Here is a 72,089-nt window from a genome sequence, read left to right as displayed (position 1 = left end):
GCAAATGCTGGAAATCCAAAGCAGCACACATACAAAATGCTGAAGGATCTCAGCAGGTCGGGCAGCATCTATCGAAAAGAATAAACAGTCGACGTTTCAGGCCGAGACCCTTCTTCAGAACTGGGAAGGAAGGGGGAAGATGCTAGGTGGAAGGTGATAGGTGAAGCCAGGTGGGCCAAGGACTGGAGAAGAAAGAATCTGATAGGAGAGGAGAGTGGACCATAGGAGAAAAGGAAGGAAGAGGTGACCCAGGAGGAAATAATAGGCGGGTGAGAAGAAATAAAGAGTCAGAGTGGGGAATAGAGAAAGGAGGATGGAATTTAGTTACTATATTTGGCAGTGCTGTGCACTTCAAAAGAATTCAAAGAAAAGAAATCTGTAGAAATTCGTCATCTCTCAGCTGACAGCTCTCTACAACCCCACCTGCCTATTGTATTCAAACTTCAAAATTATCCCTTAGCTGTCAACAGAACTAATTTTCAGAGAGAGAGAGAGAGAGAGACTGAGAGAACACAGCAGACTGACATGGGCTGTTTAACAAGACCAGTGGGGAAATAGTTCCAGGCAAAGCTCTCTTCTGTTTACATCATTACTAGACAGAACCTCGACCTCAATGAGTACTCTCAATGTCCATAATCACTGATGACAGCTTCACTGTTTATTCATTGCATGTTTGCAGTACAATATATTCTCAGTTATTAGTTGCTTTATTTTTATTTTGAACAAGGTGTAAACATTCACTACACTGAGAATCTGTGACCAGATTATGTCAAATACATTGAAAAAAATACAATCACTATAATTTGGGAGGACTTTCTCATTGCCAATAATTATGGACTGAAGACATCTGCATGTTCTGATGGAAATGGTGTTGTTGATGTCAGATGCTATTCAGAATGATAAATGCGCCTCCATAGCAACTTTGTACCTTTCATTCAACTGAGACATGTCTGAAGCTGTTGTGTGAGTAGGGCATCAGAAGGAGAGCAACAATAACAGCTTGCATTTGTATAGGATATGGGATTTGCAGGCAGAGCCAGCATGTAATTGCCCATTCCTCATTCCCCTTGATAAGGTGCTGTTCAGCTGCCTGCTTGAAACATGGAAACAAAGAAAATCTACAGCACAATACAGGCCCTTCGGCTCACAAATCTGTGCTGAACATGTCCTTACCTTAGAAATTACCTAGGGTTACTCATAGCTCTCTATTTTTCACAGCTCCATGTACCTATCGAGGAGTCTCTTAAAATACCCTATCATATCTGCCTCTACCATGGTCGCCGGCAGCCCATTCCACGCACTCACCACTCTCTGTGTAAAAAACTTAGCCCTGTCATTGAGGTGCCTGCTTCGAGGCACTTTAAAACTGTGCCCCCTCATGATAGCCATTTCAGCCCAAGGAAAAAGCCTCTGACTATCCACACGATCAATGCCCCTCATCATCTTAAACACCTCTATCAGGTCACCTTTCATCCAGCGTCCCTCCAAGGGAAAAAAAGGACGAGTTCACTCAATCTATTCTCATAAGGCATGCTCCCCAATCCAGGCAAGGTCCTTGTAAATCTACTGCAGTCCTGGAGATGTGGGCAAAGCCACAATACTGTTAGGAAGAGAGCCCTGGGATCTTATCTAGCAACAGTGAAGGAAGAGTAATAAGTTTCCGAGTCGGGGTGCGAAGTATCTTGGAGGGCAGCTCCCAGGTGGTGGTGTTGCCATTCTTTTCCTGCCTTTCTCCTTCCAGCTGGCAGAGGACGTGGATTTGGAAGATGATGTCTAAAGAGTCTTGGTGAGTTGTTCAGTGCAACCTGTATATATTGCTACCGTTGTTACTGTTGCTACTGTGTATGAGAGAGAGTGAGTAGTTATAGATGGGGTGATTTCAGCTTTTTGAGTATTGTTGAACCTGTACCTATCCAGGCAATACTCCAAGGTCATAAGAGGCAGAATTTATTTATTTGTTATCTATCTATCTAATTATCTATTTATTGATTGATTGAGATACAGCACGGAATAGGCATTCGGCCCTCCAAGCCGAGCCTCCCACAATCCCGCAATTTAATTGTAGCTGAATCACCGGACAATTTACAATGACAATGACGAAGCGGTTCATCCCTTGGACTGTGAGGGGAAAGCAGAGTACCCAGAGGGAAGCCACGCAGTAACGGGGAGAGCAGGCAGCAGCGATGAGAATTGAACCCAGGTCACCTGTACTGTAAAGTGTTGGGCTAACCTCTATGCTGCCGTGCCGCCCCAACACAGGGCCTAGTCATATAGGCAGGCTTTATGGAGCAAACTAAAAGAGAACGGGAGATATTTAAGAAAGGGATCCAGAGCTGCACACTAAGGCAGGAAAGATGGCGGAAGGAAGAGATTGAGCATTTCCAACAGTGAAATATCAAAATATAGACGGCACAGATTTAAGGTGAAAGGAGGTTTAAAGGGGATTTATGAAGCAAGTTTCTTTACACAGAGGGTGGTAGGTGCCAGGAACACACTGCTGGAGAAGTGCAAATGTAGAAATGATGGTAATTACCCTGTCTTGGCCCAAAACATCAATTGTTTATTCATTTCCATAGATGCTGCCTGACCTGCTCAGTGCCTCCAGCATTTTGTGTGTGTTTCTTTAATTCAGGCTGGAGGAGGCATTACAAATCTATTTCTGAAGGCCTTGCAAAAGTGGACAAGAGTTGTGAGTGCAAACACAAGGAAATCTGCAGATGCTGGAAATTCAAGCAACACACATAAAAGTTGCTGGTGAACGCAGCAGGTCAGGCAACATCTCTAGGAAGAGGTACAGTCGACGTTTCGGGCCGAGACTCTTCGTCAGGACTAACTGAAAGAAGAGCTAGTAGGAGATTTGAAAGTGGGAGGGAGAGGGCGAGTTCCAAAATGATAGGAGAAGACAGGAGGGGGAGGGATGGAGCCAAGAGCTGGACAGTTGATTGGCTAAAGGGATATGAGAGGATCATGGGACGGGAGGCCCAGGGAGAAAGAAAGGAGGAGGGGGGAAACCCAGAGGATGGGCAAGGAGTATAGTGAGAGGGACAGAGGGAGAAAAAGGAGAGAGAGAGAAAGAATATATATAAAAAATAAATAAATAACGGGTGGGATACGAGGGGGACGTGGGGCATTAACAGAAGTTAGAGAAGTCAATGTTCATGCCATCAGGTTGGAGGCTACCCAGACGGAATATAAGGTGTTGTTCCTCCAACCTGAGTGTGGCTTCATCTTTACAGTAGAAGAGGCTGTGGATAGACATATCAGAATTGGAATGGGACTTGGAATTAAAATGTGTGGCCACTGGGAGCTCCTGCTTTCTCTGGCGGACAGAGCGTAGGTGTTCAGCAAAACGGTCTCCCAGTCTGCGTCGGGTCTCGCCAATATATAGAAGGCCACATCGGAAGCACCGGACGCAGTATATCACCCCAGCCGACTCACAGGTGAAGTGTCACCTCACTCTGAAGGACTGTCTGGGGCCCTGAATGGTAGTGAGGGAGGAAGTGTAAGGGCATGTGTAGCACTTTTTCCGCTTACAAGGATAAGTGCTGGGAGGGAGATCAGTGGGGAGGGGTGGGGGGGGACGAATGGACAAGGGAGTTGCATAGGGAGTGATTCCTGTGGAAAGCAGAAAGGTGGGGGAGGGAAAGATGTGCTTAGTGGTGGGATCCCGTTGGAGGTGGCGGAAGTTACGGAGAATTATATGTTGGACCCGGAGGCTGGTGGGGTGGTAGGTGAGGACAAGGGAAACCCTATTCCTAGTGGGGTGGAGGGAGGATGGGGTGAGAGTAGGTGTGCGGGAAATGGGAGAGATGCGCTTGAGAGCGGAGTTGATGGTGGAGGAAGGGAAGTCCCTTTCTTTAAAAAAGGACATCTCCCTCGTCCTGGAATGAAAAGCCTCATCCTGAGAGCAGATGCGGCAGAGACAGAGGAATTACGAGAAGGGGATGGCATTTTTGCAAGAGACAGGGTGAGCAGAGCAATAATCCAGATAGTTGTGAAAGTCCATAGGCTTATAGTAGACATCAGTAGTTAGCTGTCTCCAGAGATAGAGACAGAAAGATCTAGAAAGGGGAGGGAGGTGTCAGAAATGGACCAGGTAAACTTGAGGGCAGGGTGAAAGTTGGAGGCAAAGTTAATGAAGTCAACGAGCTCGGCATGCGTGCAGGAAGCAGCGCCAATGCAGTCGTCGATGTAGCGCAGGAAAAGTGGGGGACAGATACCAGTCAACAGGAATTCTGCAGATGCTGGAAATTCAAACAACACACATCAAAGTTGCTGGTGAACGCAGCAGGCCAGGCAGCATCTCTAGGAAGAGGTACAGTCGACGTTTCAGGCCGGGACCCTTTGTCAGGACTAACTGAAGCAAGAGTTAGTAAGAGATACTAACTCTTGCTTCAGTTAGTCCTGACGAAGGGTCCCGGCCTGAAACGTCGACTGTACCTCTTCCTAGAGATGCTGCCTGGCCTGCTGCGTTCACCAGCAACTTTGATGTGTGCTGACAGATACCAGTATAGGTTTGAAACATGGATTGTTCCACAAGGCCAACAAAAAAGCAGGCATAGCTGGGACCCATACGGTGCCCATGGCTACACCTTTAGTTTGGAGGAAGTGGGAGGAGCCAAAGGAGAAATTATTAAGAGTAAGGACTAATTCCGCTAGATGGAGCAGAGTGGTAGTAGAGGGGAACTAATTTGGTCTAGAATCCAAAAAGAAACTGAGAGCTTTGAGACCTTCCGGATGGGGGATGGAAGTATATAGGGACTGGACATCCATGGTGAAAATAAAGCGGTGGGGACCAGGGAACTTAAAATCATCAAAAAATTTCAAAGTGTGAGAAGTGTCACGAACATAGGTGGGAAGGGATTGAACAAGGGGGGATAAAACCATGTCGAGATATGCAGAAATGAGTTTGGTGGGGCAGGAACAAACTGAGACAATGGGTCTACCTGGACAGGCAGGTGTGTGGATCTTGGGTAGGAGGTAGAAATGGGAAATGCGGGTTGTGGGAACTATAAGGTTGCTAGCAGTGGATGGGAGATCCCCTGAATGGATAAAGCTGGTGATAGTGTGGGAGACAATGGCCTGGTGCTTCTTAGTGGGGTCATGATCGAGGGGTCAATAAGAGGAGGTATCCGCGAGTTGTCGCTGTGCCTCCACAAGGTAGAGGTCAGCACCCTCCTTATCAGCGGGTTTTATAGTAAGGTTAGAATTAGTGTGGAGGGAGTGGAGAGCAGAGCATTCGGAAGGAGTAAGGTTGGAATGGGAACAAGTTGCAGTGAAGTCGAGACGGTTGATGTCCCATTGGCAGTTAGCAATAAAGAGATCCAGAGCAGGCAGAAGATCAGAGCGGGGTGTCCATGAAGAGGAGAAGACGGGAGAAAGGGTCATCGGTGGGGGTGGGAGAGTCCTTGCTGAAGAAGTAGGCTCGGAGACGGAGACGGCGGAAGAAGAGTTCAGCGTCATGGTGAACATGGAACTCGTTGAGGTCTGCACGAAGGGGGACAAAGGTGAGGCCCTTACTGAGGACAGAGCGCTCTGCCTCAGACAGTTGAAGGTCGGAGGGGACGGTAAAGATGGATGAGAAGTGGGATCAGGGGGGGAGGGGGGAGGCTGGCGGTGTCAGTGGAGAGGGGAGGGTGGGGTGAGAGGAAGATGGAGCCTCTGAGGGCCCAGGAGTAGCTGACGGAATGTGAGGGAGACAGGGTTGCTGAGTGCTGGTGGGGGAAGGGGAGACGGGAGTCACAATAGCAGCACATAAAGAGCAGAATGCACAATTGTGAATGCCTGTGCTCTTCCGAGTGTTTGTACCTAGTAAAAGATTCTGAGCTTCATGCTTTGTAAAATATTTACGTAAAAATAAGTTAATTGCACGTGCGCACCTCACTTAAAGTAAACTTAAGCTACTCCTATGTTTTCAGACCCCATTGACTTTCATTTGAATTAATTTAATGTTTTGAAGGTAGAAAATAAAACTATTTTCCAGGCTATTCTCACTCTAATCATAATGTGGGACAACTCTGAAGATTAGTGGAGCATGGCATTTGGGTAATGCAATGGCAAATTGTGGAAACTTTACTCTTGGTGAAAATTGGACAAACCTAATTGGTAAGGGTGATGTTTAGGATGAATTCATGGAGTGACAGCTTTCAGGAGATACCTTTGCTTCATATTAATTAGATTCCTTGCCCACACCAACGGGTGCACCCAAATAGTGAGAAATACATTTATTTTAAATCTCAGGACGTGAGTGGAAAATTGGACTCGCAAATTAGAATACTTTGAATTGGAAATATAGCAAAGTAGATTCTAATACCTAGAGGGCTCAGGGAAGTGTAGGTGACATATTAATGTGGCCTGAGGATTAGGTGATGGACAGAAGATAGTTGGGCAGAGGTTAACCAGTGGAGTGTCACTTTGGCTTTATCTATTTATAAGCAATATTACAGGGTTTTTTATAAAGGTACCAGGGGTAAAATGCCCAAGTCTGCTAATAACACAAAGCTGAGTGGGAAGGTAAGCTATGAATCAAACCTAGAAAACGTGGAAGATTAAAAGATTGGCAAGGAAGTCAACGATTTGATAAAGAAAGCGTGAATTTATCCAGAAGTATAAATGTTTCTTAAAAGGCTAATGACTGGTAAATAGTAATAATCAGCCCGCCTTATGGTAGGCTGGATCAGAAGGTTAAGGTACATTCAAAGCAGTAAGCAACACAAGGGGTTAGGGAATACAAGAATGGGAGGATATCACAGCTGAGTTTTGTCTGCAATTTTGGTCTCTTCCCTAATGAAAAATATCTTTGCCTTCAAAAACATACATTAGAGGTTCGCTTGAGTGATTCCTTGAAGAAAAAGACCAACCAGTGAAGAGAAATTTAGTGACATGGCCCACTTTCTGGAGCTCAGGAAAACAAGAATAGCTAATGTTGTTCTCTGACATGAGAAGGGCAGCAGAGGTACCCTCAGTAGCCACTTGATTAGCTACCTCCTGTACCTAATAATGTCTGTTCATGGTCTTCTGCTGCTGCAACCCATCTACTTCAAGGTTTGATGTGTTAATGCAGTCAAAGTCACTTAGATCACATTTCTTCCCCATTCTGATGTTTGGTCTGAACAACAACTGAAGCTCTTAACTATGTCTGTTTGCTTTTATGCATTGAGACGCTGCCAAATGATTGGCTGATTAGATATTTGCATTAATAAGCAGGTGCATAAGTGTACTTAACAGAATGGCCACTGAAGTGTATGCCAATTAACTACAGCAGAGTGAACCTTCAGTCAGTGGTGGGGAAATTATTAAAGAAAATTCTATGTTACATGATTCAGGTGCATTTGGAAAGGGAGAGCATCATTAAGGATAGCCATGGCTACGTGTGGAGGAAATGCTGTCTCACAAATCTAATTGAGCTATTTGTGGATGTTGCAAAGGAGAATGATAAAAGCAATGTGGTAGATGTTGTTTACATAGAATTTAGTAAGGCATTAGTAAAGTATTAGAAAGTTCCTGAGGAACTCTCAATATAATATATAAAAGTTGCAATAAATTCTAACATCGCATGTATGTTGTAACATGAACAAAGTCACCGGAGAGACACTGAAGCTAATGGATATAGAAGTGTTTTATTCAACAAAAGCATGCAGTAGGCACCATATTGAGACCCTTTCAGAGGAAGAGACCATTCGACCCAATATTACGTGATGTTTTATAAGCTAAAGATCAAAGGACAATTCTATAGTTACAATGTATCTATAATGCTTCCTTTGGATTACATATAATTTTCACATCTCCTTCTCCACACCCACACTCCAGACACCCAAAACGAATGTTAATCAGCATTGTCTGGTTTTCAATTGACTGGCATCCACAGCTCCAGGAAACTATTGTCCAGGGATGCATTTTAAATTTAATTTACAATCCACGTTCAGTTCTAAAGATTGGTTGCTGAAGTTAATACTTTGCTGTATAACCTAACTTCAGAATACACCCTAACAGTATATATAATATTGGGATATTATATTGCAACATTACAAAAAGCTGTTGGACTGCACTTGCTGCATTGTGATTGGGTTGGAGAAAGAGCTGAGGAGATTCACCAAAATATTGCCTGGATTGGAGGACAGGATGGGGAGTAATATTTTCACACACACAAAGAAGTGATTATATTTAGATGTTGGAAAAAGACACAGTCATAACTTTTATTAGACATCATGACAGGTAGTTGAATGGTGAGATATGAAAGTAATACAGATGAGCAGAATGAGTATGGTTAGGCACAATGGTCTGCATTGACATGATCAGTCAAAGAACCCGCTTCCATACTGTAAACTCTATGAGTTCAGGTACAATTTCTTTCATGACATTATTTAACAACAGAGCAAGCTGAATGAGACTATATGGACTTAAACATTATTATTTTATCAGTGTTTAAAATTTGGGGAGAAGCAACAAATGGATAAACAAGAGTTTCTTCAGTCAATGGGCAGAGACGGGCAATATTACCAAGATGGGAATGTGTTATATTGTTGGAGGAGCAGATATGGGTTTGAAAACTCTCTTTCAGGTCAAGCAGGATGTCAAGGTTGTGAATTTGGCTGGTTATGGAGCAATGATTGGTCAGGGAAGGGAACTGAATCCAAGTTAGTGAGGGGCAAAGCCAGTGGCTTCACTCTTTAACAATATTTATTTGCTGGAAAGCTGAACTCATCCAATACTTCAGTCTGAATAAATATATAGTATAAGAGCTGGTGCTGGAGATAGTGGTGGTTTAACGTAAGTAACCGTACCATCACTAAAAATATAGTAGTACACGCCCAAATTTGTATGAAATGACCAAGAGACAGCGTGAAAGTGAACAGAATAGAGTCAAGAGATTTCACTGTGTAAATTACAGCCCTATTTTGAAAAGTCTGTAATAAGATTCATTGCTTTTTATGATGCCATAAGATGGTAAGAGTTGAAGTCAATGAAATGAAATGGATATTGAGACTGGAGAAGTGGACGAACAAGAGAGGGCAGAGGGTAATGAAAAACAGAGAACGGTTAAGTGGTACCATATATATAACATGTCTGGGAATTTTAATCATGAGTAATATTTGCCGGTTTCTGATTGTTGATATTTAATACCCCACTACCAGTTAGCAACTGTACAAACCCATTCATCATGTAGCAAGAGAATATTACTGTGAAATTAATAGATTGTCCTCCAGATCAAGAAGTCTAATCACAAATTGCCTTCAGGTGGGTTAGATGTGGGAATTCTACAGAACGCTAGTTGGATGACAGAAAAATTTCTTTTTAAGGCATTTCTGGTATTTTATGTCATAGAAACTATTGATTGTTGTATTCTACCTCTGGAAAGCATGTTACAGGTTAGTAGAATACAAATGAATGCTCAGTTAAGAGTTCCATGAGGTTAGAAAAACATTACAGTGATGTATATGTCTGTCCTAAGTTAACACCTGTTTTCCAATGTAGATATGAATGTATGACTCAGTTATAGTTCATCATTAGTTCAACCTGCACCATAATCAAATGCATTTGGAGAGAGAGCGCTAGTCAGAGCCGAGGCAAAACAGAATGAAAGGTTTTGATAACTGAGTGACTGTGAGGCAGTTAAAGAAGGGAGGAAAGAAAAGGAACTCAACACCTCCCTTTGCAACTAGATCCTTGACTTCCTGACCAACAGACCTAAATCAGCAAGGATACACTGCAACAACTCCACCACAATTATCCTCAACAGTGGTGCCCCACAAGTCTATGTCCTCAGCCCCTACGCTACTCCCTATACACTTACAACTGCGTGGCAGATCCATCTGTAACCCTGTCTACAAGTCTGTAGATGATGATACCACCATATCTCAAATAATCTTTCCCTCAATGTCAGCAAATCAAACAATCAATGTCTTCAGGAAAAGGGCAGTGCACAATGCTCCTGTTTACACCAACAGTGCTGAGGTTGAGGAGTGTACATCACCGATCGCCTGTCCTGGTCCAACCACATTGACCCCACAGTCAAGAGATCTCACCTGGACCTCTATTTCCTCCAGAGACTAAAGACATTTGGCACATTTCCTTCGACCCGCACCAATTTTTATCAGTGCTCAATAGAAAGTACCCTATCCAAATGCATCAGAGCATAGTATGACAGCAAGAAAATGCAAAGACAGTTGTGGACACAGCCCTACACACCACGGAAACCCCCATGGATACTGTCTACACTTCTCGCTATCTCAGTAAAATCAGCATAATCAAAGACTTCACTGACCTCAGATATTCTCTATTCTCTCCCTTCCCATCAGGAAGGAGTTAAAAAAGCCTGGAAGCATGTACCACCAGGCTCAAGGACAGCTTATATCTCTCTGTTGTAAGAATATTGAATTGTTTCCTAGTATGCTAAGGTGGACCAGGGACTTCACAGACTACCTTGTTATGACCTTGCATGTTATTGTCTACCTATGCCAGACTTTCTCTATAACTGCAACACTTTATTCTGCATATTTTTGTTGATATACCATGTACTACCTCAGTGCGCTGTGCAATGAATTGATCTCTATGGGCAGTATGCAGACAAGTATTCCAGGGCGCCTTGGCGTGACTTGAGTAGCAGAAGTACTCTCAAAAGATACAATTAAATATTCCCATTTCAGCCTGATACAGCTAAAAAGCACAACTGCTTCCAAGGTCAGTACAGTCAACAAAGATTTCTTAATGTGTTTAAATGAACTATTGCTGCTTAAAACTAACAGAAACAACAGCAATTGTGGTCGGAAGTTCCCACGGAGGTCACCTCGGAGGAAGCATGGGTGTAGATCTGGGTTACAAGTGTATTTAAGGAAACGGGGTTTTAAACTCCCTATACCAACTATCTTGCTAGCGAATGTGCAGTCTCTGGTGAATAAAATCGATGATCTCAGAGCCAGGGTGCTGAATCAGAGGGACATTAGGACCACACGTGTCCTTTGTTTCACAGAATCCTGGTTAACCCCTTCCATACAGGATGCAGTGATCCAGATCGATGGGTTTACTATACACTGTCAGGATAGATCTATAGAGTCTCTCAAAAGCAGAGGAGTATGCCTCATGATCAACTCTTCTTGGTGCGCAAATCTATCAGTGCTGTCCCAATTCTGCTCATCAGACCTAGAATATCTAGCAGCAAAATGCCGTCTTTTTTACCTACCACGGGAGTTCTCTGGTGTTATTTTGGTAGCAGTTTACATTCCACCTCAGGCCAATATCAAAGTAGGCTTTAGATGATCTGAGTAATGGGATCAACGTGCACGAAATAGCACATCCTAACACCTTCACCATTGTTTTGGGAGATTTTAACCTGGACAGCCTGAAAAAATCACTAAGCAATTACTATCAACAGATCACTTGCAACACCAGAGGAAACAATACACTGGTCCATTGCTAAACCTCCATCAAGAATGCCTACTGTGCTATTCCACATCCTCACTTCGGGAAGTTTGATCACCTGGTTGTATTCTACTCCCTGAGTATAGGCAGAGACTGAAGACTGCAGCACCAGTAGTGAGGACCAAGAAGGTATGGACAAGGGAAGCACAGGAGCGCCTACAGGACTGCTTTGAATCAGTGGACTGGGCTGTATTCAGGGGTCACCTTTGAATCTGGATGAGTATGCAACAGTTGTTACCGACTTCATTAAAACCTGTGTGGATGAGTGTGTGCCTTACTGTGCATTCCCAAACCAAAGCCGTGGATGAACCAGGAGGTACGTCGTCTGCTGAAGGCTAGATCTGTAGCATTCAAGTCTGGCAACCCAGGCCTGAACCAGTTATGATTTGTGGATGGCTATTTCAAAGGCAAAGTGACAATTTTGAACAAGGTTGGAGGTAACATCAGATGCACGGCAACTCTGGCAAGGACTGCAAGACATTACTTCCTACAAAGCGAAACCCAATAGTGTGAATAGCAGCGATGCTTCACTACCAGATGAACTCAAAGCCTTCTATGCACGCTTTGAAAGGGAGAAGACAACTACAGCTGTGAAGATCCCTGCTGCACCTGATGACCCTGTGATCTCTGTCTTGGAGGCCAATGTTAGACTGTCTTTAAAGAGGGTGAATATTCATAAGGCAGAAGGTCCCAATGGAGTACCTGGTAAGGCTCTGAAAACCTGTGTCAACCAACTGGCAAGAGTATTCAACAACATTTTCAACCTCTCACTGCTACAGGAGGAAGTTCCCACTTGCTTCAAAAAAGGAACAATTATACCAGTGCCTAAGAAGAATAACGTGGGCTGCCTTCATGATTATAGCCTGGTAGCACTCACATCGGCAGTGATGAAATGCTTTGAGAGGTTGTTCATGACTGGACTGAACTCCTGCCTCAGCAAGGACCCGGACCCATTACAATTTGCCTATTGCCACAATAGGTCAACAGCAGACGCAAACTCAATGGCTCTCCACAGCTCCAGACGACCTGGATAACATAAACACCTACGTCAGGATGCTGTTCATCGACTAAAGCATAGCATTTAATACTCAGTCTCTCCGTGTCAAGATAAGTTTTCTAAGTTCTACTGCAGTTCTCAGTCTCTCCGTGTCAAGATAATTATTCTAAGTTTTACTTCAGCACTGAGGCTTACCTGTGTAACTCAATCTCTCCATTCTAAAGAAAGTTCTGTCTGCCATTTTCCCTTCTACGCTCTGTGTCAAGATAAGTTCTGCCTGGCTCCTGCTTTCCTGCACTCCCTCCTGTTTGCATTCAACGCTCATGCCCGTGTCTCAATCCTAACTCAATCTCTGTGTCTGTGTCCTGCGTTTAGGTTCGCCTCATTCATTGCAACAGAACGATCTGGCCATCATGGACCCAGCGGACACAAACACCCTTCAACAAGCCCTCGCCAGCCAGGGTAATATACAGGGACAGCACGACCAACTCCTCCGGGAGCTCATGGAGAACCTCCATTCCCTGTCTGCTCACATCGCGCAGATCGGTAACCAGGCGGACAATGTCCCCACTCTTTTCACTCAACCCACTCCTGGAACCCAGCCTAGCCAGCCCAGACAGTCAGTAGCGGCAACCCTCCACGTGTCAGCAACACCCCTGCCAAGAGAGCCTCACGTACCTGAACCGTAGCACTACGCTGGAGATTTGGGGAAGTGCCGGGCCTTCCTTTTTCAGTGCTCCTTGGTGTTTGAACAGCAGTTGTCCACGTACTCCATGGATAAGTCAACGATTGCTTACATCATGGGATTGTTGCGGGGAAGTGCATTAGCATGGGCCACAGCAGTTTGGGACAACCAACCGGATATCTGCTCTTCCTTCGCCACCTTTATTGCGGAAATGAGAAAGATCTTTGACCACCCCGTCCGTGGCAAAAACGCCGCCAAGCACCTACTCACTCTCCGCCAGGTTTCACGCAGTGTTGACGAATATTCCGTGGAGTTCCGGACGTTAGAGGCCGACTCGGGGTGGAATGATGAGGCACTCCAAGGGGTATTTCGGAATGGTCTCAGTGACCTGGTGAAGGACGAGTTGGAGGCAAGAGACGACACCGACAACCTGGACTCCCTGATCTCCCTACCACCAGGTTGGACAATCGTCTCTGCCAGAACAAGCCTCTCTCCTCCTCCTGCTCCTAGAGTAGCTCCCAGCCCTGCCGTTTCCACCACCCCGGGAGAGGAACCCATGCAGCTGGGACGGAACCGCCTTTCTTCCACGGAACAACTCTGGAGAATGAGAGCGGGTGAGTGTCTATATTGTGGCCACTCCGACCACTTCCTTTCCACCTGCCCTCTTCGGCCAAAAGAGAAAGCTCACCTGTAGCGGGGGGACCCTGGTGAGTCAGACAACATTCCCTTCTGAAACCCGACCCCGGATGCAGCTTCAAGCCACTTTGTGTTACAACCAACAGTCCCTGCCTCTGTTGGCACTGGTGGACTCCGGCGCTGAGGAAAACTTTTTGGATGAAAACTTAGCCTTCCAAGCCGGAACTCCTCGTGAGCCATTGTGTACCCCCCAGAAGCCCGGGCACTGGACGGTAGACTTCTGGCCCGAGTCACACACTGCACAGAACCTCTGCCTCTCTTCTCTCCAGAAACCATCGGGATCAGATACAATTGAATTTAATTTCCTCTCCTCAAGCCCCTATATTTCTGGGTTACCCCTGGTTAAACCGTCATAACTGCAACATTGACTGGTCCATCAGGAAGGTAGTCAGCTGGAGTCCGTTCTGCCATTCCACTTGTCTGCAATCAGCCCTTTCCCCAATGGAGGTCACCGTGACCTCGTCTGCCTCTGAACCCCCCCAACTTATCCACGGTTCCAATAGAGTATCATGATCTGGGAGAATTGTTTAGCAAGCAACGGGCTCTTTCCCTGCCTCTACATCGCCCTTGCGATTGCACAACTGACCTTCTCCCCGGAGCCTCTCTACCCACCAGTCGACTGTACAACCTGTCCCGACCAGAAAGGGAAGTAATGGAGGGTTACCTAAATGACTCTCTCGCGGCTGACATTATCCAACCCTCATCTTCCCCTGTAGGTGCAGGTTTCTTCTTCGTGGGGAAGCAAGACGGCTCACTGCGCCCCTGTATTGACTACCGTGGCCTGAACAACATCAACATAAAGAATAAGTATCCCCTGCCCCTTATCAACTCTGCCTTCGAGCCCCTTCATGGAGCCGCAATTTTCTCTAAGTTGGACCCGCAGAATGCCTATCACCTGGTCAGGATAAGGGAGGGAGATGAATGGAAAAGAGCTTTTAACACCCCCCTCGGTCATTTCAAATATCTAGTCATGCCATTAGGTCTCACCAATGCCCCCGCTGTCTTCCAAGCCCTGGTAAACGACGTCCTTAAGGACCTTATTAACCGTTTTGTTTTCATTTATTTGGACGACATCCTAATCTTCAGGAACACACCTACCATGTCCGTCAGGTCCTTCAGAGGCTTTTGGAGAACAAGCTATTCGTTAAGGCAGAGAAGTGTGAGTTCCATGCCTGTTCTGTCAGTTTCCTGGGGTACATTACTGAGAATGGACAAGTGAAAAATGTCTGTGTGGGGAGTGGAGCGCCACACAGTCTCTCTCTCTTTCTCGTTCTGCGCCTTGTAAAAAAGCCATGAAAAAGACATAACCACAGATGCGCACGCATCCAGGCACACGCCAAAAAAAAAGAGAATGGGCAAGTGAGGGCGGATCCCGAAAAGATCCGGACTGTGGTGGAGTGGCCAAAACCACGATGCTCAAACAATTCCAGCAATTTCTGGGGTTCACAAACTTCTACCATCGCTTCGTCAGGGATTACAGCCGGGTGGCAGCGCCCCTTACTCAACTCACGTCTTCTGCGAGCCCTTTTCTCTGGATCCCTGAAGCGGACTCAGCCTTCTCGGAGCTGAAGAGGCGTTTCACTTCTGCTCCCATCCTGGTCCAATCTGATCCCTCTCGCCAATTCATTGTGGAAGTCGACAACTCCGACTCTGGGGTGGGAGCGGTCCTCTCTCAACGCTCCATCCCAGACGAAAAGCTCCATCCCTGCGCCGCCTTCTCTCGCCGTCTATCCCTGCCGAACGGAACTATGACATTGGGAACCAGGAGTTGCTAGCCGTCAAACTCGCCTTGGAGGAGTGGAGGCACTGGCTGGAGGGAGCTGAACATCCATTCATCGTCTGGACAGACCGTAAGAATCTGGCATACATCCAGACAGCTAAATGTCTTAACTCCCGCCACGCCTGTTGGGCATTACATTTTGGCCGTTTCAAATTCACCCTCACCTATCGTCCTGGTTCCAAGATCGGGAAGCCAGACGCTGACTCTCGTCAATACGTTTCCGAGGAGGGCCCTTCCAACCCTGATACCAGACTTCCACCATCCTGTGTTGTTGCTGCCCTCACATGGGAGATTGAATCTGTAGTCAAGGAGGCCCAACGGACTCAACCTGACCCAGGTAATAGTCCCTCCCCCCCCCCCCCCCCCGCAATCGCCTCTTCATGCCTGACTCTATCCGGTCTCAGGTTCTCCAGTGGGGGCACACTTCTCGTTTCGCCTGCCATCCCGGAATCGATGGAACTCTGTCCCTTCCGAAGCAACATTTTTGGTGGCCCACCATGGATGCTGACACTCGTACCTTCGTCTCTGCCTGTTCTACATGTGGCCGCGGAAAAGCCTCCCATCGACCACCTACTGGGTTACTTCGTCCCTAACCTGTCCCTAGCTGCCCTTGTTCCCACATTGCTCTGGATTTCGTTACTGGAATATCCCTTTCACATGGTGACACTGCTGTACTCACCAGGGTGGACCATTTCTCCAAAGCTATGCACTTCATAGCCCCAAGCTCCCTGTAGCCCGTGAAACAGCTGACCTCCTTGTCCAACACATCTTCTGTCTTCATGGAATTCCCTCTGACATTGTTTCTGACCGGGGCCCCAATTCCTCTCTTAAGTCTGGAGATCCTTCTGTCAAGCCCTTGGAGCCTCAGTAAGTCTATCTTCCGGTTTCCATCCACAGACTAAAGGTCAAACAGAACGAGCCAGCCAGGATTTGGAAGCAGCACTGCGCTGCATAACCACCAACAACCCATCATCCTGGAACACCCATCTCATTTGGGTGATACGCCCACAACTCCCTGGTCAGCACCGCCACCGGAATGTCTCCCTTCGAATGCTCCCTCGGTTACCAACCTCTTCTGTTTCCCGCCCATGAAGACGACATTGCGTGCCTTCAGTTCAGGCCCATCTCCGCCGGTGCGGCAAAAGACATCCCCCTCAAAACTGAATACAAGAAACTCGCCCTTCGTTACATCGGACCATTCGAAATCGAGAGTCTCATCAACGCCTCGGCAGTCAAACTCAGGCTACCCAGATCCATGCACATTCATCCCATGTTCCACATCCCCCAACTGAATCCTGTGTCTGTCAGCCCTCTGTGCCCTCCTGCTGAACCTCCTCCACCTGTCCAGCGAATACTGGATGTGCGCCGCCAAGGCAGGGTCTCCAGTACCTGGTTGATTAGGAGGGATACGGTTCTGAGGAGCGCACCTGAATTCCCCACTCCTTCATCTTGAACCCTTCCCTCATCCGGGATTTCCATCGAGACAATCTGGACAAGCCTGGTGGTTTGCCTAGAGGCTCCCGTTGAGGGAGGGTACTGTCACAGTCCCATCCGTTAATTCCCCACTTTCTCCTAACTCCCTTGGATTGTGTCATGGTTCCGACTGTTAATTCCCCATTTTCTCCTAATTTCCTTTGATGGCGGCACACCTGGTTTTCATCAAGACCTTCAGCATAAGAATCCCAGTTTTGCACCCACTAATTGCCAGATCGTTGGTTTTGCCAGTGTGGTAATTAACGCTTCCCAGCCACTTAGGATTGTGTGTTCTAAGTTTTGCTTCAGTATTGAAATTTACCTGTGAAACTCAGTCTCTCCGTGTCAAGATAAGTATTCTAAGTTCTACTCCAGTTCCGCAATTTACCTGTGAAACTCAGTCTCTCCGTGTCAAGGTAAGTATTCCAGGTTTTACTTCAGCACCCAGGTTTACCTGTGTAACTCCGTCTCTCCGTGATAACAAATGTTTTTTCTGCTGTTTTCCCATCTACGCTCCATGTCAAGATAAGTTCTGCCTGCCTCCTGCTTTCCTGCACTCCCTCCTGATTGCTTTTCAACGCTCATGCCCGTGTCTGCATCCTAACTCACTCTCTATGCCTGTGCCCTGCATTTGGGTTTGCCTCATTCATTGCAACAACTGCAGAAGGTTGTAAATCTAGTCAGCTCCATCTTGGACACTAGCCTACAAAGTATCCAGGACATCTTTAGGAAGCGGTGTCTCAGAAAGGCAGCGTCCATTATTAAGGACCTCCAGCACCTAGGGAATGCCCTTTTCTCACTGTTACAATCAAGGAGGAGGTACAGAAGCCTGAAGGCACACACTCAGCGATTCAGGAACAGCTCCTTCCCCTCTGTCATTCGATTCCTAAATGGACATTGAATCTTTGGACATCACCTCACTTTTTTTTAATATACAGTATTTCTGTTTTTGCACTTTTCAAAAATCTATTCAATATACTTAATTGATTTACTTGTTTATTTATTATTATTATGTTTTATTTTATTTTTTTCTCTCTGCTAGATTCTGTATTGCATTGAACTGCTGCTGCTAAGTTAACAAATTTCATGTCACATGCTGGTAATAATAAACCTGATTCTGATTCTGAAGTATTTCATTGTACCTTGGTACATGTGACAATAATAAATCAATTTAACAGTTTACTAATTTATTTCTATAATCTACTGTATCAGAGAACAGTTGTATTTCCTTTGAGCAATTATAAGTGAGAAGCAGGAATCAGCATCTGGATGCTTAAAAAGAGTTTTTCTGATTGACTAATAGAGCTTTATGATACAGCCTTTTTTATTGGCTAATAATGAGATACATCAGCCAATAAAGAAAAAGCAGGCTCCCAACGAGAGGCCGTTGTGTGAACGGGCCAGTGTTTAGATAGAAAGTTAAGAGGCTTTGGCTCAGGAGGATTCATTGAACAGAGGCCCAAGTGAGGTTTCTTGAATTTTCTTTTAAAGCTCAGAGCATTCAGCTAGCAGGTAGGCCAATGATTTCTCTCCCTGCAAGATAGGCGAGATTGGGGTAGCTTCCAGTGTCCCTGCTGACTAGATCTGTGGGAAGTGTGCTCAGATTTAGCTCCTGACTGACCACGTGAAGGAGCTGGAATTGAAACTGGATGCACTCAGGATTATCTGAGATGATTATAGTATCATAAATATGAATTTTAGTCAGGTTGTCATACCTAATGGATAGGCAGAGTGTAGTTGGGGTACCACCAGTAAAGGAAAATGGAGTAGATAGGTAGTGCAGGGTTTCTCGGTGGCCATTTCCCTTGAAAATAAAATAACATTTTAGGTACTGATAGGGGAATTCCTGCTCAGGAGAAGGCAATGGTGCCTGTGGCATCAAGATTAGCTCTGAGGCTCAGGGGCAAAGGGTGAAGACAGACAGGACTTTAATGAGTTGGGCAGAGATGTAGGAATAATAGGTTTGTCATAGTTTAGGATATTTACCTTTCCTAGCATACACTGTGAAGGCTTAGATGGGTGCAATTGTTAATCCTTACCTATCAGATTTTTTGCACTGAAAAAATGCAATTTAATCCACCAATCATTCACTCACTCCCTGCTATTCTGCTGCCTGGCTTATCTATTCAACTTGCTGTCACTGACTTCATCAGTTTACTTAGGCAGTATGCACCTGGTGGCCACTTTATCAGGAACCTCCAGCACCTAACAACGTGGCTACGGAGTGTATGTTCGTGGTCTTCTGGTGTTATAGCCCATCCACTTCATGGTTCGATGTGCTGTGCATTCAAAGATACTCTTGGGCACATCACTATTGTAATGCAAGGTTATCTGAGGAACAGTCTGGTCGTTCTCCTCTGACCTCTCTCGTTAACAAGGTGTTTTCACCCACAGAACTACTGCTCTTCGGAGTTTTTTTTCTGTTTTTCACACCGTTCTCTGTAAACTGGAGAGGCTGCTGTGTGTGAAAATCACAGGAGATCAGTAGGTTTTTGAGATACTCAAATCATCCTATCTGGCACCAACTGTCATTCCATGGTCAAAATCATTTAGATCACATTTCTTCCCCATTCTGATGTTTGGTGTAAACAGCACGTGAACTACGACTACGTGCCATTAGCCACTGAGTTGCCGCTACACGATTGGCCGATTAGATACTTGCATTAACGGACAGGTGTAACTAATAAAGTGGCCACAGAGTGCATAAAGCACCCTACTAAGGAGAAGGTAAAGTTCAACCTACTCTTGGTGACAGTGGGTGGGAGCACGTTGTGAACAAAATCACCAGAGAGAAGTACCGGTAAGTACCAAGCAGCCCCTGTATTTGACAAAGTGAGATAAAGCAGACATCAGATGGAGACCCTCTCAGAGGAAAGAGGGTCTGCTTGCCCAACACTACACAACCTTCTATCTGCTAAAGATGAAAGAAAAATTCAGGACAATTCAAACAAATCCATATTTACAATGTTTTCTTTGTACTACATGCAACAGTTTCAAATGCCTGGATCTTCCCACCATCACACCCAAAATAAGTGTTCACTTCTGTCATATTTGTGCAATGGGATGTTGATTCGGTTCATGCATATGTAGACAATCAGTTTGCCTGTTTCCTCGTCTGTCTGGACTGCATTTTACAGTGCTGAGCTGCATTTTAAATTTAATCTTCAATGCATATTCGAATCTGAAAGCCAGTGGCTGAAGTCAGTTAAAATTAATTACTACATGTGCTAACTCTAAAAATTGTTCTAACAGGGTCCCATGACCACAGTTCTATTAGTTTTTAAATCCTCATGGAAACTGATCTGCAGGTTCAAGTTCTAAGTTGTGGCAGGGTGAATTTTATTGGGCTGACACAGGCGCTTGTGAAGTTGAATGGAGTAGATTGTTTGCAGGCAAAGGGACCACAGGTAAGTACTAAACTAAAGTTAGCCAAAGGAGCTTCTTGGTCAGCATGGAGTGGGTGTGTGTACTTATTTTAATTTTGGTCTTTAATACTGGTCCTTCTGCTTGTTTGCTGTTGCAAGCAGCAACAGAAAGGAGCCTACAGCAACCCAGACAGGCAATAATCATCTTATGCCAACTATGATTACCATTTCCTTAACCTTCTGGCTTTCCTGGCATATTTCCCAAAGGCCCCTCCCTTAGTTAGCGTTGCAATGGACATTGCACCCAAACTTGCCTAAACTTGGAAAAAATTAGGAGTGGTACTATGGATCCTTCGGTTAAATTTGAAGAAACTTGGAGGCCATTTATTCAATATTTTCATATGATGTAAGTTGACTCTTTCTGAATCCTTTGTAGTAATTTTTTGTTCATGTAGAGAGGAGCAGAGTTAAGGACAAATAATAATTTTAGCGGGTGTAATATGTCAACCCAAGCTTTGTTAGTTTTTTTTTTAGTTTAGTTGTTTCTTTTAGTTAAGGTTTTTTTTTCTCTCTTTATAAAATATCTTTTTTCATGGTCAGTTATTTGAGATTGGGAGGCTAAACTATATTTGTTACTTGGAATCTGTGCTTGTACATGGTAACTGTTATTATTGTAATCCCGATCTCTATGTGTCATTACTATTATTGTTATGTTCATTAATTTTGAAATTTAATAAAAAGATTGAAAAAGAAAGAAAGACATTGCACCCTAGCTGTCTACGTGATACTCAAGCCAGGATACTACAATATGAGAAAAATCTGATGCCCATGTAGTACGCTCCCCCTCTCCAATCAGCTGATGAATGCAAAGACCAATACATTTCCCCACCAGCAGCATCACAGGAGTTGCCAGTCAGCATTGAACTCAACATAGGACTGCCTTAGCGACTCCAGCTCCAGATTTTTCCTTGAGTTATACTTCCAAAGCCTTCCCCATGAGTAGGTATAGCATCAAGGTGCTGGAGGTTTGACCTCAGAGTGTTTCTTCTTCTGGATGAGTTGCCAACCACGACTGATGAGCTCCATCTGCCCAAAGCGACCAGATTTAAGGCACCAGTATCCCGCATTTACCCCTTCTCCAGTCAGTAGGAACGGTTCTGCCAGGCTTAGCAACTAAGCCACGTGAAGAAGGCCATGGTTGTCAGAGGCTATCTGAGGCACACTCCATTGTGAGCATTTAGGGTAGTGGCAGCTTCTCCCCACTACCTCCCCTGGCTATGATAACATTAAGGAACCAATTTTGCCGTATGAATATTGATCTTTGTATATTGATTGTATTGAACCCAAGGTGGTGTAATTTTTTGCTCCTGTCGACACAGCCAGGAAGAATGGGTTTCTTTCAGGTTCTGTTGAACTGCCACAATTTACTTCACCAGATACAGACTGCATTGAAAGAGTAAGTCATAGTTATCATTTAATTTTCAAAACGAATCATGTTCCAACGTAGTTCTTAATTCTATTTTACATTAACCATGACCTGCAGCAGGAAACTCAGAAGAGTTAATGCCTGATTATATTAAAGCTGCTGCTCAAACAGAGTTATTGGCCTGATTTTGTATGATCATTATATAGCACAGCCCTGATAGAAGCCACTTGACCTACCAAGTCTGCCCTAACTCTCCCAAGAACAATTATAAATAAACTACTTGCGTTTCCCGTACATCCGTGCCCACCCCATCTTCCCGCCACCTTAATAGTGATAGAGTCTCTCTCGTCCTTATCTACCATCCTATCAACCTCCATATCCAATCCACAATCCTCTGCAACTTACGCAGGGATAACTCCCTCCATAATTTCCTTGTCCATTCGTCCCTCTCCACTAATCTCCCTCTCAGCGCTTATCCCTGCAAATGGCCCAAGTACTACACCTGCCAATACACCTCCTCCCGAACCTCCATTCAGGGCCTCAAACAGTCCTTCCAGGCGAGGCAACATTTCACCTGTGACTCTGCTATTGTGTCTACTCTGTCCGGTGCTCCTGATGCAGCCTCCTCCAAACTGGTGAGACCCATTGTAAACTGGGGGACAGCCTCATCGAGCACCTCCACTCCATCTGCCACAAGCAGGACATCCTGATGGCTGAACATTTTAACTTTCATTCCCATTCCGATTCAGACATGTTGATCCATGGCTTCCTCTTTTCCCAAGATAAGGCCACCCTCAGCGTGGAGGAGCAACACCTTATATTCCATCTGGGTAGCCTTCAACCTGATGGCATGATTATCAATTTCTCCTTCCTGTGAGCAAAGCCTTCCACCCCGCCACACCCTAATCTTTCACTTCTTCTCGCCTGCCTATTACTTCCCCCTGGGTCCTCTCCTCCTTCCCTTTCTCCTATAGTTCACTCTTCTCTCCTGTCAGACTCTTCTTTCTCCAACCCTTGACGTTTCCCACCCACCTGGTTTCACCTATCATCTTCCAGCTAGCCTCTTTTTCCTCCTCTCAATTCTTTATTCTGGCATCTCCCCCTTCTTTCTCAGTCCTGAAGAAGTTCGTCGGCCCAAAACATCAACTGTTTATGCTTTTCTATAGATATTGCTGACCTGCTCAGTTCATCCAGTGTTCTGCATGTGTTGTCTTGGATTTCCAACATCTGCAGACTTCCTTGAGTTTGTGATTTAGACAGATACATAAATTGAAAAGGTTTAATGTGACATGAGCCAAATGCAGGTAAATATGCTTGATCAACTAGGCAACTTGGTCAGTATGGACGAGTTGGGACAAAGAGCCAGTTTCCTCACTTTATTTAACATAATATCCATTGTATCTAAATAAAATTCTGGAATAAGGAATAACTTGCTAAGTTTCTTTTTGATGCGGGAGTTTAGTTAAGTATGGGAACAATCTGTATGAATGAAATCGTGGTTAAGCAGTCCATGTATGCAGCTCCCCAAACAACAAAGGTAACCATGTTCCTCATCACTACCCAATACCAAATGATAAATTACTTTGTACATTTTGCACATTTTGCCAGCATCCAAACCACCAGGGTAGAGTTGACTAAGCTGTCTCTTCCCCTTCAGGAAAGTGAAGTACTGTCAGTGATAGGGTTCTGCGATCTCCCACTCAAAGGTCTTGTACTCTGAGTAGTGAAGCAAGCTTCCAGGAGGAGTTTTTCCCCTTTGAATGTTGTTTTCTGTGCACAAAAGAGATAAGGGAGTATATTGCAGCTGCGCACAGGAATGTCAACCTTGATAACAACCCTTCTGTTGATGGGGGCTCTCACTTCAAACCCTTCATCTGCTAATCTCTGGGCTGTCAAAAGTGATAAACCCTTTTAGCAGAAGAGATGAAATTTGACTGGTATGATTATCATAAAAAAAAATCACAGGATGTTTTCATTCCTCTTTCCTCACAGTTCAGGACAAATGGCAAATGTTTACTGTAAAGTGAGCGTATAGTTATGAAGATCTTTGTAAATGATCAGAGATATAGTAATTGTTTCAAAGGTGGCTGGCGTGCTTTGTTTTTGTGGTATTCAAGGAAAAGTCTTTGATCCATAAAACTTGCAAGCATTGTTCAGATCTTGTGTTATTGGAGCAATGTCATTCAGGTGACAGAGTGAAGAATGTATTTATACGAGGTATTATGACCTCCAGCAACTCTAACTCGATGAAGTAGATTTGAAATGCAGTTGCTAAGCCATGTTACACACTGGCATGGGACAGCTAATCTGGTTCATGGTGGTGGTTGTAAAAAGAATTTGCCTTATCACAACAAAAACTCTTTAAATGGTGCAGCTAAAATTTAAACTGGATGTGTGTACTGTATATGAATGGCATTGTGACTTGTTGAAGGGTCAGCAGTTTGTACATTGGTCTCTCCCTCAATTATTCAGGGGAATTGAAAATTGAATTCCATGCTTGGATTAGGATGGAGGTTTGAGTGCCAGGCTCTCTGACTTGAACTCAAGGTGACAGCTTTGAACAGGTCAACACTGGACAAATTCTGTAACTCACTCTTCAGCTATGTTCCCAAAGCTAAGAAAAATAAGGTGAAAAAATGGTAAACAGTGTCTGTAAAGTAGTTGATGCCTGTAAACATATACTAATGTAGTCAGGTTAATTAGCAATATTTGATTAATTAGTGAACAAAATGACATTTTTGCAGAAAGAAGAGTTGAAATTGATGGTTGTGTTGTTAATTCTCATTCATCTGTTCATTAACTCCAAGCTATGATAGGAAGGATCAGTCTGCAGTTTGATCCAAGGAAAATGACTTTTGCCTTGACTTTCCCAGGAGAATGCACCTTTTTATTATCGCAAAGGCAGATAAACTTCTGAGAATGCCTTTTTTTTAGCATTTTTAATCATTTTTTGTTTTAAATATTTACATGAAGTTTAATAGTTTTTATATCTCTGAATAGCAGAGTATTTTCAAAACCGAGATCAATGACAAACCTGCCAGAGTGAAGCTGTAGCTATGGTCAAGCTGCAGACCCAGCCTTGGGGAGGGTCTGGATGTATCAGTGCAGGACCTGCCAGATGCAGAAATCTCATGCCAACAAGTGAATTTAGAAAACCAAGCCCTGCTGCTGGATTTCCTTCATGTGAGGTACAGTGGCAGGACCCAAACTTATTGGTGATTCCCAGCATTTATCCTGGAGAATTACTTGGCATTCTGTAAGAGCTGCACCTCATTGGAACTCAGACTCTCTTCTTAAGTCAAAGGGGAATACACAGCTTTAATGTGAGGAATCAAAAGGAAATGTAGGTTACATTTTGTTAAATTGCTTGGAGTTAATCAAATCAACTCAAGTTTACTGTTGTGTGCACCAGTACAATGAGGTACAGATACAATGAAAAACATGTTCACAGTGAGATCACAGGCATGTGAATACAGATTGCACACAGTTGCAAACTGTCCATAAATTATACAGGAAGTGAGAGAGAAAACAAAAGCTCTCCACTAATGTCTTGTTTATGCAAAACAAAAGACAACCAGAGGCAAGTCCGTAGTGGGCAAATAATTTAACATTTTGTTTGGGGATTTCGTTTAGCAATTTATTTTTTAACATTTTATTGTATTATTATTTTAAATGCATGTCAAATTTAGAGTTGCTGTTCACACGAAAAATGCTGGTGAACACAGCAGGCCAGGCAGCGTCTATAGGAAGAGGTACAGTCGATGTTTTGGGCCACGACCCTTTGTCAGGACTAACTGAAACAAGAGTTGGTAAGAGTTAAAGATGCTGTTGATAAATTTTACGTCCTACAGATCTGAAAGGAGGGCTTTTGCCCATTGTCAAATCTTTTGTGGGTGTTTCGGTGGTGGGACCTCCTCAGCAGGCCACTGATAACCTATCACCAGCAATCACACTGTTACATTCCAGTATGTTTTACATCCCCAAGCACAGCCCTCATCTATGGACCAGGTAGATATCGGCATAGGACACAGCTCCATTTCTGGGAGACTTGGCCAAAAACACACTCCTGAGGGTAGTGTTCATAAGAGATCTGATAGCAGCAACTCTACAGAATAGTAGATGGAAGCAGAGTTATTCCAAAATAAAAACTGGAAGTGCTGCACATACCTAGCTGGTCTGTCATCACTTAGCAAAAGTTAACATTTTGTCTTGATATCTTCTGGCATAATTGATTATTGAGTACTTTCTTTGCTGGTCCTGCTGTGAATTTCTGCTCCCATGCTGATCTAAGTTGGGTTTGATACTTTCTATCTTCATTTCTAATTTCTGGCAACAAGCTGTATTTTTTCATGAAACCTACTGTACAAAGGTTAAAAGTTATGCCATTTATTTTTAGCATAACATTTCATCAGAGCTGGGAAAGGCTTGCAATAGCGAGAATGTTAATTTACAGTTCAAATCCTGTCTTTGAGGACATAATGAGTGCAGTGGATAGAGGGGAAGAGGTGGATGTCGTATACTTGGATTTCCAGAAGGCATTCGATAAGGTGCTGCACAAGAGACTTATAAATAAGATACGGATGCATGGAGTCAGAGGAAGTGTATTGGCATGGATAGTGGATTGGTTAACCAATAGAAGGCAGAGAGTTGGTATAAATGGGTGTTTCTCCAGTTGGCAGTTAGTGGTGAGTGGGGTGCCGCAGGGGTTGATGCTGGGCCCGCAGCTGTTTACTATTTACATTGATGATTTGGAAGAGGGGACTGAGTGTAGCGGAGCAAAGTTTGCTAATGACACTAAATTGAGTGGAAAAGCAAATTGTACAGAGGATGTGGAGAGTCTGCAGAGGGATAAAGATAGGGTAAGTGAGTGGGCCAAGGTTTGGCAAATGGAATACAATGTTGGTAAATGCAATATCATCCATTTTGGAAGGAATAATAGAAGAGCAGCTTATTAATTAAATGGTGAAAGATTGCAGCATGCTGTTGTGCAGAGGGACTTGGGAGTACTTGTTCATGAATCGCAAAAGTTGGCTTGCAGGTACAACAGGTTATTAAGAAGGCAAACGGAATGTTGGCCTTCATTGCTAGAGGGATTGAATTCAAGAGCAGGGAGGTCATGCTGCAGCTATACAGAGTACTGGTGAGACCGTACCTGGAGTACTGTGTGTTGTTCTGGTCTCCATACTTGAGGAAGGATATACTGGCTTTGGAGGCAGTGCAGAGGAGGTTCACCAGGTTGATTCCAGGGATGAAGGGGTTAACCTATGAGGAGAGTTTGAGTCACCTGGGACTATACTCTCTGGTGTTCAGAAGAATGAAAGGGGATCTTCTAGAAACAAACAAAATTTTGAAAAGGACAGATAAGATAGAAGTAGGAAAGTTGTTTCCATTGGTCGGTGAGACTAGAACTAGGGGACATTGCCTCAAGATTCAGGGGAGAAGATTTAGGACAGAGATGAGGAGAAACTGTTTTTCCCAGAGAGTGGTGAATCTGTGGAATTCTCTGCCCAGGGAAGCAGTTGAGGCTTCTTCACTAAATAAATTTAAGATACAGTTAGGTAGATTTTTACATAGTAGGGGAATTAAGGGTTATGGGGAAAAGGCAGGTAAATGGAGCTGAGTTTACAGACAGATCAGCCATGATCTTATTGAATGGCAGGGCAGGCCTGATGGGCCGGATGGCCTACTCCTGCTTCTATTTCTTATGTTCTTCTGTTCTTATGTTCCTCTTTCCTCATTTGATCACTTGTCCATGTTCAACCTTGCTTACAGTGGATCTGTCTTCCTCAGAGTTCAGACATGTGCACAAGGTATGACACACACTGGGATTTACTTCTGACTGTCCAAGAACACTCATAACAGCCCTGAATAATACTTGATAAAAATCAACAGTTAGCTGATGAAATGACAGTTTTCATAGTATGCCTTTCAGATAGTGATTCTCTGGAATTCACTGCCCCTGAGGTGGTGAAGGCCTCAGTTCATTAGGTTTATTTGTGTACATGATTTATGTCTGGGCTGAAATGGCTGCCACAAGGGGGCACAGGTTTAAGGTGCTTGTGAATAGGTACAGAGGAGATGTCAGGGGTAAGTTTTTTACGCAGAGAGTGGCGAGTGCATGGAATGGTGGTGGAGGCGGATACGATAGGGTCTTATAAGAGACTTTTGGATAGGTACATGGAGCTTAGAAAAATAGAGGGCTATGGATAACCCTAGTAATTTCTAAGGTAGGGGCATGTTCAGCACAACTTTGTGGGCCAAAGGGCCTGTATTGTGCTGTATGTTTTCTATGTTTCTATGTTTCCATATGAAAGTATCAGTAGGATGACAAACTCTGCTGGGCTTCATATTTGTGGAACACTAAATGATAGCTGAATTATTCAAGCTGAACCTTCTTTCCTATATCTCCACACTAACATATGCAATCAAAGGTATGCATTGAACACAGTGGTTCACAAATGTTTTTGGCTCCCAGACCACATCCCCAGTGCTCCCCACTCCCCTTCTGGCCATTACATTAAAAAGGATAAAGAATTTTGATTTTTGATGCACAGTGAAAGAAAATAGGAACTACAAATTCAGAGCAGTGACAAGTATTGAATTAAATTGACTTTATTTCTTACTGCCTTCACATACATGAGGAGTAAAAATCTTTATGTTACGTCTCCATCTGAATGTGCAATATGCAAATTATAGTAATTTGTAATAAAAAGTATGTACAACAGAACAGTCAACACAGCTTAGAAATACAGTTGTATCAGCGTGAGTTGATCAGTCTGATGGCCTGGTGGAAGAAGCTGTCCCGGAGCCTGTTGGTCCTGGCTTTTATGCTGCTTTACCATTTCCTGGATGGCAGCAGCTGGAACAGTTTGTGGTTGGGGTGACTCAGGTCCCCAATGATCCTTTGGGCCCTTTTTATGCACCTGTCGCTATATATGTCCTGAATAGTGGGAAGTTCACACCCACAGATACGCTGGGCTGTCTGCTCCATCTCTATAGAGTCCTGTGATTGAGGGAATTACAGATCCCATACCAGGCAGTGATGCAGCCAGTCAGGATGCTCTCATTAGCATTTGAAGACTCATGCCAAACTTCTTCAAGCATCTGAGGTGAAAGGTGCGCTGTTGTGTCTTTTTCACCACACAGCCGGTACACAGCTGGTACTTACAGACCAAGTGAGGTCTTCGGTGATGTGTATACCAAGGAACTTAAAGCTGTTCACCCTCTCAACCCCAGATCCATTGATGTCAATAGGGGTTAGCCTGCCTCCATTCCTCCTGAAGTCCACAACCAGCTCTTCAGTAATTGCAAAAATTATTCAAATCGATCCAATGCTACCAAAATATTTCTTTATTTAAATACCATAAAACTAATTTTCATCAGCAATTTTAGAGCTAACTATTCACTACTTCATTGCTTTTTCACCTTTCAATGAGATAGATGGGCTTGATGCAGTGATGTCAACTTCTCAACATCAGACTATCTCCTCTCTCTCCGATCCACAAAATGTCGCTGCTACTTTGCTCGATCCCTCAATGTGTTACCGTGGTTACTGTGGTCCTTCACGTCTCCATGTAATCTCACTAAATTGACACTTGTAGTTTCCTCCTGTACACTTGCAATTTCTGTTGCTTTTTGTTCTTCCACTGCCCTCCTCACACTGATGTCTGCCCACTCATTCCCTTTGAGCTCCTTACTCTCTCCTTTCTGGTGAGCCTTTACTTTAATCACTGCTACCCCCTTCTAACAGCTCCTGACGGTGTTTGACCCCTCCACTTGGGACCCCCTGACATGATTCCTACACATCACCCTGTCTCTTCTTCCCTCTGTGGGCCATGTTAGCTGCTCTGTGGGTCACACACGTTAACTGTCTCTGTCTTGTCCATGTTATTTCTCCCTTTCCTGAGCCTATGATTGCACAGAGTGTCTATCCCCAGGATATTACCTTGATTGTTAAGGCACACCCAGAAATCTACAGGAATATGCACTCCCTCAATCTCCAGTAACTGGGGATGACTTCTCTCCGTCCTCATTGTTTTACCTCCTGCACCTCCCCAGTCATGAGCAAGGGTAGATCAGTTATCGATACTGATGACCCCGTATTCATTAACATTTCACATTGCTGGCCCCCCAGTAAGCCTCTTGTGTACATCCATGGATGACCACCACTGGCAATAGAGGCTGCCGTCAGCCGTTTCTCTGACCTCACCAGCTCTATAATCTGGTCAGCGGTCAAATCGGAAAGAGAGAGCACTGCTGTGGATTTTGCCGCCTTTAGTAAGGGGTTGTCACATTTTCCTCTCTTTTCAGGACACTGCCTCCAACCATGGCCCGAGAAGCTGCAGCTGTAACAAATCATCTCCTTTCCCCTCCCTGGCCTATTCCAGCAGTTCCTTGCTACATGCCCCAGTTGCTGGCACACAAAGTTCTCTGTGACATCACAGCAGCTAAATTCACTTCAGCCACTTTCCCACTTCTGTTCCCCCTCCTCTGGTCTATGTCACTGGCCCATGGTGCTATCACAGAGAAGGTCAGTCCCACTACCATCCCCAAATATAAATCTTCCTGCTGGGCTGAGCTCAGGCCTTCCTTCAGCATTTTCAGGAAGACTGTCATCGCTCTCTGGATAATCCAGCTCAGAATACTCCTCATACACTCGATATATACGTTCTGCATAATCCACGGCAAACTCAGCAACTCTCTAAATTATTGACATTGTTGTTCCCCAGTTACTCTCACCTCTCTCCAGTTGCTCCCTCACTTCCCCCTCAAAGAAGCGATATCTTTCTTCATTGCTGGCATTCCCAATAGTTGCTCATGTACCATCCTGCACCCCCTAGGCCATATTGTCCCACATATTCCTCGGGCACTTTGCTTTTACTAACACATGTTTATCTTCAGAGTGCATCTGGCGAATTTCAATCATTTCCTAAAGTTTGTGCCAGAATTCTGCATACCCGCAGGCGACCTTAAGTGAGAGCAACTCTGACAAAATATTTTGCTTCTACCCAGGGTGAACGGCTTATAGATGTTTGTAATCATGGTCAAGGGCTGGCTCGTGTCATCAGGGTTCTCAACCTGATAAATGTAAGCTCAATCAATGTCATCCCAAGAGATATATCTAGGGATAACATCTCCTTCAAATATCTCTACATTATGCCAAATGTAAATAATCAATAAAAATTAAACAGTACACACTTAAAACCATGAAGTATGTACTCTGCAATCTGCCACTCACGTGCGTCTGAACTCAAAATGCCTGGTGTGTTCCTTTATATTTAAAACTGTTACATCAAGGCTACAAACTTATTCTTAAAAAGCACACCAACAAACTTGCAGGGGTAACTGCTACTATATCCTTATGTTACGTACCCCGTAACTAGGTTGCCAAACCAGCAGAAATGGACCACTCGTTGGAGTCTGGATTACTAGAAACTAATAAAGTTTTATTAAAGAAATAAGTAACATGGTACTCTAATCGTAAGGATATAAACGCAACAGGTTAGCGATGATAAAACACACGTACACAGAACTAAGGTAATAGGAATCAACCAAGCTCTATCGCAGTCTAGGGGTAAAATGATCAGTCTTAAGTGATGCAGAGTTCAGTTCAGCTTAGTACAGTTCGCAGTAATTGCTGTTGTGCTGTTGGAGAGAGAGAGAGAGAGATGCAAATTTGACTCAGGCAGACCTTTGAGGTTCTTCGCAGTTGGTTTCGGGTGGACCCTTTTATGTCTTCTATCCCGCTGTGGTCACCGACTGTGACCCCTCCGTTCCGGATATGACCATTCTTCCGTGGTGAACCAGGCACCCAGGCAAGGGCAGACACACACACCAGGTTCCCACCGATTGTACCTTTACACCCTGTGTGTCTATGGTCGGTTCCTGCGAACTGGACCTCCAAACTCCCACCAACTTGTGGGGGCACACCGCTCTTCCAGGGTCTCGTTATCTCATGATCTCATGGTGTCTGCCTTGCCTTAGTGAACCTGTTCTTTTTATCCCCCTGCTGGGGTATCGCCTGTCCGTCAAACTTCAAACAGTTCAGGTTCAAAGCAACTGGTCTGTCAATATTCTGAATTGTGTTTCTTTTCCATTATCTCTCTCTCCTCTCTCATTAACATTTTGAACGTTTCTCCATTGTCTCCCTTATCTCTCTCATCGTCTGATAACTTGGTTTGTCGTCACAGTTCCCAAATCAGTTTCCACTGGCATCCCGAATTGTCGGTAACCACCCTTCTCAACTACAGGCCCTGTCTCACCAAATTAACATAAAAATGTGTAGTCTCTTACCTGAATCTACGTGCACGAACACACCATACTACTTTTAATCTACCAGTTCATCTCTCCGCTGAGTTTGTGATAACTTATGATGCTGTACTCACTGACCCAAACAGATCCAAATGTAAGTGCTAATTTAAAAAATACTCACCCACCTAGTCTGCTGAGATCGCTGGCCACACGATGGGTCTGAAAGATATCCTGGACGACCCCCAAATGTTGTCACATGAACAAAGTCACTAGAGAGACGCTGAAGCTGGTGGGTATGGAAGTGTTTTATTCAACATATTGAGACACTCTTGGAGGAAGAGGCCTCCCGACCCAACATTACATGACATTTTCATAAGCTAAAGATCAAGGGAACAGCAGGGCAATTCTAGAGTTACAATGTATCTACAATGCTTCCTTTGAATTACATACAATTTTCACACTCCTCCTTCTTCACACCCACACTCCAGACACACTGACTCCAGGCTGAATTCATGCATCTGTAGGCATCTGAGGTCTAATTGTTCTGAGCTACATTTTAAATTAAATCTGCAATTCGCATTCAAATCTAAAGACTGGTTGCTGGTGAAATTAATATTTGCTCTATACCCTAACTCCAGAACTCACCCTAACGCCGGAGATAACACAGTTTCTTCAGTCCGGATTTCTTGTGATATGCCAAATACAGAAGTGTCACATTGCTTTTCAACAACTACAACATAATTTCCCTGACTGATCACCCCTCTATATCTGAGACCATAGTGTATATATTGTAATGCATTGCTGCCTATAGCTTCCACAGCTGGCATGCGCTTTGCACAGTGTATCTCAGTATTGCAGCCCCACAGTGCCAGAGTTTGATTCAGAGATCAGGGATGTTGTCTGTGCAGAGCTTGCACATTCCCTGTGCCTGACTTCCTTCCAAATTACTCCCAGCCCTATTCACAGCCCCTGTACTCCTTTCCACACTATCTTCACAGCCACATAGAGAACAGAGGGCCATTAGAGCACAACCACTTCAGGTGATTCTATCCAAAAACAAGAAGTATCTGGTTGAGCACTTGAACCATCAAGGTCAAAAAGGTGTAGGGGGCCCATTTGTGGTAAACGGGAACTTGATGGACATGGTGGGTACCTGATGAATATTTGAAGGTAGCCTGAAGGACCAAGAGCAATGTCCACACTTCATCTCCAATATAAATATAAATATTGCGGCACCGAGGTAGTGTGGCGGTTAGCGCTGTGTTATAACAGCTCGGGGGTGTCCCGGAGTTCAGAGTTCAATTCTGGTGCCATTCCGTAAGGAGTCTCTGTACGTCCTCCACACGGAATGCATGGGTTTTCTCTGAGTCCCCCGGTTTCTTCCCACAGTCCAAAGATGTACCAGATGGGGGAATTGGTCATTGTACATTGTCCCATGATTAGGTTAGAGTTAACTCGGCTTGTTCGGGGTTGCAGGGCAGCATGGCTCGAAGGGCCGGAATGGCCTACTCCACACTAAATCTCAAAATAAAATAAACACATTACTACAGCTAGCCTCTTTCTGTCACTCTCTCCAGTATTCTGTCTGCAAATGTATAATCTTCTAACAGTGAATACATCTTGAGTGGTATGAATTTAAAAATTACACATCCCTCAGAATTCATGGAATATAACTTTAAATACCCTCTCTCACTCTCCCTTACCCTTATATCAGCAAAGATCTGATGCAATTGTACAATTCAGGCTGACAACTTTCCAGCATCTTTTCAGGCTGTTATTTTCATAAAAATAGAGTTCTAAGAAACCAAACCAAGAATAAGGCACATTCTTGAAATTGGGACAAATATGTAATAAATCTGGATGACTGATAAAAGATCTTAAACATCAACGGTCTATATTAAAACTGAAAATATTTGGCAAGTTTGAAAACATTTTTAAGAGGTTTCTGTTAAATTCTGAAGGTAATAAAAACACAGTCTTTGTTGTTCTAGATGTAATTTAGTAGGCCTTTGGCTTGAATCAATTCGGCAGCAGGTTTTGCAAGAGGAGCAAGGCAGCTGTCCTGTCAAAGAAAAGAGGTTGCTGTCTGGCTCAATATGTTTGCAGTTAAAGCAAGGAGTGAGGAAACACTTCACTCTGCTGTATGTTAACCTCTGTGGTCTGCTGCAGCAGGGGGTAATAAAATACTGTGGCTGGGCCTTTGTTCTGATGTACCTAGGGCAGACACCTTGGCACCACATGCTTTTGATGTAATAACGCACATATGTGCAAGTTTATATATGTGTTGAAGGAACACAAGGGGGTGAAGGAAGTGGGGAATTGGTGTGGAGGCTTGGGAAGGGATACCATGAAGTGCAACAGGTCTGTGAAAGGTATAGTTGAGGACTAATATGATAGTATTCCTTAAGGTGTATCAGGCTGTATGTGTCAATATATTTGGACCAACATTCTGTGGAAGAGCTGCTGCTGCATTACAATGCTTAATAAGAAACAGAAGATGACGTACGTGTAAGAGAAAAGCATTTAGGAAACTACTGGGTGCTATTTTCTGCCAACCCATTGGTCTAACACCATACGTAACAGGTCAGCGTCAGAAAATGAATGCAGCATCCAATCTGACTCCTGCTAATTCCTGGCCCATAACCACTCAAGGTATATGGAAAATTGACAGTTGAATGTTTATAGACTAAAGTAGTGCCTTGTACCCTGTGCAATTAATTTAGGCAGATTGATGTCCCTTAGGATGAAGGGTGATCTGATCTAGAATTGGATCTACTGCAGGGGCAGGTCAATTAGATATAGAGCAATGGGCACCAGGTCTCTGGAGAAAATATCATTAACATCCTTGAACTGAGATAATGGGCAGGACAGGACCCTACAGTCATCTGCAGAGAGAGTTTCAAACTATAATTAGCCAGCATGAGGGCACAGAAACATAGCAAGAAGGAAAAGAAAAAACAAGAAAGAGCAATGAGGCACAGAAAGTTTGCAGAGTAGGCTACTTCACCCTTTGCACCTGCCCCACCATTCGTGTTCAATTCTATCTCAGGCCTCTCTGCATTAAAATCCTCATCTTCTAAAAAATAATCAACCAGCACTTTAATTACTTATAAAGAACTAGCCTCCATCATTTCGATCCCTTCTTTCTAAACAGTTGTAGGTTGTCCCACGGAGCACTTAGCTAATGGTAGGGGTCCATGGCATAAGAGAGGTTGAGAACTCCTCCACCAGAGGAAGTATCCTCTCCACATCCATCCTGTCAAATCCCTTGAGGATAAACCTGTCAGGCATGTTTCTTGAGTGCCTGGCATTGGCTGTTGGTGGTCATTTATCATCTGTGCGTTTGAAGTTCACGGGGAGCTCAGGGTTCCCACCGAAGAGGCTGGACAGGGTACCACACAAATGCGGCATTACAATTGTTGAACTTTCAGAAGTCAGAATCCTGGTGCACCCACATTTCCATAACCCACGCTCTTCTCAGCAGGTTGTATAGGAGATGAATTCCCTTTCCATAAGCATAGGATATTTGTTACATTCTGTGTATTTGCGGAAGTAACAAATGCTGAAATATGTATTTGGAGAGAATGATCTGTTGGGACCTTTCAGGTTTAATAACCTTCACCCAAGAGGTAAAGCATTTAGGGACAGAGAACAGTCGGTGGCCTTCCAACAGGATTTGACAGATCCTTTCCTTAGAATGCATAAGGATTAATAGCTTGATGCATGGTCAGAGACAGGCGTTGAGGCCTGGGTATGTTCAGTCAGAACCCTATGGCTCACTTTCTCCTGTTCTAAGTCTTGCCCGCAACTGTCTTGAACTTAACTCTCTTTGAACAGGAAATTGGAATGTCACCATCCACCCCGAAGGCCACTAATCAGCCCAAACCCACAGTTACCATTGCAGGGACAAGGTCAGTCTTCCAGAGAGTGAATCTGTGAAAAGTATCTAGTCCAGATGGTGTTGTTTCTTGTGAAACACCCAGTTTCCTTGGCTGCATAAGTTTGGGAAAGACAACCTCCGGCCCCGCCAAACATGTGAGATTGGGCGTGCTTGATCCCACCCCAGACCCCGGTTTGTGTGGATGCTGGGTAATTTGCTACCTGTTACAAATTAATGCCACAAAATAACAGACAGAACACTGCATACGATTAAAGGAATTATATTTATCAATCTTAACTGAAGGGTTAGTAAAGAATAACAGGAAGAAAAGGGCTCATTCTAATTAAACAGTCAAATGTACACACATTGGATCTCATCTTGAACTTCTCTGTCACTCGCACGCTGAGCCCTTGGTCAACGTGAAAGCACACACCACCTTCCGAATGTCATTTGCAATCCATCTCGAACCAAACAGGTCTCCCAGTGATTGTATGCTATGACCGGTCCTCCCCAGCATCTTCTCTCTTCATCTCCTCTCAAACAAAAGAAAACCCCAAGCCCAACCTTATTGTCCCTCACCAAGAAAACCTCCTGCTAATTGGATGACACACATTCCACATCATCCCTTATCTTCAACAATAATCCAAAGAGGCTGAAAGCAGAGCAGCAGCTCTTACAGAACTGCAAAATGAAATACCTACAGCATAACAGTAAAGATGTGAACCAGGGCATTACACTTGTGCCCTCAGATCCTGTACAGGTCAGTTGATGGAGATATTTGTAACCTCTCCCTGCTTCAGTCTGAGATTCCCACTGCTTTAAGAAGACCACTATCCCTGATACTAAGAAACACAAGGTAACGTGTCTTAATGACTACGACCCAGTGGCTCTGACATCTACCATCATGGAGTGCTTTGAGACATTAGACATAGCATTTATTAACTCCTATTGCCCAAACAACCTCAACCTACCGCAATTCACTACCACCAGAACAGTTCTACAGTGGATGCCATCTCTCTGGCACTACATTCACCTCTGGAGTATCTGGACAGTAAGGATACTTACATTAGACTATTGTTTATTGAATACAGTACTACAATTCCAAGCAGACTCATCACCAAATTTCAACACCTGAGTGTCAACAACTCTGTCTGCAACTGCGTCCTCAACCTCCTGACCAATAGACCACAGTCAGTAAGGATAGGCAGCAACACCTCCGTCACGGTACTCCACGAGATTACATCCTCAGCCCCCTACTCTACTCCCTGTATATTCTTGACTGCGTGGACAGATTCTGCTCTAACTCCATCTATACGTTTGCAGATGATGCCATTGTAGTGGCCTATATCTCAAATAATGATGAGTCAGAGTAGAAGGAGATAGAGAACTTAGTAACATAGTGTCATAACAACATTCCCCTCAAAATCAGCAAAATAAAAGAGCTGATTGTTGACTTCAAGAAGGGGCACAGTGCACATGTTCCTGTCTTTAGCAATGATGCTGATAATGAGATGGTTGAGAGCTTCAAGTTCCAAGGTGTGAACATCACCACTACATGTTGGCCATAGCCATTCAAGTCTTTCTCCTTTGAGACAGCAGTGGTGAATGAAAATAGTAGTTTAAAAGATGACCCAAGGTATCCTTCAGAAGGGTGAATCTAGAGAAAGCATCTGGCCCAGATGGAGTGCCTGACTGAGTACTGAATATGTGTGCTAATCAATTGGCTCAGGTTTTCCGGACAGCTTCAACCTCTCACTTTGACAGTCTGAGATACCCACCTTCTTCAAGCAGACATCAATCAAACCATGTCTAGGAAGAACATAGTAACCTGCTTCAATGACTATCAACAAGTAGCTCTTATATACGCCTGGTGAAGTCTTTCAGAAGGTTAGTCATGAAGCATATCAGCTCCTGGTAGAAGAATGATCCGTATCTGCTCCAATTTGCCTACCATCACAGTAAGTCAACGGTAGATGCCAATTCATTGGCTTTTCACACAGTTTATTGGAACATTACATTGGAACACTCTTCATTCCTATGCATTCAACATTATCATCCCTTCAAAACTCATCATTAACCTCCAAGGCCTGGACTTGGGTACCTCTCTATGCAAATGGATCACTGGCTGAACTTAGCTTCTACAAATTGCCGACATCTCCTCCACAACCACCATCAGCACAGATGCACCACCAGGCTGTGTGCTCAACCCCCTGCTCTGCTTGCTTTATACTTATGACCATGAGGCTAAGTGCAGCTCTAGTGCCAGATTTAAGTTTGCTGATGACACCACTGCTGTCGGCTGAATCAAAGATGGTGATGAATTGACATATAGGAGTGAGATTAAAAATCTGATTGAGTGATCCCACAATAGCAGCCTCTCACTTAGCATTGTCAAAATCAAAGAGCTGATCATCGACTACAGAGAGAAGAAGCCAGAGGTCCATGGGCAAATTCTTAGTAGCAAAATGGAAGAGGAAAGGGTCAGTGGCTTTAAATGCCTTGGTGATAAGATATTAGAAGATCTGTCCTGGGACCAGCACATAAGGGTTATCACAAAGAAGGCATGACAATGCTTCTACTTTCTTCGAAGTTTACATAGATTTGACATGTCACCAAAAACATTGACAAGCCTTCCATACATGCACAGTGGAGAGCACCCTAACTGGTTGCATCACTGTCTAGTATGGAAACATCAATGCCCAGGAACAGAAAGGACTGCAGGAAGAGTAGAAACAGCCCAGTCCATCACAGGCAAAGCACTTCTCATCACTGAGTACACTTCCATGAAGCTCTGCCACAAGAAAGCAGCATAAATAATGAAAGACCCTCTCTAGCCAGGCCATGCTCATCAGGCAGAAGGTACAGAATCCTTGATCCCACACCATCAGATTCATGAACAATTATTACCCTACAATGCTCAGGCTCCTGAACTAGTGTGGATAATTTCAATCACCTCTACTCTGAACTGATTCTACAACCTACAGACTCATTCTCACGAACTCTATACAACTCATGTTCTCAGCATTATTTTGTTTATTTGCACAATTCTGCGTATTCTGCTTGCCACAGATTGCTGGAGGCCATTGGTATGTGCCTAGTGGGAATGAGATTTGAGAAAAAGCGAGTGGGGGCAGTCAGTACGTTCTGTGCATCGCAGGTCACCAGAGCCATTGGAGAGTGCCTAGCAGGAGTCAGATTTGAAAAAGAGCGAGTAAGGGCAGGAGGGGTACTCTGCTTCCACAGGTTGCTAGGAGCCATTGGAGTGTCCGTAGCAGGAGTGAAATTTGTAAAGTCGCGAGCAGGAGCATTCAGGCCATTCCTGCGCTACAGATAATTAGTCATTCCGCAAGAGCCAATAAAAAGGAGTTAGGTTTAAGCATTGTGAGAGCAGACATTGTGTGAGTGTGACAGTGTTAGAGTCGGGAGTTGAGGCTTTGGCTCAGAGGCTTCTGCGAAGTGAGGCGGAGGCTGCAGGTAGATTTCAGGTAACTTACTTCCTTTCTTCTTGCACACATAGACCAGTGGAAATATCAGGCAGAATAGTGGAATGTATCTCTTGCTGATTGTGGGAAGGCAAGGAGACCTCCAGTGTCGCTGATGACATAACCTGCAAGGAATGCAGCCAGCTGCATCTTCCTACAGACTGAGTTAAGGAATTGGAGCTCAAGCTGCGGATCATTCAATACATTGAGGGATTGATAGACAGACAATGTAGGAAGGTAGTTACACCTAAGGTGTCGAACACAGGTAACTGGGTGACTGCCATGAGGGGGAAAGGAGATAAGTAGCCACTGCATGGCCATTCCCCTCAATAACAACGCTGTATATCCCTTAGATATGGTTAGGGGGATGATCTAACAGAGGAAAGCCACAGCTCTGGCATGGCGTCTGATTCTGTGGCTCAGAAGGGAAGGGGAGAGAAGAGGCGAGCTGTAGTGATAGGGTCAGGGGGTTCTAGACAGGAAGTTCTGTGGATGAGAGCGAGATTTCTGGATGCTATGTTGCCAGACTCAGAGACATCTCAGATTAAGTGCATAGCATTTTTAATTGAGAGGGTGAGCAGCCAGAGGATGTGGTCCAATGACATGGACAGGAAGTGTCACAAGGACCTGCAAAGTCAGTTTAGGAAGTTAGGTGCTAAGTTTAAGAACAGGACTGCCAGGGTTGTGATCTCAGGATTGTACCCTGTGCTCGTGAGGCCAGAAACAGGAAGATAATACAGTTTAATACATGGATAAGGAGATGGTACAGGAAGGAAAGCTTCAGGTTTTTGGACCATTGGTTTCTATTCCAGGGAAGGTGGGAAGGGACAGTTTGCATTTGAGATGCAGCAAGACTAATATCTGTGCGGACAGGTTTGCTAGTGTTGTACCAGTGTTTAGACTAGAGAAAAAGGCGATGGAAACCAAAGTGCCAGAGCAGATAGTGGAGTGACTGTGGGAAAAATTGTTGATAAACCTACATACAAAGACAGGAATGGAAGGTGGGATTAATGTTCTGAGTTGCATCTATTTCAATGTGAGGAGTACTGTAGGAAAGGTAGATGACATTAGAGCATGGATCAGCACGTCGAATTACAACTTTGTGGCCATTAGTAGGACCTGGCTGCAGGAGGGACAGAACTGAGAGCTGAGTGTCCAAGTTTCCATTGTTTTAGACATGGCAGAGAGAGAATGATTAAAAGGGGAGAGGAGGCATCCATAGTCAGGGAAAATATCACAGCAATGCTGAGACAGGACAGACTAAAGAGCTCGTCTACTGAAGCTATATGGATAGAAGCGACAAATAAGAAAGGTATGACCATGTTCATGGAATTATATTACAGATCACCCAAGAGTCAGCAGGATTTAGAGGAGCAAATTTGTAGAGAGTCTGCAGATGGTTGCAAGAAACATAGGTTGGAATAGTAGGCGATTTTAACTTTCCACGTATTGATGCGGAATACCAGACTCTAAAAGGGCTGAATAAGATAGAATTTGTCAAATGTATTCAGGAAAGTTTCCATAATCAATATATAGAGGTTCCAATTAGACAGGGTGTGATACTGGATCTCATATTGAGGATGATTGAAGGTGACTGAAGTGTGTGTAAGGGAAGATCTTGGATCTAGTGATCATAATGCCATTAGTTTCTAAATAATTATGGAGAAGAATAGGTCTGGTGCCCTGGTTGAGATTGTAAGTATGGGAAAGGCCAATTTTTACAGTTTCAGAAAGAATCTGGCAAGTGTGGATTGGGACAGATTGTTTTTTTGCAAAGGTGTATTTGGTAAATGGAAGGCTTCAGAAGTGAAACTTTGAGAGTACAGAGTTTGTATGCCCATGTCAGAATAAAAAGCAAGGTAGTATACTTAGGGAGCCTTGGTTTTTGAGAGATATTGAGGCCCTGGTTAAGAAGGAGGTGCATAGCAGGTATAGGCAGCAAGGAACAAATGTGATACTTGAGGAGTACTGTATAAGAAATGCATGAGAACACTTGAGAGGGAAATCAGAAGGGCTAAAAAAAAGCATGAAGTTGATCTAGCAGACAAGGTGAAGGAGAATCCCAAGGGCTTCTGCAGATATATCAAAAGAAAAAGGATAACAAGGGACAAAATTGGTCATCTTAAAAATCAGAGTGACCATCTATGCATGGAGACAGAAGAGCTGGAGGAGATTTTAAATGGATTTTTTGCATTGTATTTACTCAGGAGATGGGTAGAATTTATAGAAGAATGCAAAATAGCAGTGGGGTCATGGACCACAACCAGATTACAGCAGAGGAAGTGATTGCTGTCCTGAGGCAAGTGAGAGTAGATAAATTCCTAGGGTCTGACAGGGTGTTCCCCTGGAACCTAGTGGAAGTCTAGTGCAGAAATTGCAGAGGCCAGAACAGAGTTGTTTAAAATGTACAGAGCCACAGGTGAGGTGCTGGAGGATTGAAGGATAACTAAAGTTATTACATTGTTTAAGAAAGGCTCTAAGAATAACTTGGGAAATTATAGCTCATTGAGCCTGACATCAGTAGTTGGTAAGTTATTGGGAGAGACCAGATATGTAAGAATTTGGACAGAAAGTGTTTGATTAGGGATAGTCAACATGGGTTTGTACATGGTATGCCATGTCGAACTAATCTAGTGGAGTTTTTTTGAGCAAGTTACCAGGAAAGTTAATGAAAGAAAGGCAGTGGATGTTGTGTACGTGGACCCTAGCAAGGTCTCATATGGGAGGTTGGCCTGGAAGGTTCAGTCACTTGACATTCAGGATGAGATAGCAAATTGGATTAGACAATGGGCTTGCGGGAGAAGCCAGAGAGTGGTAGCAGATGGTTTTCTCTCTGACGGGAGGCCTGTGACTGGTGTCATGCTGCAGGGATTGGTGCTGTGCCTGTGGTTGTTTGTCATCTGAGTGATAATGTGGTAAACTGGATAAGCAAATTTGCAGATGATGCCATGATTGGAAGTGCAGTGGACAGCGAGGAAGACTATCAAAGCTTACAGTGGAATCTAGACCAGCTAGTAAAATGGGCTGTAAAATGGCAGATGGAATTTATTGCGGACAAGTGTGAAGTGTTGCACTTTGAGAGAACAAACCCAAGTTAGGCCTTGCATGGTGAGCAGCAGGGCACTGCGGATTTGGTAAAACAGAAGAATCTGGGAATACAGATCCATAATTCCTTGAAAGTGGCATCACAGGTAAATAGTTCCAAAAAGAGAGTGTTTGGCACCTTAGACTTCATAAATCAAAGTACAGAGTACAAGAGTTGGGATGTTATGTTGACATTGTATAAGGTCTAATTTGGAGTATTGCCTGCCGTTCTGGTCACCTACGTATAGCAAAGATATCATCAATAAAATTGAAAGAGTACAGAGAAAATTTACAAGGATGTTGCTCAGACCTGAGGACCTGAGTTATAGGGAGAGGTTGAACAGGTTCGGACTTAATTCCCTGGAGTGTAGGAGAATGAGGGGAGATTCGATGGATTTATTACAAAATTATGAGGAGTATAGACAGGGTAAATGCAAGCAGGCTTTTTCCACTGAGGTTTTGTAAGACTAGAACTAGAGGTCATGGGTTAAGGGTGAAATGTGAACTTCTTCACTCAGAAGGAACAAGCTGCCAATGGAAGTGGTGGATGTGGGCCTGATTTCATTACTTAAAGGAAATTTGGATAGGTACATAGATGGTATGGAGGACTATGGTCTGGGTGCAGGTCAATGGCACTGGGCAAATTAATAGTTTAGCATGAACTAGATGGGCTGAAGGTCCTATTTCTGTGCGGTAGTGTTATATGACTCAATGTTCTACAACTTGTATCTTGCCCTTTGCTTGTTTGTCAGTTTTTGTCTGTTAATGCATAGTTTTTTGTGAATTCCATTGTATTTATTTTCTTCTGGTAAATACCTGCAAGAAATGGAATCTCAAGGTAGCATATGGGCATCATATGTATATGTATTTTGATAATAAATTCACTTTGAATTTTTAACTTTGAACTGCGTACACTTGAATTTTTCTATTCTACAATACTTTTAAAGACCTTTCCAAAGTGATCACATTTGTTCAATTTAACTTCTATCTGTCATTCCTTGGCCCACTTTCTCATTTGATCAAAGTCTTTTGGTAATCTTTGATAACCTAATTTATGGTCCATTTACCATCAGTTCTGGCGTCATCAACAAAACTATGAATCATGCCAGTTCCTTTTAGCTTTGATACACAGTGTATATCTCATGCAAACTTCTAAAAGACCAATTGATAATTAGTTCATTTAAAAATAAAAAACTAAGTATATAATTTACAAAATTCCCTTTAAATTTAACATATTGACCTGGCTAACATTACTTACCTACAGTACATATCCCCAAGGATTTCAATGAATCTGAAATGTGAAAGTGGTAAACAACCCTCTTTCTGCATAGCTAGCTAATTCTGAACTAACTAGCTTAGGAGAAAAAATCCTAAACTAGTTTTTTGAGAACTAGTGCAAACAATAGTTGGTAATTGGAATTTCTATACCCTACTTACAGTTGTATCCAAATCGTCAAACACCAGATTACCGAAGCTCCAGGAACAATCTCTGGTTAATTATATCCAAATGCTTTATATTAATTAGTTTTAAGGTACTGAATATATTTGGAATTTATGGATGTAGTGTCAAGAAGTGTAGAAACATAGAAACATAGAAAACCTACAGCACAATACAGGCCCTTTGGCCCACAAAGCTGTGCCGAACATGTCCTTACCTTAGAACTACCAAATCTTATTCATAGCCCTCTATTTTTCTAAGCTCCATGTATCCAACCAGGAGTCTCTTAAAAGACCCTATCGTTTCCACCTCCACCACTGCTGCCGGCAGCCCATTCCAAGCATTCCCCACTCTATGTAAAAAAAAAACTTACCCCTGACATCTCCTCTGTACCTACTTCCAAGCACCTTAAAACTGTGCTAGCTATTTCAGCCCTGGGAAAAAGCCTCTGACTATCCAGACGATCAATGCCTCTCTTTATCTTGTACACCTCTATCAGGTCACCACTCAACCTCCAAAACTCCAAGGAGAAAAGGCCGAGTTCAGTCAACCTATTCTGGTAAGGAATGCTCCCCAATCCAGGCAACATCCTTGTAAATCTCTGCACCCTTTCTATAGTTTCCACATCCTTCCTGTAGTGAGATGACCAGAAATGAGCACAGTACTCCAAGTGGGGTCTGACCAGGGTCCTATATATCTGCAACATTATCTCTCAGCTCTTAAACTCAATCCCACGATTGGTGAAGGCCAATGCACCTTAACCACAGAGTCAACCTGCGCAGCAGCTTTGAGTATCCTATGGACTTGGACCCCAGGATCCCTCTGATCCTCCACACTGCCAAGAGCCTTGCCATTAATACTATATTCTGCCAGCGTATTTGACCTACAAAAATGAACCACCTCACACTTACCTGGGTTGAACTCCATCTGTCACTTCTCAGCCTAGTTTTGCATACTATCAATGTCCCACTGTATCCTCTGACAGCCCTCCACACTGTCCACAACACCCCCAACCTTTGTGTCATCAACAAATTTACTAACCCATCCCTCCACTTCCTCAACACACATCAAAGTTGCTGGTGAACGCAGCAGGTCAGGCAGCATCTCTAGGAAGTCTTACTAGCTCTTCTTTCAGTTAGTCCTGACGAAGGGTCACGGCCCGAAACGTTGACTGTACCTCTTCCTAGAGATGCTGCCTGACCTGCTGCGTTCACCAGCAACTTTGACGTGTGTTGCTCGAAATTCCAGCATCTGCAGAATTCCTCGTGCGTCCACTTCCTCATCCAGGTCACTTATAAAAATCACAAAGAGTAGGGGTCCCAGAACAGATCCCTGAGGCACACTACTGGTCAACACGCTCCATGCAGAATATGACCTGTCTACAACCACACTTTGCCTTCTGTGGGCAAGCCAGTTCTGGATTCACAAAGCAATGTCCCCTTGGATCCCATGCCTCTTTACTTTCTCAATAAGCCTTGCGTGTGGTACCTTATCAAATGCTTTGCTGAAATCTATATACGCTACATCTACGGCTCTACCGTAGAGGAGGCTTGACCCAAAAGCAGAGCAACGGAGATGATTCAGTGGTGAATGATAATTTTAATAATAGACTGCTAAATAACAAGCCACAGGGGGCCACAAAACAAGAGAGAACAGATACTAAACACAACAAGCTACAAGGCTAGGAGCAGCTGGTTGGGGACAGCGGATTTAATGATTGAACAAAGGCCTGTGGATGAGTTCCGGATTTAAATAGGCTGCAGGTAACAAAATAGAAAACAGTGACAGGTGACTCTTAATAGCTGGGTGAAGACTGGGAGGTACCTGCCTGTGCAGGCATGACAGGACCCAGCCTCCTATGGCTGTGGATAATCTGTTTGGGTCCGGTAGAACTCCTCAACGAATGATGGATCCAGGATGTAACAGGGCGGCATCCAAGACCTCTCCTCATGGCTATAGCATTCTCAGTTGATCAGGTACTGCACACCTCGTCCATGATAATGTGAATCCATCAACCAGTGAACCATGTACACTGGACAACCATCCATTCCAGGGGTGCAGGCTCAGGTGGGCTGAGTGGCCCATGGACAACCATCTTAAGGGAGGACATGTGGAAGGTAGGTGTGATCCTGAGGGACAGAGGCAGCTGGAGATGGTAAGTTACTGGACTAATGCAATGGGTCATTTTTAAGGGAGAAACAAACAAACTAGGGCGAGTGCTTGCGGGAGTCAATGGGCAGGGACAGATCGCAGGTGGACAGCCGGACACCGTCTCACCGGACAATGCAGGTGTTTGGCCTGGCAGCAGTAGGCATGGTTAGCAGCTGGGATGGCCTTCCATACCCTCTTGCAAGCATTCCAGCAGTGGCAAACCAGGATCCAGGAGGACAGGACACCCACATTGGCTCCTCAGCAGGGGTTGGTAGCCATGAAGCAATTCAAAGGGTGATATACCCATGGCAGAGGAAGTGTGCAGATTGTGGCACAGTTCGGCTCAGAGCAGATACTCCTTCCATGTGGAAGGTTTAAAGGAGGCGAAGCATCGCATAGCTTCTCCACTTGCTGATTGGATCTTTCTGATTGCCCATTGGTCTACAGATAATAGCCGGAGGAAACACACTCTGGGATGCTGAGGAGGAAGCAGATGGCTTGCCAGAAGCAGGAGACGAATTATGGGTCCTGGACTGACACAATGTCCTGAGGAAACCATGGAAGTAGTTACCTGATGGAGAAACAGGTCCGCTACCTCAACACTGACAGAAGTTTGGGGCGGATAATGAAGTGGGCTACCTTGGAGAACCAGTCCACCACCATCGCGATCACCGTGGCCTCATCGAAGGGTGGCAAAGCCATGATGAAATCCATGGTAATGTGGGACTATGGGCTTTGAGGGACCAGTACAGGCCGCAAAAGCCCAGAGGGCTGCTGGTTGGGGGAATTGGAGTGTGCACATTGCAGGCAGGCAGCGAAGGATTGTTATGCATCTGCAGTCATGATGGATCACCAGAACCGGTGACACAGAAAATCTAGAGTTTGTCGTGTGCCTAGATGGCCAGAGATAGGTGAGGAGTGGGCCCACTAGAGTACCGCAGAGTGCATGGCTGCCAACACATACATGCAGATGTCAGGTGTGTCAAGGGCAAACTCCTGCTGTAGGGCCTGGCACATCTGCTTCTCGAGGTCCCAGATGACTGAGGAGAGAATCTGAGGAAATGGAGTGATGGGCTGAGGATTGATCTTCTCTTCATCTAGGTCAACCTGTCGAGACATGACATCTGCCTTGGTGTTCTTGGAACCAAATCAGTTGGAGGTGATGAAGTTGAATTGTTCAAAGTAAAGGGCCCAGCGAGCCAGATATGGGTTAAGCTGCTTGTCAATACTCAGGGCCAGAGTGAGGAGCCTTTCGAGATCAGTGGCCATTTCCCAGACAGACGACTCGTCTTTCAGGTGCTCTGAATGGGCCAATCGCATTCTATCACAAGGGTCCTAACTTCTACTGAGTAATCCAGCACAGAGCCTAAGCCTTAATGCAGACAAAATATCAGATCTGCTGCTTCCCTTTCACTTCCCAGTCAGTCAAAAACCCGGCACATCTCAGCAGTGAAATCCTCTTTTTTGTTGGAAATGGTGTTTTAGAAACGGTTGGAGCTCGAAGTGTAAGATGCACTAGGACAGGAAGCTGAGGTAGTTGGTTGGGAGTCCAATGCAAGTGTTCAAGCACTGGAACCCAGGGCTCAGAGGGAGGAGGTTGACTGGCATGGGGCTGCTGTATTGAGACCGAGAGTTCGAAGTGACGAAATAGAGAGTAGGATTACCGAACCAAATTCAGCTATGGAAAGGAAGACTGTATCGAACCACAAGAGATTCAGCAATTGAGATTAATGCCACAATAGATTTAAGAGGACGAGGAAGCCAACCCTTTTTAGATAAGGACAGAGTAGAGCTGTGCCCATCAAAATTGAGAGTTTACGACAGAAAGGTGAACTTGGTTGGGAAACAAAAGAATAGAAAGGAAGTCATACAAATGAAATAAGTGTTTTAGCCAACAGAATCATATTTATTATCACAGACTTGTTTGTTTCTCACTTTAAATATCAAGCATCCATTTGAACATGTCCTGTTTTATTCTCCTCACATTCCCACCTGTCCCACTGACCTCCCTGGATTCTGCCAACCAACCTATTAATCTGCATGCCTTTTGGGGATGAAGGTAGACCAGAGCAGCAGATAGGGACTAAATAGTCATGGAAATAATGTACAAGATACTCACAGACAGCATCCAAGGTCAGGATCAAATGCAGGTCACTGAAATTGTAGGACAGCATATCTATTAGCTGTGACATTGTGCTTTGAGGAACTAAAAGAACTAATGTTGTCTTGCATCAACAGCCACGGCCTCCTTTACTGTAAAGATGAAGCCACACTTAGGTTGGAGGAACAACACCTTATATTCCATCTGGGTAGCCTCCAACCTGATGGCATGAACATTGACTTCTCTAACTTCCACTAATGCCCCACCTCCCCCTTGTACCCCATCAGTTATTTATTTACATACATACGTTCTTTCTCTGACTCTCCTTTTTCTCCCTCTGTCCCTCTGACCATACCCCTTGCCCATCCTCTGGGTTCTCCCCCACCTTTTCCTTCTCCCTAGGCCTCCTGTCCCATGATCCTCTCATATCCCTTTTGCCAATCAACTGTCCAGCTCTTGGCTCCATCCCTCCCCCTCCTGTCTTCTCCTATCGTTTTGGATCTCCCCTCCCCCTTCCACTTTCAAATCTCTTACTAGCTCTTCTTTCAGTTAGTCCTGACGAAGGGTCTCGGCCTGAAATGTCGACTGTACCTCTTCCTAAAAATGCTGCCTGGCCTGCTGTGTTCACCAGCAACTTTTATGTGTGTTGCTTGAGTTATTAACTTCAAAGTTTCTGCATCATCACTCAAAGAGTTGAACTGCACATGTATGTAATGAGAGCATCTTGGACCTTCAGGTGGGCCACAGTAGGGGTGATTGATAAGTTTGTGGCCTAAGGTAAATGGAGATGAGTTATACAGCTCTCGTTACATGCACATGCAGTTCAACTCTGAGTGAAAATGCAGAAAGTTTGAAGTTAATAATTCATCTCCTTCTACCTTAGGCCACGAACTTATCAATCACCCCTTGTATAATAATCCTTTGTGATCTGAAGGAAGCTAAAATATTCTGGGTGAAATTATTACTGGAAGAAAGGATTCTGTTGGATAAGGAATGAAAGAGCTATCAATATAGAATGAACTCGTGACTGATCAGAACTTTGTGAACTTCTACAATTGATGGAAACGTGTGTAATTTGGCAATAGCAAGATTGGAAAAGAAACTGTTCATTGATGGAAAATCTCTTAATTTTTCTCTTGTAAATGCACTGTCAGACCCAATCAAAGACTTATAAGCACTTATCACAAATAAACCATATTCTCAAGGACAAAATTTCAGATTTGTAAAATAAAAAATTCACAGAGCTAACCTATACCAGATCTTCATATTTACTTAGAATGATTAATATGATAATTAAAATTTTAAAAGTGCCCTAGTTTAAAGGAATATTACTAAAATATTCATTGTAATGAATAATTTAAAAGTTTAATATCAATACATAACAAACTTCACAAAGTAATATTGTCAGGATAGCAGGCTGAAAAGTCAAAAGTAAGAAAAACTAGAATACTTGTAGTTTTAATACTTAATGTTATACTTGAAGATTATAAGGCTAGCAGGAGGGAGCTTAAGAATGAAATTAGGAGAGCCAGAAGAGTCCATGAGAAGGCTTTGGTGAGCAGAATTAAGGAAAACCCCAAGGCATTCTACAAGTATGTGAAGAGCAAGAGGATAAGACGTGAGAGAATAGGACCAATCAAGTGTGACAGTGGAAGAGTGTGTATGGAACCGTAGGAGATTGCAGAGATACTTAATGAGTATTTTGCTTCAGTATTCACCACAGAAAAGGATCTTGGCAATTGTAGGATGACTTACAGTGGATAGAGAAGCTTCAGCATATAGACATTAAGAAAGAGGATGTGGTAGAGTTTTCAGAAAGCATCAAGTTGGATAAGTCTCCAGGACTGGATGAGATGTACCCCAGGCTACTGTGGAAGGTGGGGGAGGAGATTGTTGAGCCTCTGGCGATGATCTTTGCATCATCAGTGGGGACGGGAAAGGTTCTGGAGGATTGGAGGGTTGCAGATGTTGTTCCCTTATTCAAGAAAGGGAGTAGAGATAGCCCAGGAAATTATAGACCAATGAGTCTTACTTCAGTGGTTGGTAAGTTGATTAGGAACAGTCAGCATGGCTTTGTGAAAGGCAGATCATGCCTTATGAGCCTGATTGAATTTTTTCAGGATGTGACTAAACACACTGATGAAGGTAGAGCAATAGATTTCAGCAAGGCATTTAATAAGGTATCCCATGCAAGGCTTATTGAAAAAGTAAGGAGGCATGGGATCCAAGGGGACATTGCTTTGTGAATCCAGAATTGGCTTGCTCACAGAAGGCAACAAGTGGTTGTAGACAGGTCATATTCTGCATGGAGGTCGGTGACCAGTGGTGAGCCTCAGGGATCTGTTCTGAGACCCCTACTCTTCATGATTTGTATAAATGACCTGGATGAGGAAGTGGACGGATGGGTTAGTAAATTTGCTGATGACACAAAGGTTGGGGTGTTGTGGACAGTGTGGAGGGCTGTCAGAGGTTACAGCCGGACATCGATAGGAAGCAAAACTGGGCTGAGAAGTGGCAGATGGAGTTCAACACAGAGAAGTGTGAGGTTGTTCATTTTGGTAGGTCAAAGATGATGGCAGAATATAGTATTAATGGTAAGACTCCTGGCAGTGTGGAGGATCAGAGGGATCTTGGGGTCCAAGTCCATAGGACACTCAAAGCTGCTACACAGGTTGACTCTGTGGTTAAGAAGGCATACGGTGCGTTGGCCTTCATCAACTGTGGGATTGAGTTCAAGAGCCGAGGGGTAACATTACAGCTATATAGGACCCTGGTCAAACCCCACTTGGAGTACTGGTCGCTTCACTACAGGAAGGGTGTGGAAGCCATAGAAAGGGTGCAGAGGAGATTTATGAGGATGCTGCCTGGACTGGGGAGCATGCCTTATGAGGATAGGTTGAGAAAACTCAGCCCTTTCTCCTTGGAGCGTCGGAGGATGAGAGGTGGCCTGATAGAGGTGTATAAGATGATGAAACGCATTGATCATGTGGATAGTCAGAGGCTTTTTCCCAGGGCTGGAATGGCTAGCACAAGAGGGCACAGTTTTAAGGTGCTTAGAAGTAGGTACAGAGGAGATATTAGGGGTAAGTATTTTTTTATGCAGAGAGTGATGAGTGCATGGAATGGGCTGCCAGTGACAGTGGTGGGGGCGGATATGATAGGGTCTTTTAAGAGACTCCTAGACAGGTACATGAAGCTTAGAAAAATAAAGGGCTATGGGTAACCCTAGGTAATTTCTAAAGTAAGTACATGTTTGGCACAGCTCTGTGGGCCAAAGGGCCTGTATTGTTCTGTAGGTTTTCTATGTTTCTATGTCATATTTAAGCCAGGAAAAATTGTTAAAAGAGGAAAGACAGCAGATGCGATGCAATGGAATGTATTTAGAGCCTAAAGGGTTGGAACTGTCTGTATCATTTATTGCTTCATTTTGGTCTTGTTTTTTTAATTGGGTTACTCGGGTTTCGAGCTTTGTGGCTGCCTGTAAGCAGTCAAATTTCAAGGTGTATAATTTATACAGTCTTTGATAATAAATGAATGTGCCTTGAACATGGCAACACCAGTTCAGTTTTCAAAGATTTAAAGTACATATATTATCAAAGTATTTATGCAGTATACAACCCTGAGATTCATCTTCCCACAGGCAGACACAAAACAAAGAAACACCATCGAATCAGTTCAAAGAAATAAATCAAACCTGCCCACCACATGCAAAAATAAACCACCCAAATCATGCAAATGGCAACCAAAAAAAGCAAAAAATACAGAGCATAAAACACAAAAACAAAGGAGTCCAGGCGTATTCAGTTCAGCTCAGTGTTCATTATCTGCAGATCACACCGAATCAAAATCACCCAAAATAGCAACAAGTAAAAAGGAGTGACCATAAGCACTTCAAAACATGAACATAATTTGATTGAAATGCAAAGCAATTGTACAATTATTTAAAAACAAATAAGATTTCTGTTATTCAGGATTGTTGGATGTTAATATTATTTCACGGTGACATGAATGGGAGCATTGAAGAATGTGTTAGAGTTGTAGAGTGGCACAGAATGGAAATATTCCTGTCACCCTATCAAGTCCATGCTATCCATCAAACCCCCATTTACATTAATCCTACATGACTCCCATTTTTCTTTCTCCCTCCAATCCCATCAACACACCCTAGATTCTTTTGTTCACCTACACACTAAGAGCAAATTTCAGAGGCCAGTTAATCTAACAATCCGTTCAACTTTGAAACCTTGGAAATAACTCACATAATCACTCAGAGAATGTATATATTCTGTACAGACAGCACCAAATGTCAGGGTTGAGATTGGTCAACAGGAGCTGTGACGAAGCAGTTCCAATACCTGCACCATCGTGCTGCATCAAGGCAGTGGATCAAAACAAACCTGAGACTAATCTTCGTTTTCTTCTTCTTCATGTGCCTTGCGCGTTACACGCTTGGGCGAATATGGCTCTCCACATCGAACGATCCCTCGCAGCGTCAATGATATCTCGCGCACTTAGATCTGTTAGTTCTTTCACAGTGTCCATATATTTTGTTCTTTGCCTTCCTCTTCCACGTTTCCCAGGCATACGGCCTTGTAATGTAAGGCATTCTATTTCTCCCTTTCTGATGACATGACCCAGAAATTTAAGTTTCCTCTCATTTAATGTTCTCATTAAAAATCTTTTTGTATGGGCACGTTGGAGTACTGTCTCATTAGTTATCCTATCTCTATATGATATTTTCAACATTCTTCTAAGAAACCACATGTCTGTTGCTTCTAAGTTTCTTTGGAGTTCTGGTGTTATAGTTCATGTTTCGGAAGCATACAGCAAGATTGACTAGATGTAACGTTTTAGTAGCCTAAGCCTTGTTGTCATAGAAATGTGTCTGTTGATAAAAATGGGTTTCATTTTTTGGAAGTTGGTTTTGGCAATGGCAACTCTTCTTATTTCTACTTTACTTCTAGCATCTTGTGATAGAAAGCTACCAAGGTAATTAAAGCTGGTCTTTTGTTCAATCTCTTGGTTACTGATGTACAACTGGCAGTTGGGAGTATCCTGCTGTTTTGATATTACCATACATTTGGGTTTTTGACAGTTGATTGTTAGACCAAAATCTGCACTTGTTTGTACTACTTTGTCTAGGAGGATTTGTAGGTCTTCTGCAGCACTTGCTATTAGGGTGGTATCATCTGCATATCTTATGTTGTTGATGTTAACACCTCCGATTGTCTAACCTAAACAAGGAGATAAAACTGTCGGGATAGGGGTCAAGGCAGATCTGAAATAAATCAATTATCGTTACAGGACACAGCCATGGTTTATTGAATAAATGGAGATCTCAGTCTAGAGAAGGCAGAGGAATTTAATAGGTTTCCTAGTGAGCAACGAATTCACGTGGACATGCATAGATGTGGGAGTTTATATTGTTCACATTTATTGGGCAGCCAACAAAAAACAGGCAAAAGCTTTCATGAAGAGGACCACATTACAGGATAATATATGTAGTCTAAAACTGACTGAACTCTCTCTGGACAATGACAAATTAATGGTACAAGAAGTGAATTGCTTCTCCTGCTGAGAATCAATCACCTGGGCTTAGTATTTTAAAAGATTACACATCTGGTCAAAAAGTCAACTAGCCTGAATGAGAGCATTACCTGCATATGTCAAACACATGGGATTACTCTGCTGCTCCAGTTTGGAGTAGGGTGTTCAACCTGTGGATGGTTCAGCATATATTTGAAACAGATATCCCCATCACCCCTGGGATTTCTCTGCTGCTAGTTGCCTGGAAGCCATAGCAGACTCCAGCAAAGAACTGCAATGGGCTCATCAGTGTGAATATAGTGACATGCAATCATTATGTGCTTGAGTCTTAAAAGGAAACATGACCACTTCATTTGAAAAAAGAAAGTCTTGCATTAAATTACAACAGTTCTTTAACTGTATTTTTCAAGGTAATTTTTTCTTGAGCCACAATTATGTTTTATATAACAGAGGCAAAGCTCCAACGTGCTTGGAACAGCAAAATTTATGGAGAATTTTTAAATGACTTGAAATAGATAGAAGTAGGAACTTTGGTACCATAAGCTAATTTTCTAGGGATTGTTTTGGAGGGGATCAAAAGAGGGTGGTTGACTTAAAAGTTGGAATATTTCTCAAACTTGATTAGCACTACCGGTTTAGGTTGGATTGTGTCTTTGGGTGCCCATCTGCACTGGGCATCTCTACCTCTACCAGGCAGACCTCTTCTCTCCCACTCACACAACATTGTGGTGTCCTTCCATTGAACAGAATAGATGCTGCAAGTGCTGTCAGGTTATTGGGGGAGGGGGTCCCTGAAAGACCAGTGAGGAATAATGCACACTGGAAGCATGTTATTTGTGATTAGAGGGCATGAATTTCCTCCAGTGATATTACCAAAAACATCTGGTAGGAGTTTGCCAGAGAGACCTCTTTAAGATGTTCAATAACTGCATGCTGGGGAAGTCTGTAATGCAGAGCAATCCCTACACCCACAACCGCGGGCTGAAGAAAGCAGCTGAAGACACTTCCCCTTTATATCCAATATATTGTCTAAAAAACTTATAGTACTAGAAATACTCAGCAAGTCAAGCATTATCTGTGGATGGGATAAAAACAAATTCAGGTTGGAGACATTTCAGATTCAGACTCAGATTCAGATTTATTTATCACATGTGTTCGGGTGTTTTCTGGAGATATGGAATGTAGCAAATATCAATTTCAACAGCAACTGGTCTTCAGATCTGAATGTGGATTGTAGATTGAATTTGAAATGCAGCTCAGAACAATGGTCTTCCTGGGGCTGCATTTTAGAGTAAATTGCAGACCAGGAAATACCCCAATGACCTGAGATGTCTGCATAGGCATGAATACACCTTAGATATCACAATAATTAACACTCATTTTGAGTGTGTTGGTGGAAAGTGCCAGGTATTTGAAAAATTACATGTAACTCAAAAGAAGCATTACGAGGGCATTGTAATTATAGAAATCATCCCGTTACTTTTGTTCTTTAACATATAAAAATGTGCTGTAATGTTGCGTTGGTGAGCCCCTCTCTCTCTCTCGAGTGACACCAAAGGCTGTCAGCATGTGTGAGTCCTATAAAGAAAACATACAGTGAAATGTGTCATTTACATGAACAACCAAAGGATATGCTAGAGGCAGCCCTCAAGTTTCACTGCACATCCCGAAGCCAATATAGCATGCTCTCAGTGCTTGACAACAAAACAACAGAACACAGAAAGCAACAAAACAACGGCAGCACACACCCACACACTGTTCACACACAGACAGTCCTGCAACCCTAGTTTGGGTTTCAGGGCCTCCAGTCGACTTGCAGACTCACAGACAACCAGCCTCTGATTTCCCGGGTGGACTTCAGACTCATAGACTCAGGGCTTTGGCCATCGAGTTTCAGCTTCCAGACTTCTGATTGACCTTTGGGCTTTAATCCCAGGACTAGCCAATTACTGGACCCCAAACTCCAGGCTTTGAACTCTGGATTTACTGATGACGGACTCAAACTCCAAGTCTTTGCCCTTTCTCCTAATCTGTCCAAGTCCTTCTGCCGACTCTCTAGTTCCTCAACATTACTTGCCCCTTCACCTGTCTTTGTATCATCAACAAACCTGGCCACATAGCCATCAATTCCACCATCCAGATCATTAATATATTGTTGTTCCTCTCTACGCCTTGTGGCACATCAGGGGCAACCTTGCTGTTTCTTTAGCATTTGTCTGTTTTTTAACAAGGCCGAGTTGTTAACTCGATGTTCAATTCAGCACAGATGTAAAGTGTGCAAGGAGCTGCCTAGATTTGAACCCGGAACCACTTGCCACGGAGTCCAGTGTGGCTGCCACTGCACCACTGGCCAGCTATTTAATATACTGTATACCAGGGATGGGAGCTCAACATTCAGGGATATTCAATATTCAGGAGGGATAGACATGAAGGAAGGGGAGGTGGGGTGGCGTTGCTGGTTAAAGAAGAGATTAACGCAATAGAAAGGAAGGACATAAGCCGGGAAGATGTGGAATCGATATGGGTAGAGCTGCGTAACACCAAGGGGCAGAAGACGCTGGTGGGAGTTGTGTACAGGCCACCTAACAGTAGTAGTGAGGTCGGAGATGGTATTAAACAGGAAATTAGAAATGTGTGCAATAAAGGAACAGCAGTTATAATGGGTGACTTCAATCTACATGTAGACTGGGTGAACCAATTTGGTAAAGGTGCTGAGGAAGAGGATTTCTTGGAATGTATGCGGGATGGTTTTTTGAACCAACATGTCGAGGAACCAACTAGAGAGCAGGCTATTCTGGACTGGGTTTTGAGCAATGAGGAAGGGTTAATTAGCGATCTTGTCGTGAGAGGCCCTTGGGTAAGAGTGACCATAATATGGTGGAATTCTTCATTAAGATGGAGAGTGACATAGTTAATTCAGAAACAAAGGTTCTGAACTTAAAGAGGGGTAACTTTGAAGGTATGAGACGTGAATTAGCTAAGATAGACTGGCAAATAACACTTAAAGGATTGACGGTGGATATGCAATGGCAAGCATTTAAAGGTTGCATGGATGAACTACAACAATTGTTCATCCCAGATTGGCAAAAGAATAAATCAAGGAAGGTAGTGCACCCGTGGCTGACAAGAGAAATTAGGGATAGTATCAATTCCAAAGAAGAAGCATACAAATTAGCCAGAAAAAGTGGCTCACCTGAGGACTGGGAGAAATTCAGAGTTCAGCAGAGGAGGACAAAGGGCTTAATTAAGAAGGGGAAAAAAGATTATGAGAGAAAACTGGCAGGGAACATAAAAACGGACTGTAAAAGCTTTTATAGATATGTAAAAAGGAAAAGACTGGTAAAGACAAATGTAGGTCCCCTGCAGACAGAAACAGGTGAATTGATTATGGGGAGCAAGGACATGGCAGACCAATTGAATAGTTACTTTGGTTCTGTCTTCACTAAGGAGGACATAAATAATCTTCCAGAAATAGTAAGGGACAGAGGGTCCAGTGGGATGGAGGAACTGAGCGAAATACATGTTAGTAGGGAAGTGGTGTTAGGTAAATTGAAGGGATTGAAGGCAGATAAATCCCCAGGGCCAGATGGTCTGCATCCTAGAGTGCTTAAAGAAGTAGCCCAAGAAATAGTGGATGCATTAGTGATAATTTTTCAAAACTCGTTAGATTCTGGACTAGTTCCTGAGGATTGGAGGGTGGCTAATGTAACCCCACTTTTTAAAAAAGGAGGGAGAGAGAAACCGGGGAATTATAGACCGGTTAGCCTAACGTCGGTGGAGGGGAAACTGCTGGAGTCAGTTATCAAGGATGTGATAACAGCACATTTGGAAAGCGGTGAAATGATCGGACAAAGTCAGTATGGATTTGTGAAAGGAAAATCATGTCTGACGAATCTCATAGAATTTTTTGAGGATGTAACTAGTAAAGTGGATAGGGGAGAACCAGTGGATGTGGTATATCTGGATTTTCAAAAGGCTTTCGACAAGGTCCCACACAGGCAATTAGTGTGCAAACTTAAAGCACACGGTATTGGGGGTAAGGTATTGGTGTGGGTGGAGAATTGGTTAGCAGACAGGAAGCAAAGAGTGGGAATAAACGGGACCTTTTCAGAATGGCAGGCAGTGACTAGTGGGGTACCGCAAGGCTCAGTGCTGGGACCCCAGTTGTTTACAATATATATTAATGACTTGGATGAGGGAATTAAATGCAGCATCTCCAAGTTTGCGGATGACACGAAGCTGGGTGGCAGTGTTAGCAGTGAGGAGGATGCTAAGAGGATGCAGGGTGACTTGGATAGGTTGGGTGAGTGGGCAAATTCATGGCAGATGCAATTTAATGTGGATAAATGTGAAGTTATCCACTTTGGTGGCAAAAATAGGAAAACAGATTATTATCTGAATGGTGGCCGATTAGGAAAAGGGGAGGTGCAACGAGACCTGGGTGTCATTATACACCAGCATTGAAAGTGTGCATGCAGGTATAGCAGGTGGTGAAAAAGGCGAATGGTATGCTGGCATTTATAGCGAGAGGATTCGAGTACAGGAGCAGGGACGTACTACTGCAGTTGTACAAGGCCTTGGTGAGACCACACCTGGAGTATTGTGTGCAGTTTTGGTCCCCTAGTCTGAGGAAAGACATCTTTGCCATAGAGGGAGTACAAAGAAGGTTCACCAGATTGACTCCTGGGATGGCGGGACTTTCATATGAAGAAAGACTGGATGAATTGGGCTTGTATTCGTTGGAATTTAGAAGATTGAGGGGGGATCTGATTGAAACGTATAAGATCCTAAAGGGATTGGACAGGCTAGATGCAGGAAGATTGTTCCCGATGTTGGGGAAGTCCAGAACGAGGGGTCACAGTTTGAGGATAGAGGGGAAGCCTTTTAGGACCGAGATTAGGAAAAACTTCTTCACACAGAGAGTGGTGAATCTGTGGAATTCTCTGCCACAGGAAACAGTTGAGGCCAGTTCATTGGCTATATTTAAGAGGGAGTTAGATATGGCCCTTGTGGCTACAGGGGTCAGGGGGTATGGAGGGAAGGCTGGGGCGGGGTTCTGAGTTGGATGATCAGCCGTCATCATAATAAATGGCGGTGCAGGCTCGAAGGGCCGAATGGCCTACTCCTGCACCTATTTTCTATGTTTCTATAACGTTAAAAATAGCAAACCCAACATCCTCATCTGCAGAACACCACTAATCACCAGCAGCCAACCATAAAAGGCCCCCCCCTCCTTTATTCCCTTCCTTTGTGTCTGCCAGTCAGTCAATCTTCTATCACCAATGCTAATATCTTTCATGTAGCACCACGGGCTCCTAGCTTGTTTTGCAGCCTCATATGCAGCACCTTGTCAGAGGCCTTCTGAAAATCCAAGAAAACTAAATTCGCTGACTCTCTGTTGTCTACCCTGTCTTTCATGTCGGATCCATTCTTGCAAACCTTTCTGGGTCCTCTCTGAGGGAAATCAGACCAAAAAGCCCCCTATAAAATGGAAATCATTTATCTGCTCCTAGGCTCCTCAAGCAATCTGCAATATATAGATCATTGGCTGATGAAGCCTGTCTGTGAAAATGAAGTCACACATTCCTTTTATCCAACAAGTGACATTTAAGAAAGGTTTTCAAATAATGTGGAATTAAAACCAGTTAAAGTTGGTGATCTGATTCAGTCCTGTGAGATAAAGGACCCTCTCAATCTGCATTAATATGTTCTTTGTCCTCACATGTTGCTCCTGATCTGTGTTGAGATTAGCTGCCAATTACAGGGGAGTTTAGGACTAACACAACAGAAAATGGGCAAAAATTGACAAACAAGAGAAATATTCCTGTCGTTAAGGCATCTAATGAAAATCATTTAGGAGATTTTCGCATTGACTTCGCTTTGAGAGGCTTTATCTTCTTATATCTCAATCAGTGGTGTCATTAGTAATTAGGATAAATGTATCTGGTTGATCAGTTAATATATTTTGAGTTAATGGGAAAATTCTGATGCTAGATCAGTTCTATCATTCCATGTTCTATCCCATAATGCTGAAAATGTTATCAACACTGTTTAAAATGGAGATTAGAAGAACACAAGGAAACAAGAGCAGGAGTTAGTTGCCTGACCACTCAAGCCTGCGCTGCCATTCAGTCATGGCTGATCTGCCCCAGGCTTCAACTCATTTTTCATGCCAATTCCAAATTGCCCTCAATTCTATGAACTTAAAAGAAAACTGCCTTCCACTCCTTAAAGTGCCTACAGTGATCAGCACCCACTGGAGTAGAAAAATTCCAGGGACTCACCCCTCTGTTTTGAGAGAAATAACTGTGCAGCTTAGTTTTAATGCTCCAGTTTGAGATTCTCCCACAGGATGAAACACCTCAGCATCTGTCCTGCCATGCTGTTGTTGTTCCTTTTCGTGCCTTGTGGCGCATTGGGCGACATTCTTTTTTGCTGTTTCCTTAGCATTTGACTGTTCTTTATCGACACTCAACCCAGCACAGATTGAAAGCGTGCAAGGAGCTGATAAGGTTCAAACCCAGGACCAATGGTCTCAAACTCCAGTGCTGATGCCACTGCACCACTGGCCGGCTATGTGCTGTCTCGTGCCCTTACGATTTTATGTGTTTCAATAGGATCACTCCTTCTCCTAAACCTCAAAGGTTGCAGATCTAATTTTTTTTTGCTGTTCCTGATGGGACAACCATCTCATCCTTAGAATTAGTCTAATGAATCTCTCGGGGGCTGTCTCCAATGTAACTAAATCCTTTCTAAACTAACAGGCCCAAATCTATTTGCAAAACACCAGTTGTGGCTTTGCCAACACCTTGTGCAGCTGTAACAATACTATCCTACTGCTAAACCCCAAGACACAATAAAGCTCAAAATAAGATTATTGTTCTTAATACCCAAATAAGGCCAGCAATACCATCAAGGGTCCCACCCACCGTGCTCATGGACTGTTTGTCTCACTCCCATCAGGGAGCATTTACGTCAGGACTATCAGACTCAAAAACAATTACTTTCACCAAACAGTAAGGCTGATCAATACCTCCACCAACTAACCACCAAACTACACCATTGCTTGATCATTTTCTGTAGACACCTAATGTACAGACATTCCTGTACCGAGTGTCACTCTATTATATATAATCAATCTTTGTATATAAACTACCTTAAGTATTTACATATAGTTATTGATTTTTTAATCTTACATTCTTTATCTTAGTGTGTGTTTTTAAATGCAGCATCGGATTCGTTGTTAGAATTATTTTGTTTCCCTTTACACTCTTGTACCGGAAATTACATTAAACAATCTTTTGATGTTAATTACTTAAGTCATTTCTAGTCTCCTTCCTTTTAGATAATATTCTGCGTTTTAATTCCTTCTATGAAGGTGCATGATCTTATACTTTCCAATATTAATCTCAGTTTGCCCGCTTTTTGCCCACTCATTCAATCTATCCAAGTTATCCACACAAAATTCTGGAGGAACTCAACAGGCCAGACAGCATCTATGGAAAACAGTAAATAGTCGACATTTTGGGCCAAGACTCTTCATCCAAATTCTTTACACTTTTGTTTGAGTTCTCAGATAAACCGAAGAAAAGACCACTTATTAAAAAAAAGTGAGAGGATAGGCTTTTGGTTTAAAAGTAGTTCAGAAGCAGGTTTGTTTCAAAGAATCAGCTGGTAATTGAGCCGTCCTGTTTGCGGTACTGAACTAGGAGCGCCAGTAATCAGTTAGAGTCTGTTTGTCTCACCCGACAGGGCTTCTCCAAATCAATATACTTGACCCTATGATATTAAGGACAATTTGTTTGTTGTCACAGAGTCAATCTACAGTTATTTTGCCTCAGTGTCAACTCCCCACCCACCCTCCTAATTGCAGTGGATTGTATCAGTTAACCACATCGGTTTGACCTGTTACGCATGTCTTACTTTCAGATAGACTGCTTTGCTCTCCCCCTAACCTCAAATATGAGGATTAACCACTTGGATGAGGTAGCAAAGGTGCACCAGCCACTGTGGTATTGGGTTTTAACATCTTGAGGCTGTACAGAGAGAAAATCAAATGTATTTTGATTGGAAGTAGTTTACAGCACTGAAGATCCCACTTCAGAATACATCAAAATTTGTAATACTTCTAAGTGGTGTAGTATTTGACCTCATTGCAGATAATACTCTGTACATCTTCTTACAATCACGTCATGAAATGTTCATGAGTTATTTATTATTTGGCTTCAGACGTTGTTTCCGTCTCTGCACCCCGCCCCCATAACCCACCAGCCCATTTCCCAATCTCGTCTTCTAGGTCTCAGGCAGAGGCGAATTGAAGGTGAAATTTATAATTATATACAACAGTATGTATCTCTGTTAAGGATGAATAAATGATTGTTGCTGCCAGTTATCATTAGGCAATAATAATTATCTGCAGATCTGAAGGAAATGCAATAAACTACAAGGGCCATTGCAAGCAATTTCCAAATAATTGGTGTCAATTGTACCTATTGTTACAGATACATGCAAGCAATATACAGTGACTGCTGATGTGATCTGATCAACTCCAAAGGATTCAGCCCTGCAGCACACCCTAGGAATCCATTATTTAATATAAATCAACACAGCCTTCAATTAGATTCCATCTGGATTCATCTTAGGAACACAACATTTATTGGTAACCTTTCCTGAATGCATTAAATTCAAATCCCTCCAAGCCTTCAAGTTTTGTCTGCATAATTAGTCTTAAAGTTCAAAGTTCAAAGTAAGTTTAATATCAAAGTACATATATGTCACCATATACAATTCTGAGATTCATTTTCTTGTGGGCATATTCATTGAAACTATTGTGTATTAAATATTTCAATAACATTTGAGTAATTGTATATACTGTGTATTACTATATACATATATACTGTATATAGGATGATTAAGCATTCTTGCACATTTAAATAATTAATTATGGGTTATATGTAAATATACATTAATTGCATGTGTCATCATGCTTGCATGTGATATGTGCACACCTTGCTTAAGGTAAACTCGAAGCCAGGGCTACACTTCAGTGGAATCAGCAGACAGAAACACAGTTGGTTTGCAGTTAGGAATGAAAATGAGCATGAATAAAATTGCAAAGTCTAAATAGAAACCAGCCCGGCCAATCAAATTGTGTTATCATTGTAGCAGGGGCTCACATACACCAAACAAATGCAGACTTATAGACGAAACTTGCAGAAAATGCAACAAGTAGGACACACACAGAAGCATGTCAGGCAGACAAAAAGAAATGTACTACACAAGGAGGAGAAAAAGATAGAAAATCAAGTTGCAATTTCAAAACGAGCACGAATCTGCATCCTGTTGATGAAAAATCTGATGAGTGTCACATGACAGTGCAGCCTTAAGATTTAAGTGTGAAAATTAACAATAGACAAGCAATATGGCTTACACCAGAAGTGAATGGCAAATTAATTAAACTGGAATTAGACACTAGTTCAGTTGTTTCAGTCATTCCACAAAATGAGTTTGAATGACATTTCAAAAATGCAAAACTGAAACCTGCAGATATCCAACTAAGAAACTACACTGGGGAAAAGATTACTCTGCATTTATAACAGTGAAATACAACAAACAACAAGTCACATTGGGCTTCTACATGGTAAAAGCAGATGGACCAGAATTGTGGGGATGTGATTGGTTGAGACAACTGCAACTTGATTGGAGACCCATCCACCATTTGCATGCCACATCCCCTGCAATGAAGCCAACTGAAAATGAATTAAGAAAATTACTGAATGACGCCAAAACTCTCTCTGTGCCAAACACCACAAACCACTGCCCAACACAGGACAAACAGGTGTTGGTGCCAACCTCTGTACCTCTGGTTGGAAAGCATATTGGACCCACGGAAACACCATGCTGCTCAGAGGAAGTGTGAAAGCGATTAAATCAGTGGTCTGATGACAACAGTTTTTGTAGGCAACATATCTGAGAAAGGAACACTTTCAGTACGCTGGATGAACTCAGCAGGTCGGGCAGCATCAGTTAGAAACGATGAGTCGACGTTTCGGGCCGGAACCCTTCGTCAGGACTGAAGAATGAAAGATGGAGAAGGATTTGAAGAATGCTTGTAGCTTCAGTTGATAGACCAGTAATTTGAAAGACAAAGGGGTGGGGGAGGGGAAGCATTGACATCATAGCCCTGAAAACAATAGGTAGTAGTAGAAGGAGGCGGAACCATGAGGCAGTTGGGGGAGGGGGCAGAGTGAAATAGGGATAGAGGAAGGGAGGGGGAAGGAATTACCAGAAGTTGGAGAATTCTATATTCATACCAAGGGGCTGGAGACTACCTAGACAGTATATGAGGTGTTGCTCCTCCAAGCTGACTTTAGCCTCATCATGGCAGTACAGGAGGCCATGTATGGACATATCTGAATGGGAATGGGAAGCAGAGTTGAAGTGGGTGGCTACCGGGAGATCCGGTCTGTTGTGGCGGACGGAGTGGAGGTGCTCAACGAAGCGGTCGCCAATCTGCGTCGGGTTTCACCGACGTACAGGAGGCCGCACTGGGAGCACCGGATGCAATAGATGACCCCAACAGACTCACAACAGCCTCACCTGGAAGGACTGTTTGGGGCCCTGAATGGTGGCAAGCGATGAGGTGTAGGGACAGGTGTAGCACTCACATTTACAGGGATAAGTGCTGGGTGGGAGATCAGTGGGGATGGACGTGTGAATAAGGGAGTCGTGGAGGGACCGATCCCTGCGGAAAGCAGAAAGGGGTGGAGAGGGAAAGATGTGCTTAGTGGTGGGGTCCAGTTGAAGGTGGCGGAAGCTGCGGAGGATAATGTGCTGGATCCGGAGGCTGGTGGGGTGGTAGGTGAGGACAAAGGGAACTCTGTCCCTGTTGTGGTGGCGGGAGGATGGGGTGAGGGCCGAAGTGTGGGAAATGGAGGGGATGTGGGTGAGGGCATCATTGATGATGGTAGAAGGGAAACCACGATTCTTAAAGAAAGAGGACATTTGAGATGTCCTGGAACGGAAAGCCTCATCCTCGGAGCAGATGCGGCGGAGACGGAGGAACTGGGAATAGGGAATGGCATTTTTGCATGTGGTGGGGTGGGAAGAGGTATAGTCGAGAAAATATATCTGAGAAAACTTCTGATATGTTAATCAGGCCGTTTGTGAAAGAATGTGAATGAGAAATCGAAGGCTGTGAAAGAAGGAATGTGAGAAAGAAAAAAAAGGATCAAAGGAGATCCAGAGCAAGAAGAGAAGAAAAGTGTCCAGAACTGTGAGAACCACTTCCTGCTGTCCCAGAGTCAACTCCTACAACCACCATGGAGGAGATCCCAGAACATGAAGTAACAAGCTTTAAGGTAACAAGTCACACCTGCCAAACAGAGTGATCCCCCCTTGTCAGGAAAATTATTATCCCACAAGGGTAAGAAATCCTCCACAGCAATGAAAACTTTAGACCTTAATGGAAAAATTTAACATTAGCCATGCTGTGGATGTCTGTATATAGTAGCTATACTATATAGTATATTGTGTGTATGGTTGAGATGCATTCTTTATTGAGAAGTTTATTGCTAAGCAGGAAGGAGTATTGTGTATTAATACTTCAACAATATTTAAGTAATCTTGTATATATATTGGTTGATTAATCATTTTTGTTAATCTAAATAATTAATTAAGAGTTGTATGTAAATATGTGTTAATTGCAAATGTCATCATGCTACCATGTGATACATGCACGCCTCGCTTCAAGGAAATGCGAAGTTACACCAACATTTTGGACTCCGGTGTCTTCCTTCGAATTAGTTTTATGTTTTGAAGTTGTAAAACATAACAGGATCGAAGAACATAATTAAATTAATGAAAGACACAACCCAGAAGGGCAGACAAACAACTAGTGTGCAAAAGAGAACAGACTGTGCAAATACAAAAGAGATAAAAAGTAATAATAGTCATAATAAATGAGCAATAAGTATTGAGAACATGAGATGAAGAATCCTTGAAAGTGAGTCCATAGGTTATGGGACTAATTCAGGGATGGGGCAAGTGAAGTTGAGTAAAGTCATCTCCTCTGGTTCAAGAGCCTGATGGTTGACTGGTAATAACTGTTCCTGAACCTGGCAGTGTGAGTCCTGAGGCTCCTCAATCTTCTTCCTCATGGCAGCAGTGAAAAGAGCAAATGACCTGGGTGGTGGGGATCCCTGATGATGGATGCTGTCTGTCCATTTAGTTTGATGAATTTTCTTGATAATGGAAATGATCAAACTTATGTTCGGTGAAGCCTTGGTTAAAGCTATAAGCAAACAGACCATTTATTCATATTTACTTCCAACATTCTGCCCACCTACACTGTGCCAGCAATCTGCGATCCCAACAATCGCATTCCCCACTTATTTCCCACTGAACCATACTCCCTCACATCTCCATCAGTTCCCCCTCAATTTCACTGCCACCTATTAACCAAACAACCCACACATCTTTGGGATGGTGTGAGAAAAAAAACAGAACACGGAGGGGAAACCTTTGCACTTGCATGGAGAAGTGCAAATTCCACACTTAGAGCCCTGGACCTGAGTCACTGGAGACAACAGACAGCTGCACTACATGCAGCACCACTAGACAGCTAGCTGTTCAGTGCAGCCAATAGTCTAGTTTTCTCTCCTCAGAAAATAATGTGTATTTCTTAAATCCTGAGAGGAAAACAAGTCTTTAGATGTATTATTAGGTAGATATTTGCTGTTAACTTCTTATGATTCTTATCCGTCTCTCACCTTCCTCCACTATCTTCAGTTGGATCCTGAGATGGGGAGGGTAAACCCAGAACTTCCTTCCAAAATCCTTTGAAATGCAACTTATGATCAACAGTGGTGAGGTATGGATCCCCCCGGATTGCATCAGGCTGTAAAACACTGATATCAGAGTGCCACATTTCTCGATTTCACCAAGCTGGCCTACAAGGAATTATTGCTTTAATTATAATAGGTTTTTAATATAAAGAGAGTTTGAGGTTTCAAGGGTTAACCACTAAAGCTTCAACAATATTTTTTTCAACCCAATGGCAAAGCAAAAAATAAGGTTGGCTAGCAGTGTTTATATGCTCACCTGAAGAAAAATGGTACCTAAATCTTAGCCACAATCTAGAGGTGTAGAACAACTAAGACCTTACCTGCCTTAGAAGAATGAACATCAAAACATTGAGGCTGAGTTGCAAAGAAGAAGGAGATTTCAGTGAGGTCATATTTGCAGCTATATTTCATTAGGAGTTTGAGGAGATTTGGTATGTTACCAAAGACACTCGCAAATTTCCACAGAAGTACCATGGAGAGCATTCTACCTGGCTGCATCACCATTGATATGGCGGGGGGGGGGGAATGGGGGGGTTACTGAACAGGATCAAAGTAAGCCGCAGAGATTTGTAAACTTAGCCGGCTTCATCATTGACACCAGCCTCCGTAGTACCCAGGTCATCTTCAAGGAGCGGTGCTTCAAGAAGGCAGCATTCATCATTAAGGACCTCCACCACCCAGGACATGCCCTCTTCACATCGCTACCAACAGAGGGGAGGTACAGAAGCCTGAAGTCACACACTCAACAATTCAGGAACAGCTTCTTCCCCTCTGCATTCCAATTTCTGAATGGACATTGAACCCATGAACATTAACTACCTCCCTACTGTTCTTTATTTCCTATTTTTTGCACTACTTACTTAATTTAAATATATATATTTAATTTAACTAATTCCAGGTCCAAGATCCTGGAATTAGCGAAGAACCTGCACAGAGACACCGGAAGCCAATATCCTCTGGTCAGCAAGTTGAATGAACTAGCCTGTTTTAGGGGATGTTGTGTGACTCATGATATCCACAATACCTGCAGTTTACATAAGACACTGAGAATGATGCAAATGATGGCAGGTCCAGTTGCCATAGATATTCTGTGTCACTTGTTCCACACGAGGCTTTCTAATTGTTACCCCTTCGTGGGAGCACCATTGGACCCGGTGATATCGACCATCATTAACTGTGTGAATGTTTCATGTTTGCAACTCCTGAATCAGCTGAGAATGAATGAAAGGTAGTTTTTAAGCTGTGCTAAACTAAGAAGGGATTTACAGCTGACATGTTATGCGAAAGATCTTGAGGAGCTGAGTGGCCAAATCCTAATCTAAATGTGTTATGTTCCTAATATTATGTGCCTGCCCTCACATCAATTAAAGCAGTTTTATATATAGGAACAAGAGTAGCTAAGTCTTTATTTAAACTGATGGAGGAGGTGAAAAGTAAAGGAGACTGATTGTCAACTGAGATAAACTCTTATTGGATATCACCCTGTCAAAATCCCAAATAACCCCAGAATTGATGGGGTGTCAATGGGAATTTAATGCCTTAGAGGTTTAACCACAGGGCCTGTTTAAACTGAAAATCAAAACACAGAATGCTGGAAACACTCAGCAGGTCAAGCAGTGTCCATGGAATGAGAAACAGATTTAACATCTCACATCTGAATCCCTTCCTCACGAAGGCTAGTTCTAGTACTCACCCCTCATTCCAGAGTGAAATGGGGTTTGTCATAGCGCTGTGTTTAAATTTGTTTGAATGTTGGCTCTGAAACCCAATGGCTCAAGACCTTGAGGGATAGGTTCCAACAGAGAGGGAGCAGAAATCACGGGATGACAATAATACTTGACAATAAATTTTTTCAGAAGTGTTGCTTCCTCAGAATTTTTTTTTGTTTATGATAGACCACTTGAAGCTGAACACAAATATAATTTCAGACTACTTGTATCATGTAGGAATTTGGAGAAACAAGAAATTATCTTCTATTGAATATAATACGTTTAATTGCCTAACAAATGCTGACACCTTGCAATAGTTCAGCTAAGCTAAAAATGTTATTTTGGTGTTATTCATTTTCACTCTGTGTCTGAGGCTTCTCGCTTAAGTGTCCAACAATAATCAGGCAACATTGATGGATTCCTGTTACCCTGATACTGTTTCTCCATGATTGTAACGTCCTGGTGAAACCTTTCACCATACTTGGCACCAACAACGCCAAGATTTGCAGGAAAGAATTCTAAACAGGAATGAAGAAAATTTATCTTTAGTGACATGTTGCATTTCATGGTTTTGTATGCTTGAAGCATGTTATCAACCAGCTGCACATAGTTTGGTGCTCTGGAATTGCGAAGAAAATTTTCAACAACATCCTTGAATGCCTTCCATGTGGTTTTCACTGGTCCCACTAGAATTTCTTCGAATTGCCTTTCATTAATATCCAGCTTGATTTGTGGACCAATAAAACTGCCTTCTTTAATCTCGGCATCAGTTATTCTAACTTGAATTATGAATTGAAATAACAAATATAGGTGACTTCAAACAAAATGGTGTATGATAGGGAAATTTCATGGTGATTTTCATGATCAGCAGCACAAAATCCATAAGGTATACCCAAAAGTATTCAGGAAGCAAAATCTTTGTCCAATGTAATGGGTAGAGATAAAGATTTCTTGATCAGGAGTAATTGTGAGGACGAGGGGGGTAGTGCTCTCAGTTTATTGGGAGCAAGATCAAAGTGAAAGGTAGCAGATCAGCAATCAAAGACAGAAAGCCATACAGCATGAAAGCACATCCTTTAACCCAACTTGTCCAAGTGGCCGACCTGAACTAGCCCCTACGTACCTTTCTTGTCTATGTCTGTTATACATAATTGTACCCACCTCTCCCTCTTTCTCCAGCAGCTTCCCCTTTAAATTATTCCCTTCCAATCTCATTTAAATATATCCCCTCTGGGTTAAGATCCTGCTACCCTGGGGAAAAGACTGTGACCTTTCACCTTATCAACAGGACTGTATTCTGTAGAGTTCAGAAGAATGGGAGAAAATCTAGTTGAACTTTACAAATATCTCAAAGGACTTGAGGGGCTGAATGAAGAGAAATGTCTTTCCTGCTGAGGAGTCTAGGACCAGGTGATACCATTTCAGAATAAGGAGAATTCCATGTAAGACAGATTTGAGGAGAATTTTTTTTCACTGAGTGTTGCAAACTTTAGAATTCACCATGCCTTATGGTTGTACAAGCTTAGCTGTTGAGCTCATTCAAAACAGAAGCTAATAGATGTCTAGCACATTAACAGAATTAAAAGATATTTCAATAGTGCTGGAAAATGTAATAGAGGTTGAAAATCAGCCATGATATAAGACCATAAGACCATAAGATATAAGAGCAGAAGTAGGCCATTCGGCCCGTTGAGTCTGCTCCAGCATTCAGTCATGGGCTGATCCAATTCTTCCAGTCATCCCCACTCCCCTGCCTTCACCCCATACCCTTTGATGCCCTAGCTAATCAAGAACCTATCTATCTCTGCTTTAAATACACCCAACCTACACAGCTGCTCGTGGCAACAAATTCCACAGATTTACCACCCTCTGACTAAAGTAATTTCTCTGTATCTCAGTTCTAAATGGATGTCCTTCAATCCTGAAGTCGTGCCCACTTGTACTAGTATTCCCTACCATGGGAAATAACTTTGCTATATCTAATCTGTTCCTCTAATCTCCTCCACCACTAATATTGAGTGGTGGAAGAGGCTTGAAGTGCCAGATGGCCTACCTTGCCTCTGATTCTCATGTTTTGTTTAAACTTGCAAGTATTAGTTTCAGTTGATTCCTGCTGGAATATGGGTATGTATCCAAAACCATATGGGAGGAACCAGCTGAGAGTTCTACAGTGCATATAGAAGACGCTGATGGGAAACATTTTCCAAATTTAAGGCTGTCTGCTTTCTAAATTTTACTGCTGAGTGGACATATCATGACAGCTTCTTTGCCCTGGTGACCAGTATCTGCTGCCAGGTTTGTGCAGGGTCTAGACCGGGCAAGGTCATCACTTGTCCTATATCTGTTCTACTTTAAGAAAGCTTCAGTGGAGGAAGGAAAGGCAGGAAAGAGCATGCATTTATACAGAGCCTTGCACAATGACAGGATTTCCAACAGCTTTACACCTGATGAAGGGGTTTTCAGAGGTAGTCTCCGCTTCAATATAGGAAATATGGCAGTTAATTTTCACATTGCAAAGTCCTATAAACAGTAGAATATTAATGTCATATTTATCGTCAATATATTACTGAAGGCTGATCTTCCAGCATTGGATTCTGCAGTATATGTCTAATTATTAAGGCAGATGAGGCCTTGGTAAAAGGTATCATGTGACAGGATCTACAAGATTGCAGCATTCGTTCAGAGCTGCACTGCCGTGTTTGTATGTATTCTGTACTGAAATCCTTTGAATCCAGAAGCCTCAGAGCCAGTTATGCTCAACTGATACAGTTGCAGTGCTCTGCTTATGCATGTTGCACAGTCTTTTCATGCACCAGCCAGCAGTGCTGTCCTGTCCACTGTGTCATTAGCCCAGATTTACCATCCTTGCTTTTGTTTGCTGTGCCTTTTTTTGGCCCTCAATCTTTTAAATTGGACAAAAAGTGTATAAAAATAACATTGATCATTTGGATAGGTTTGAAGTAACACTTCCTATCTCATGAGAACTTTAAGTGGCCATGTTCCTTTAAATTTAACTGCAGATGACCTTAAGAAGTTCCTTTGCTGTCACAGCAGAGCCATTATGATGGGCTAAAGTGTCTAGGATTACGGAGTGATGGATGACTTATGGATATTCTGCCTGGTGAAATATCAGATACATTTCAGTGAAGGGATGGAGCTAGAGAACATTGTCTGGCACATTTCTGAAGGCCAAAGGTAATACGGATAAAATTTAAAGCATAGTAACATAATGAAGAACAAACTACAGGAACCATCCATCTTCTCTGTTAACCAAAGTGTTTACTTGAGAGTGTTAACCAAAAACTTAGCAAGCTTAACAAAGTCCTGCTTCCAACGTGAAGCCTCAGTTGTCCAGTGTGTGCACTGGCCCAGCCACTGACTGACATTATCAGGGACACCCAGACAAAAACAACCATGCCCTGACAAAAAGAAGCTGATCCTTTTGCTACTGTTCAGTATCAAGTTTAAGGTGATCTATAGGAATGATTTCTCTTTTTTATTTTCAAGGCACTGTTTACAGGATGAAGGATGTGATATCAGAGAGCAGCTGTTGTGCTCTGTCATTAATAACATCAATGGAAGTTGTTGGTTCATGTGACTTAAATTTGTAAATTCACTGGCCATTCGCTTCATTAAAGGCATTCCTATCTTACGTTAAAGTAAGAATTTGAGCAATATCAATCCTAAGAAAATGTTAAACTATGTACTGCCTATCTTCCCCTTGATTTTTCTGGATATCAGGTTCCAAGCAGCTGGGAGCA

At 43.3% G+C, this 72,089-nt stretch overlaps 1 long non-coding RNA gene across 1 annotated transcript; it reads left to right on the top strand.

The window, feature by feature from the left end:
• Nucleotides 1-20,758: 20,758 nt before the first annotated feature.
• Nucleotides 20,759-62,369, top strand: LOC134348965 (uncharacterized). The gene is made up of 3 exons (XR_010018540.1): nucleotides 20,759-20,820; nucleotides 21,794-21,870; nucleotides 62,276-62,369. It is a non-coding gene; the product is annotated as an uncharacterized LOC134348965 (long non-coding RNA).
• The last annotated feature ends 9,720 nt before the right edge of the window (nucleotides 62,370-72,089 follow it).

The sequence above is a fragment of the Mobula hypostoma genome, chromosome 7 (assembly GCF_963921235.1).
Source record: "Mobula hypostoma chromosome 7, sMobHyp1.1, whole genome shotgun sequence".
In the NCBI taxonomy this organism is placed as follows: domain Eukaryota; kingdom Metazoa; phylum Chordata; class Chondrichthyes; order Myliobatiformes; family Myliobatidae; genus Mobula; species Mobula hypostoma.
The sequence above is the reverse complement of the archived record's forward strand: the minus strand, read 5'-3'. Positions and strand labels throughout refer to the sequence as shown.